The 72,089-nt window shown below is 32.1% G+C and overlaps 4 protein-coding genes and 2 long non-coding RNA genes across 7 annotated transcripts in view; 2 read left to right on the top strand and 4 right to left on the bottom strand.

Annotated features, from left to right (window-relative positions):
• The window catches only part of DCX-EMAP (Doublecortin-domain-containing echinoderm-microtubule-associated protein), a 54,608-nt gene extending 46,023 nt beyond the window's left edge, over positions 1 to 8,585 (bottom strand). Inside the window, exons 1-3 of the mRNA XM_088259102.1 lie at positions 8,577 to 8,585; positions 5,015 to 5,349; positions 964 to 1,141 (exon numbers count right to left, since the gene is read on the bottom strand). Of these exons, the coding sequence (XP_088115228.1) occupies positions 964 to 1,141; positions 5,015 to 5,349; positions 8,577 to 8,585 (522 nt within the window). The remainder of the gene's footprint in view (positions 1 to 963; positions 1,142 to 5,014; positions 5,350 to 8,576) is intronic.
• A 10,117-nt stretch (positions 8,586 to 18,702) lies between these two features.
• LOC148310026 (uncharacterized) lies at positions 18,703 to 26,301 on the bottom strand. Its single transcript, XR_015837446.1, has 4 exons — positions 26,136 to 26,301; positions 24,523 to 24,643; positions 23,173 to 23,246; positions 18,703 to 19,022 (listed from the first exon to the last, which is right to left on the bottom strand). It is a non-coding gene; the product is annotated as an uncharacterized LOC148310026 (long non-coding RNA).
• Positions 26,302 to 28,047: 1,746 nt separating this feature from the next.
• Positions 28,048 to 38,571, bottom strand: Nsun5 (Nop2/Sun-like domain containing protein 5). The gene is made up of 6 exons (XM_088259141.1): positions 38,390 to 38,571; positions 37,919 to 38,183; positions 35,678 to 35,940; positions 34,841 to 34,954; positions 31,895 to 32,069; positions 28,048 to 31,312 (listed from the first exon to the last, which is right to left on the bottom strand). Exons 1-6 carry the CDS (start codon positions 38,510 to 38,512, stop codon positions 28,209 to 28,211), a joined length of 4,044 nt encoding a protein of 1,347 aa, XP_088115267.1. The 5' UTR covers positions 38,513 to 38,571; the 3' UTR covers positions 28,048 to 28,208.
• A 1,264-nt stretch (positions 38,572 to 39,835) lies between these two features.
• LOC148310024 (uncharacterized) lies at positions 39,836 to 43,914 on the top strand. The gene is made up of 4 exons (XR_015837447.1): positions 39,836 to 40,012; positions 40,197 to 40,264; positions 41,628 to 41,687; positions 43,127 to 43,914. It is a non-coding gene; the product is annotated as an uncharacterized LOC148310024 (long non-coding RNA).
• A 3,004-nt stretch (positions 43,915 to 46,918) lies between these two features.
• On the top strand, positions 46,919 to 69,555 carry Pi3K92E (phosphatidylinositol 3-kinase 92E). Of its 2 annotated transcripts, none has more exons than XM_088259143.1 (19): positions 46,919 to 47,000; positions 47,311 to 47,474; positions 49,880 to 50,108; positions 54,058 to 54,287; positions 58,769 to 59,012; positions 60,309 to 60,490; positions 60,716 to 60,943; positions 61,033 to 61,232; positions 61,700 to 61,894; positions 62,588 to 62,794; positions 62,885 to 63,028; positions 63,358 to 63,482; positions 63,968 to 64,112; positions 64,201 to 64,389; positions 64,473 to 64,615; positions 64,853 to 65,004; positions 65,159 to 65,332; positions 65,497 to 65,616; positions 66,845 to 69,555. In XM_088259143.1, the coding sequence occupies exons 2-19, from the start codon at positions 47,325 to 47,327 to the stop codon at positions 66,971 to 66,973; spliced, it is 3,186 nt and encodes a 1,061-aa protein (XP_088115269.1). In that variant the 5' UTR covers positions 46,919 to 47,000; positions 47,311 to 47,324; the 3' UTR covers positions 66,974 to 69,555. The 2 variants fall into 2 exon arrangements, with proteins under 2 accessions (XP_088115269.1, XP_088115268.1); XM_088259142.1 differs by having other exon boundaries at positions 54,058 to 54,317.
• Positions 55,887 to 58,179, bottom strand: LOC148310023 (leucine-rich repeat-containing protein 23-like). The gene is made up of 4 exons (XM_088259144.1): positions 57,846 to 58,179; positions 56,399 to 56,993; positions 56,068 to 56,219; positions 55,887 to 55,991 (listed from the first exon to the last, which is right to left on the bottom strand). The coding sequence occupies exons 1-4, from the start codon at positions 58,046 to 58,048 to the stop codon at positions 55,925 to 55,927; spliced, it is 1,017 nt and encodes a 338-aa protein (XP_088115270.1). The 5' UTR covers positions 58,049 to 58,179; the 3' UTR covers positions 55,887 to 55,924.
• Positions 69,556 to 72,089: the final 2,534 nt, after the last annotated feature.

Below are 72,089 nucleotides of genomic sequence, written 5' to 3'. Positions count from 1 at the left end.
AGCTAATAATTGTAGTTTTGTCGTCCATTTTTAATGTTATATTTTGACCAAAACAATTCTGATAAATTGTTATATTTATTCTTCATTATTTGTTGATTGATTTCTCTTTATTTCATTTTTGTAAGTTTTAGGATTGTTCACCTTTGTAGTGTGGCAGTTAGTACGTTAGGCTACCGTACATGAGGTCCTAAGTTCGATTCCCAGGGGAGACTTTTTCAAACTTATATATAGGATGATTATCGTCGAAACCAAATAAAACCTCTACAAGATTTGTAAAATTTTGGAAAGTCAGTTCCAAATCAGTTTTGGTTTTAAAAAATGCTACACTGGATCCTTCCATTATTTTTTTAGATACGTTTATTGAAGTATGCTCATTTTACATTAGTAAAATTGTGTAATAACTATGAATTTTAGTACAAGGAGCTTTTTGCTTTTCCTATTTAAGGCAAAATAAACACCTTCAATAAATGAACAATATCTTTTTTTAAATTACCTCACGTCCAAGTGACTCTGAAATCTAGCTACGGCTTATGCAACACAGCTTATTGTGACCTTACTAAGGCTTCAACTTTTTAAAGTTTATAACCTATGCCTACTCGTGAGTGGATTTACTATTTATGTTTAATGTTACTATAATTTCACGTAATTCATGAGTGAAAATACTAGCCAAAAACACTCGCTACATCGCTAGGGGCATGAGTTTATATAGTTCAGTGATTCTTAGTTAGCAGTGAAGTTATTATACTTAGGTGTATGATTTTAGTTCTATAATTTTACTTGTGAATTTACATAGGATGTGCGTTTACTTATAAACTAGGTATGTACTTACACGCTTAATACTTATTTAACGACATCTTATTGGTTTTTTGTAATCTTCTGTTCGCATTGTAGATAAGAGTTGGTACCTACCTTTTCTCTCTACAGTGTACCATTTACAAAATTACTTAATTATCATTCCCCTACCTTGAAAGCCTTGTATGACGAGACCACGTATGACGCCCCGTCCTCCAATTCCTCGAGCCTGATCTTGCGGTCCCCGTCCAATGAGAAGACGTACCGTGCCCCTCGGGGCAGCTCCATGCGCGCTGACAGGCGGTCCAAGAGGGCCCCCATCGTACTGAGATCTCTGCCCGGACGGAACCTGAAAACAAAAATCATATTTCATAAAACGTTTTGTCTTAAAACAAGGATATTGAGCATGTTCTGCAAATGGCTTTGCACTTTTCCGTGCCTGTCTGCTGTGCTGAACGCGGTTGTGGAGGCGTTTGTGTACCGGCCAGCGCACAGTGGGGTATATTGGCGATCTGGGCGGCCAATATTATTTTTCGTTCTTAATCGATTCCAAATATGCCTTTTGACTAATTCATTGTATTATATGGAGATATTTTTTACTTATCAGTAAAAAAAATTTTTTTTTTTTTTAATAAATGCAAATCGTAGTAAATAATTTAAAAAATATTTGTCCGAGAAAGATGGCCATGGTTCCTCGTCCGGACACAGTTCTTCTTCCGCTTTTAATATTAGCGATTTCTTCATTTGTTATTTTTTTTGTTTCCTTTATAAATCGTATTCTTATTAGACGACAATAACGTGGTGAAGAAAGAATTGGGTTTTGCCAAATAACCTTATTATTCAAGGAACAAATAAGTTGTAGGGGCACAAACGAACTCTGAAATATGTTTGCATCGGAGTCTGCATCATTTAAAAACGTTTGTTTATATTGAGCTTGTTGTGCTCCATCACAACCCCACTTGCACATTTAAACTAATGTTTCTCTTTCTTTTTTATTTAAATTTTGTAAACATTCTTCTAAATGTGTCAATAGTCGCGTGGTAGTGTGATCCATTAAACTCTGTAGGTTTACTTCGGCACAAGTTTCAGTTACTCTGTAAGCTTTCTTAGCAGGGTAACACTCGAGTTTTGCTTTTTGTAAGATACTGTAACACGGGTATAATTTTTTATGAGAACTCCTTACTATTTCATATTGCCTTCTCGAAAGATCGGCTTCAACAAAAGTAGATAAAGCCTGTGATGAAGTCAATTGCGTTATCCGGGTATTTTTTTGCTGGCAAAGAGAATACGCTTTCTTATATTTGGTAGCACGCTTAGGTGTACAGATAATTTCTTTCAACACCATAGAAGCATCTCTCATCCCGCTTTCTCCTAACTTTGACCGAGTAGCATGGGTGAGCACATCTAATTCAATATGTTTGCGCAAATCTTCAGTTTTCCTTCTTTTGCTTCTCTGACTTGATTCACCAAACGACTTTGATGGTCGTCCTGATCGATTCATTACCCAAGGAATTGTAAAAGTTCCGTCAAGCCAATTTTCATTTTTTTTCAAAAAAGTTTCCTCCTTTCTGAGTGCATTAGTCTATCTTCGTTTCATTTCAGACTTGAAATGCGAAAAACCGTTTTTAATTTTCATTGCACACTCGTCAGAAAAATTATCTAATTATAAAAGGTACTTTTGCAAGCATTCTAATTTTTCATTAATTTTATTAGCATTTTGTTGCTGCATGATAATAAATAACTGTTTTCTAGTCATTATTCTAACATCTACTGGTCCTAAAATAAAAATGTAACAATTTAAAGATAAAAAACTGTACGTAGTTCAGTTTTCATTATTGTGCTGACTCATCTTAAAAAAGCGATTTCTTGCAAAAGAGCAAAATTCTGCAAAAAAAATTTCAATTTATATAAAGAAAGAGGGCTAAGCTATTTGATACAATCAAAATTATAGCCGGATAAAACTCGGAAGCACAACTAAATATCCTTTATTTAAAAAAAAAATGAAGGAAAAATCCATTTAAAGGCACTTATTTAAATTAGTTTTTTTTAGTAAATATGTTAGCTATTGCAACTTAAATCTATGTACAATACACTATCTTACCTGCTTGATCACAATCCATCATTAAATTGTATACGTGTAATACAAAAAAATAATAATAATCACTGAAATGTTTGCGTACTAAACGAACAGCGAAAGAGAAACACGTGCACTCACAATAACAACAACTTTGCGACTGACCATTAGATACGTGAGATGTGCGTGGAGGGGATACAATTATTGCGTGTCATCAACAAAATACTCTTTTTCATGATGATATATTTTTCATACACCTGCGACAATGTTTTTAAAAGTGACTTTTGGCCGCCCAGATCGCTAATATACCCCACTGTGCAGCGTCGGGTCGGAATCGGATCTAGCTGACCGACTGAACTAACTAACTACCAATCCCTTTCACTGCCTACACCGGGGAATTTCTAGAAAATTTGGAGGTGGTTTTACAAACTTGTATTTATTTAGATTGGCAGTTACAGGGATATTGAAAGCTTGAAAATGTAAATTAGCAGTAAAATCGGGATACAATTTAGTTTTACATTTTCTGTAAGTTTTAAATAAATATTAGTGATTTAATACTTGGACTGGTCTCCGAAGCGCAGGAGTAATAGCCTTGCCTTCATGTAAGCAACGATCAAGATAACACTGCGTCAATACGATGCAGTGCCCTATGCACCATTGGGTGCGGATAAGGGCTGGAAGATAAATTTGGCAACTGAGTTCATAAAATGATAAATTGCTTTGAAACAGAAGGTCTGTCGGAAATCCTGTATCAGATCAGATACTTCTGTATCAGATCTGGGAATGCGGTGGGACAGTTTTCAATAATACAAGGATAAAATCGTAAAGTTGTAATGATTATGAGTATAAAAATGGTTTATAATCATAACGTTTCAATTTGAGAAATTTGGTAACATTTTTGTTTGTTTATTTTTATGTTAATGAAAAAATATTTTTGCCATTTGCCTTATGCGAGATGTTTAAATATAATTTATACCATTCAGAAACGTCAAATTTATCTATATATTCTTTACAAATATCCCTTGTACCGTACAGTGTTAATCGCACAAGAAATATTTTTTGTTTGTTATTAAAATAATGTAACAAAACCCAATTTAGAGTTTTCACACTAAATAAAGCAATATGCTATTTTGGTTTGTTTTACTTTTTATATATTTTTATTTTATCATTTACGGTTTAAATAATTCTGAATATTAACAATAAAACTACTATTAAACTCTGATTATTTGATTATAAAATAGTTTTATGAAGTCAAAATAAAAACAAACACGTCCCGATATTGATTAATGTTTAAGTATAAAGGGCTTATATGTTACCTACCCATAGACATCGACTACTGTTTGTTTTTATTCGACATCGACACGTATTGTCACAATCAACAAGTGGCAGTCGATACATAAACATCAATGGCATCAAACAACGAATAGGAAACGCTTCAAATAATTTCAGTAACGTACGCCTCTCCTATTGGTCATTATATCGGCGTATCTAAACCAATTCGGTCAATTAGATAATACTATAATAATTTAATATGCACTGTAGTACAGTATGTTTTTAAAGTTTTTTATGGGAATGTTGCGTTTTAATGGGGTGAAAATAACACTCCATTTCTCCTTTTTTAAGAGCTGTTATTTGGTAGGAAAGGTTAATTAGGGCGTTTAATTGCCTGTATAACAAAAGCGTAATATATTAAAATGAAAATTAATATTATCGTGCATTAAGGCTACTAACCCTCTTAGAAAACACCTACGGTCCTTACCTGGCAATATATATTTATAAACAGTATAATTTGATAATAAATATCGGTTATTATTAGTCAATGATATGAACTTTTTGACATGATTTTTTGTAAATCTTTATCCGACTTCAATGTCAACAAAGAAGGGCCACAACATAGGGTTGATATAGTGTTGACATGTTCGTTAATTATATGATGGCAAGGTGATAACTCCTGTGATTCATTTACGGGTCGAGCGATTTTAAAAAAAATACCCATTCGGGAATTGAATACTCCAATCATGGTAGGAAAAAGCATAACCGCAATGGAGGCGGATAGGTAGGTACCTGAGGAATGCAATTTAAATAAATATTTCAAAAATGTTTTGAAGGTATGTTTATTATCTGAGATGGCGATTGAAAAATTCTAACCTAAATTCCACCCCGGGAAAGAAGGGGTCTCCATTCTTGTAGAAGGTAACCTTCCGCGCTCTCCAGAAGGACAGGTTGGCGTAGCGGCTGGAGGGCTCGGCGGGCGGCGGGGCCGGCGGCGCGGGCGCGGGGCTCGCGGGGCGGGAGGCGCGCCAGCCCCCGGCGGGCGCGGGCTCCTCGTCCTCCTCCGTGTCGGGCGGACTGGGCTCCGCGGGCTCGCGGCCGCCACTGGGCCCGGGCGAGCCGGGCTCCGCGCCGCCCGCCGCCCCCGCGCCGCCCTCCCCGCTGGGTGAGGGGCTCTCCTCGCTGAGGCGGGACGGCGCGCGAGACGCCACCTGAAACAGCGGCCGCGGTCAAAAGCTCTGCGGGGAAATCGCTTCGAGACATGGGAAAACAGATGGCGCTAGTAGGGGTGGTCACTCGAGTTTTCCACGTGTTAAATTTGAGTTTCGAATATTCACTCGAAGATGGCGCTCTTATAACATCAACTACACACAATGCAGCCAAATTTTACAATTAATGCTTAAGTTGTAGCCGAAACTTCAGTTGTTACCTGTATACAAAAAATATTATCATTAACCATGCGACTAACCTTTCGCAGTTTTATACATTCAAATAATTCATATCCCTTCACCGTTAATTGATCATTCTACTTATAACTGACAATCTTTATTATACTAATCTGACAGTTCAGTGTATCACATTTTCAATACCAAATTTCAGTTCCTTTATCTATCATTAAAAATTAAAAATTTTATTAATAGCCCTTTTATTTTTAAACAAAAAATTATGTTTATATATATTAGTATAGGAACTACCCGATTTTTAAGTTATTGTTTTGCAATATTTTGAGAATGTCAATAAAATTATGCACAAATGCTGGATTTTTTTAGATATTTATGGAAATGCTACTGATACAGTAATAAGTAAGTATGGGTATTTACAAAGCTTTCAACATGTCGTTGGGAAGTTTACGTTTGAATTGAATATAGCAACTTTTAATTGTGTAACATTCACAATTTTACCCATGATTTGAAACCATATTAGCAAACTTTGTTTAAACATGTTATTTTTCAAGCGAGAGAAACATTTTGCCATACAAATCCCGCTGTAGATATCTGTGGTTTCAAGGTCTCAGTATTAATTTTCTGCTCTTTTTATAAATTTTGGAATTACCTGTTTTGCCAATTTTCTTTTACCAACCATAATATAATAACTATCCTTCGTTCTATATAATAACCATTATTAATTATACATTTAACCGTGTATATTTGTGTATTTACCATTTGCCTATTAATCGGTTCTTATTAAATCATTGGTCAGCATGTACTAAAGTCGTGGAAAACGTACTAATGGTTCGTAATACAGGTTGTGCCAAAAAAATAAAACATTATCACGCACATGTGCACAATAAATTACCTTTTTTTCTAAACTTTCGTCACGTTTATACTTTGCATTCCTATTATAGTCTTAAGCATGCGCGTTGTTTCTTATAAAAGTGAAAATTTACATCTTTAGCGAAGCAGGTATCGCGTGGTTAAAAGTTACGACTCCTAAAGTAAATAAATAAATATTCACACTACAAGATTCTTTACTCTATTTTATTTCTTCGAGGACTGATTTTTTTTGATATTTGAAATCGAACAATTCATGACACAAATTTTTCTTAACCCTCTATAGACCTATGACGTATTTATAAAATACCGAAATTCAAACTTCTTTGTTTATTTTATGAAAATATAAAAAATAATAAGTAGGTAAGTTATTTTATTGTGTAGAAATTTTAAACCATGCTTAAATGTATAGAACACCCTTGAAGGGTGAACAACCATGAATAATATAATAATTGTTATTACTTATTGTTTATTTCTATTTTTCTAACTTCATGTTCTTTGTCGGTCCCTCGTGACTATACACTATGGACCACCAAGTCAAATTTTTCGAGACGGCACTCCCCGATTTGTCTAATAAATCAAAGATATTTTCAGGAAGACTGCAAATTTTAAAACCATTTATACTACCTAAAGATGAAGGTTTCCTCCGCCCGCCTCCATAGTGTAATGGTCAGCACGCTCGGCTACCATACTGGAGGTCCGGGTTCGATTCCCAGGGGGGGGGGTCAAATGAATATAGGTGATTTTTCACTCTAATATTTATTTTATATTACCCTGGACTGGTACCTGAAGCGAAAGGCTGATCACCTTTCCTTCATGTGGTAACGATCAAGATTGATCAAGATGATCAAGCGCTGTGTTTATATGATGCAGTGCCCTATTCACCATCGGGTGCAGATGAGGGTTTGAAGAAGAAGATGAAAAAGAAGATGAAAAAGAAAGATGAAGGTTTACATTTGTTGATCGTGTGTTCTTAAAATTTGCATGTTTGAAGGGTTAACATTCGTCTAGGCATATATTTTGAGTAAGTAGCCCGCGCGTGCGGTCGTGTTCCGCCAGAAGTAGGCCCCGAGGGATACGCGGGCCTCTGCGCTAGTATTGGTCGGGGGAAAGATGTAGTGGTGGTCTCGATCACCATCCCTTACTCCTCACCCCTTCAGTCGCTAGCCACTGGCCATACACAAGGGGGTTATAAACCTCGTGACCCACATCGGGCGCTCCCAGCGAGGGGTAGCGGTAAGGAGTTAAGGGTTAATATTACGCTATGCATATTATTACACAAAAATTAATAGACGCAACCGAGACTTATGGAATATTTTCAGACACATTAAATTCCCTTTAGTTGTACGGTGTACAAATTTTGATTGTACTATTAGCGTGTGAAGAAAGCACTGACATTGTTTTGTATAATATTTTAATACAAAATTTGCTATATCGTCAACTCATTTCTAACACATCACACAAAATAGTTTACCTATATTTTCAGCAGACAATGACTATTTGTTCTCGTGGTTTCAATTATTTCACATTATTTTGAGCATTATTGAAAAAAAGATTCATAATTTTTTTTCATATTGTCACGTATATTTGAAGGCAAGAAAAGGTAATTGGAAACAAGGTTTTTTTCAAATCCTGACGAAATCTGTACTATTTATGCATAATTGGTTCTATGACATACATACTCCTATCATTTTTTTATGTTTGAATTATTTTATTGTAATGTGCAATAATTAGTTTTTGGGATGTTAGTTTAATTTTTTTAAATGAATTATTAGGGATATAGAGAAAAATATCGTTATACTATAAAAAAAAAAACAATTAAGAATATGATTGATTGTTGTCCATATTTTTATCATTGCTTTTGGAGTGTATTAATGAGTATCACAATTGTAAACAAGTAAAACGAAATTAAACACATTGTAAAAACTTCATATAATAACAAATATATTACTTGTTCATATCAAATTAATGTCATACCACAACGCATTTAAAATTTAACAACGATATAAAAAGTATGACTACTAAGCTTCTAATATTTTAATCGTAGTCACTTATTTTAAGGATTGCTTTTTAAATAATTTTAATGTTACAAATAGCAAATATTAATAACAGCAGATTTTACTTGTAAGTACCTATTTAATTCATTAATAAACTGACATGTGTCTTACCAAAGCCATTTTCAGTAATGTGATGTATCCAAAACCTTAAACCTTTGGAGTATTATGTGAACATTAGTGTTTATATAAATTGTCTCCGTTTGTTGAATTATTTCAATCAATTTCTTGATTCACACTTATATTACTAAAAAATCACAATTTTTATAGAAATGTATACAGCGTTGAATATTTACTTCACAGATCACATTGTAAATTTAAATTTTTCTGAAAGGTCTGACGTTTGCGAAAAGAAAACGCGAGAGGATTCACCATTTCCCGCCAACGCTGATTCTAACGTTCGAAAATAATAATCTAGGGATTGATCAAACAGATAGTCCGGCTGTATACCGATTTGCCATGATTCGATTTGACGGACGAACGAATTTCCCCGGCTAGGCACTGTTTGGAGACCTTGCGGGTTGTTTACTAAGTGTCGATAGGATTGTTCAGGTGTATAGTCCTGTGACGACTAGCGGCCGTGACGTTCGCGAGCCCAATGTGACTAGTCGCCCGGTTGGGTCGGGCGCCGGCCGCAAACATGCCGAAACGCCTCCAACCTACTTAAATGAGATTAACCAACTTGCTAATATTTTTTTAACAAATCAATCAACACCTAGCTACGCATATTACTATTTATCAATATATTAGGAAATTGGCCAAATAAATCAACTGAAACCACCAATTTTTATACATCGATCCCCCCGATAAACTTGATTTATTTTAATATTTAATCTTAAGCTCCGTTACGCGCCATTGACCTTCTGATTAATCACAATTTATTGATTTTATTAACAATTTTTATCAATAGTATAAATCAGTCTTGAAAAAAAGCGGTTAGCTTCGAAACCGATATTAATGATTCTTGTTTATTTACATAAACCCATTCAAATACGTTAAAACAAAAAAAAAAACATTTGTATTCATTAACAGCATTAACTGTTTAGTATCAAAATGATTTTAATATTTCATTTTCCTTTTCATAATAATATGAAGAATATGTACGTAATAACGCATTAATTTTTTTTAATTTTATTTAAACTACTGCATAATAATTAAATACTTGAATAAAATTTCCATAAACTTTTTGTAAATTTCAATATCTTCATTTTTTCTGCAGTTATTTTTTAGAAAAGTTTCAAAATTTCAGGACAATTATTTTACTATAAATATTGACAATATTTTTGTGTGTTTGCGAAGTAAAATCGAGACTGAAATTGATTTCAAATTAAAAGATTGAAATCGTATCTAAAATATTATTTTACATATTTTAGTTTGTTTTGTTTCTCTTGACCACTCTAACATAAATAAACTTACTAGATATATGAAGCGCCATATTGTTAATAAATAGTATGAACGCAATATTGATAGATGATTATAATGGAGTTCATTTTAATGCCTGTACAAATTTTCATAAATCTGTGAGACTTGTTGATACGATACATATTGAATTTTGAATCGAGGACGCCTAAAAATCTATCAGACCAAAAATAGGTGGGTACCTAATTAGCAAAAACAGCTTACGAACTGAAATACGGAAATCAAAACACAGGAAATTTATATTACTGGCGTTAAATGAAATAATTATTAAATGAGTGATTTATAAATGAAATTACCTAACAAAGTTGCCTTTAATAAAACTTTAATGTGACATACTTCGATTACGTACTTCTGTTTGAGCACCAAATCCAGCACGAACAAATAAATGTTTAAACTTTATTTTTCCAATAACATATGACCTGCTTTACAAGTGGTCCGCCAAAACAGGCTTCATTCAATCATGGTGCGCGTGAAATAAATTCACTCGTTTCAGGCTCCCATTTCAGATACCTTATTTGTGTGAATGTTTTGTACTCGCCATCTTGTTCAATTGTTATTAATATTACAATAAAAGCTTTAAGTGTTGTAATGGAAGCCTTTTTCTGGACTTAAACTAAATAAATTTATTACCTCATTACAAAATGTATCAAATTCACCTTTATAACTTAGTGCACGAAACAAAAAACTCCAAAGGCCAAAATCCATTGTCAGAATACTTTCATTACTAGTGAATTGGGATGTTCAATTTGTTTTTTCTAGACATGTTTAAACGGATTAATCTGTTAGTTTATAACATTATAATCATCAAATAACGGAACTGTTAATAAAAGAGATAAAAAAATTATAAAATAGAGATGGGTAGAAACGAAGTAGATCATTTTGAACCGAATTGCTTATACAAATGCAATACACTTAGATAGAAAATGGAGAAATAAATATGTATGTGCATAAAATTATCAGAAAATACCATATAACGAACAAAGATTCACAAAGAAGAAAAAATAACCGTAGAAATATCTAACTCAAAAACATAAAATGCGAATCAATTATTATTATTAGTCATATCAATTACAAAATATCATAAAAATATTTTTAAAAACGCGTTTAATATTTTACTCAACGAAATTTTTAAAGTATCATCTGACGAAAATTATTATTCCAATGAAAATTAAGGAACAAAAATGTAAATCAAACGTTTTCTAAAAATTTGTTATTAGTGTTTGGAAAACTGCTATGACAAGTAAATCAGAATCCGCAGTGAGATCATTAATACACATTTAATTGCTTCTCAGAAAGGGGCCTGGAGTAAAAAGTTTGCGGAGTTACGTCACTGGCTTCTGTTGACTTGTAGAGCAAAACTCAATATGACTCACACCCAACGGCCTTTTTATGGGTGGGGTAAGTAGCCACTGTTTTTTCTTACCCGCAGAGAAGCTAAGTAGGGCTGTCAACCTATTTTGACAATCGGAATAAATTAAAATGAATTAATGAAATACTACAATAAGATTTCGTTAACCTAAACAAATAAGGTTTTTACATGCTTAATATACTTTAGCCGTAAGGGAATATACAAAGTTAATTACTATTTGAAACCCTTTTATCAGCAATTTTCTATTTGTGAAATATAAACGGTATTTATGGCTATTATCAATATTTTAATGTGTATTTTTGTCACGATGTACCTCTAAATTTTCGCCATATTTTTTAAACTAATTAAATGCTGTTTACATTTTTTAAATTTAAATAATAGTTTATTCCGGTTTGAACAAGCAGTGGATCATAATAAGTCGGCCGTATTTTTTTAGTACAATAAAAATTATTACATTTTCTGTAGTTTTTCTCGCGTAATTTTTTAGAAATATTTTACGAATGTAATTAAGAAAATATCAATGCAAATAATCTACACGTTTTTACTGTTTTTAATTTATAAAGATAGTTTAATGAATAGAAAATAAAAAATAAATTTCTTCTTTCCATTATCATGGATGAAAAACAAATATCTTTTGTACAACAAACGCAAATAAAAAAAATCCTTAATTAAAATTAAATACAAATAAGTTAGTATTGTGATAACCCTCTTACTTCCTAGTTCCTTCCGTATAAGCCTACAGTGTCCACGACGTTATGCCAACTACTTCGTAGAACCGGAAGCGAGCTTTACTTGGCGAAGTCATTTTATATAACTGCATGCAATTCACTTTATGATCTCTTTTATACAAGTCTTTCTTATCGGGTCAAGGGTGAAAAATTGCACACTAACAAACATCACATCATTGTACAATATTTAACTTCTACTGATTTTTTTAAATATATATCTAAATTTAACAAAATTCCACGAAGACATAAAACGTTTATTCATGTTTACATATTTTTCTTTCTTTTTCATCTTCTAGAATCTGTTTTAGTATCCACATTTTGCTGTTATATATGTATGTATGTGTATCCCGCAGTTGATCAAATTGAAATATCTATTTGTACGGTGGCAAATAAAAATAAAAGTACTTAATTGATATTTTAACATGCTTTAAAACTTATTCATTTATTTAAACTTCTTGTACAGGATACGTGTACATTGGCGGGCTTATTGCTTAGAAGCAATATCTTCCAACCAAAAAACAGACTACTGATACTGTTTAAAAGTTTGAGTCTTATATATCCGTTTGTGATTGAAGGGAGATAGTGATTTTTTGTGGGTTGAGAAGACGTGGAGAACGTCATGAATATTTTATGTACTACGGTATCGATTCCATATGATAGATAACGTTTTAAATGCGTACTATAGATAACATCAGCTTTCCTTCCATTTGGTAAAAAATCTAAATTATTTTCTTTATTATTCAATAGGTAATTTTATCTTACAAGGTTCGACAACCGGTTTTAAAAAGGAAAATTTATTAGAAATAAAAGCCAGAATTAAAATTTTAGTAATCTTCTTTGCATAGTGAAAACGTTTACTTTCGTATGGAATCGATGCCAAGGCGCAAAACAATTCTAGATTCGGCACAGATAGTAGTCGTTTATATATATTTCTATCTAGCTAGTTTTTACTATTTTTGAAATTTATGAAATTACTTTGTTTTTAACTTCTTAGTTAACAATAATAAAAATTAAATTTTGGTATATAATTTATATTTGACTAACTAACTAACTATGTATTTGATTTTCCATATTATAATTAAAATGTAACTTTGTTTTGAAATCATTATAATCTAGTGATTTTATATTATAGTGATTTTAATACAAAGTTACATTTTAATGATAAAATTTTAGCTTTAGTATTCGCATTTTTTATGCAAAATATCTCAAATTTGTTACTTGAGATATATTTTATAAAGCATGTTTTTTATGATTTCAGTGTGAACTGTGTGACACGTGATTTATACGTCATTTTATGACCTCACAATCGTTGCATGATAAGGTTTGTATATTATTTCTTTGTCGACTTTACGAAACCACGTCATACTCGTACAACTTCGCATTCAATATAAATGCTTTTAAATCACTCAATTTATTATTTTCTACTTAATGGTCATGGCATAAATAAATGTTGTATCATATAAAAATACTAATGATTTATTCAACTTCAAGTTTTATATTTGAAGTTTTACTGTATTTTACATTTAAATTTACACTACTGTGGAATCTCTCATAACGAGAATATAAGTAATTGTTTCACTCTAATATTTATTCAATATTATCCTGGACTGGTATCTGAAGCGGAGGGCCGATAACCTTTCCTTCATGTGTTAACGATTAAGATAACATTGTTTACATGATGCAGTGCCCTATGCACCATCGGGTGAGGATGAGGGTTTGAAGAAGAAGAAGAAGGTTAACCTACGTTATACTAGTTTAAATAATAATAATAATAAATCCCTTACCGCACCCCAATGGTGCATAGGACACTGCTTCATATAAACGCAGTGTTATCTCGATCGATTACACATAAAGGAAAGGTGATCAGCCCTCCACTTCAGGTACCAGTCCAGTGTAATATTGAATAAATATTAGAGTGAAAAAATCACTTATATTTATTAAACCCCCCTGAGAATCGAGGCGGACAAAGTTTTATAATTTAAGTTTATAATTTAAATTTTATACTAGTTTAAGTTTTATAATTTCTAAAGTATTTTTGGTTTTTGTAAAAATATAAGTTTTCTACACTTATTCGTAGAATATCTGTGCCTTACGAAATTTTTGTTGTACTATTTAAAAATTAATGCGGTTATACCAAGGATCAAGGTGTTCTATTTTGGAGTTCTAATGTTTGGCAAAATTACTAAATACTCTCCAGTTTTAGCAACCTATTTCATTAACCGCGAAGAACGTTCATGAATGTGGCGATAAATAACTTTCCGTCGGCACAATAGTACGCGAGTGGCGCAAAATAAAAACTTCTAATGCCACCCCCAATCAACTATGTGTAATACGGTTCACAAAATATCTACTACCCTGTAATTTACATAAATTAACCGCACAAATCAGTACCTCTACAATATACTGAGAGAAGAACCATATTATTTCATGTGTTACGTCACAATAACTCTTATGTACCACAAACCAGTAATATAATATAATAAAACCCTTATCCGCACCCCAATGGTGCATAGGGCACTGCGTTATATAAACGCAGTGTTATCTTGATCGTCTGTTTTTTTTTTTTTTTTTTTTTTCATAATACATAGATACATTCAATATACATATTCATTTCATATACACATTTATTATACGTATTACGGCTCTTTAGGCATGGCCTGTGTTGAGCCGAATACTAACATGGTAATACAAAAATTTTATTATTATTTTTTTTTTAATTTTTAAAATATTTTTTTAATGATTAGATTATTAACATAACATACAGGAGATACAAAAATAATTTATAGTTTAAGGTTTTTCAATGTGATAATTACACCTGGACTTTTACACATGAAGGAAAGGTGATCAGCCCTCCGCTTCAGGTACCAGCCGAGGGTAATATTGAATATATGTATCAGTGAAAAAATCACTTATATTTATTTTACCCCCCTTGGGAATCGAACCTGGGACCTCCAGAACGGTAGCCGAGCGTGCTGACCATTACACTACGGAGGCGGACTAAATACAATAAGTACCAGTAATAAACAATAAGTTTATCTTATATATAGGACGGACCAGTAATATACAATAAGTTTATCTATGCTACATTATTGCATACAGCGACAATTTAAATTAAAGTACTTGCAAATGTAAGTTGCTTTTACAAGAAGCTTGAAATTATTGAAAGGAAAATGATTGGTATCGACGCAACCACTTTTACGTCAAAAAAATATACCTACGTCTTAAACTTTTTCTAGCTCATTATCTTCGTGTCGTCAATATAAACGATTTGGCAATATTTCGGACCACATTGAAGCGTCTATTATCTCCGCTGATGTAGATAGACATGACACATTGAATTCAATTAAATTTGTTCAGTAAAATAAACATAAACATTACAAACAAAATATTTAAAGCATGCATACTAACACGAAAAAAATATAAAGTAAAGATGAACACTCTTGTTAAAGATGTAGAAGAATCCCGCTTCGGAATACCCCTTCAGACACATGGAATAGATCAATATTCGGCGTGATATTATTCATCGTGATTATTCAGCATAGCGATAGCTCTTCTTTTTACCACTTTACCATTTTACCCATGATTGACAACCACAGCACTCATTTTTTGGATCTCCTACATATATTGTTAATCTCATGACGTTTACATGTTCACAAGAGCCATCTATCTTGGATTGAGAAAGCTTTTGATATCTGGTTGTATGTAAGATTTGAACCCCGGATTATTTTTGCGTACTAGAAAACGCATGAAAACATTATTTTATTTATTTTATTTTGCAGCTTTTAATTTGACCATTTATTTTAAGTCACAACATTTTTAGTGTGTCCAAATACTTGTTCACAAATCTGGGTTATTTTTTAATTATTTTACATCTCCACATAGATGCAGAAGTTTATGAAAACCTCTATTATTCTTCATCTATGTTAAGATGTCAAAACAATATAAAAAATAACTCCTAAATGGAGAAAACGAAGATTTTTAACAAGTATTTGGACACACTCAAAATGTTGTAAAAATAAATCATCTTAAATGAATATCACAATCAGTGGAAATTTAACCCACCACACCAGTTTCACAGTCAATTTTCCAACTATCTACCATTTAAATAAATACTTAAATGCGTTTCACCATATACTTTCATTTTCAGTCTTCATCGAGTTTTCAGATGTTGGTCACACGTCACACCCACGATTTTATAATTATACAGACGTGTGAATAGAATACGTTTACGTTGTCACGATACAAGTAACATGGATACGTGGCTCGTGTCATTCGTGAAAACAAATAGCCTTTCCACGCCCAAGCGCGGAAATCCCACTAAAACCTCTCCTCTCAACTGTCATTGGCTCTTCGTGACTCCGCCCCGTGTCATCCCGTAACCGTCACAAACACAACAGGAACCGTATGATTGGCGGTTTCCGGTATATTACAAATGCTTCCGATTCGGCTTACGATAAAAGCTTTTACGCTTTTTATTGTGAAAACTAGTTATTTAGATAAATGTGTGAGGTGTCAGTTTTTTCAAAAGAAAACAAGATTTATAGTTGACATATCGCTCACTCCTTTCAACAACGTCATATATCAAAAATCGTCAATTTTCAGTTGTGCGTTTTTTTTAGAATGCCCTGAAAATATACTATATCCCAGCAAAAGTGGCATATTTTTAACTTAACATTTACCCGCTACAGTCCAGAAAGTGTTTTTTTTTTTGCATTTTGAGGAAAAGGTATTGTTTAATTATTTATTTAAAATAAAGATAATATTTTTCAAATGGAGAAAAAACCTTTTACCTAAAAAGATCTGTTGCACAATAAAAAGTTCAATAAAAAGTGGCTTGACGTTTATTTTTAATACATTTTATTATATTCTTAAACATTAAAAACGATCTCCTGAAAATCAAGTTTTTTGATTTATGACGTTGTTGAAAGGAGTGAGCGATATGGCCACATAACTAAATATCTGCCGAAATGTTTGTAACATTCTGTTAAAAGGTGATCTATCATATGCCTTCGTATATGACATAGCGTGACATTTTTTAATCATTAATATTCAGTGTTTTGATTTTTAAAAAAATTATATGATTAATGTGGAACCCGTTATATATTACATAAAAATAATGTATAAAAATAAAAAATATCCTCAACCATGAAATTACTTACGGAAAAAGAAATTAAGTACGTTAATACATTAAACCCCCTATAACGTTATTATTATTTATGTATTATGTATATTATAACGATTTATTTTATCTACAGGATTAAGACCATAAAAAATAAGCCTTAGTTTTTTTCGGGTACATATAAAACTTTAATCTGTATCATCTTAAAAAAAAACAAATATTTAGTTTTTTTTTCAAATATACAAACAAGTTGTTCAGTAAAGATCGTTTTGGTAGATTATTTCACTGAACAGCGTTCGTGCTATGCATTGCTGCAATAAATCTGTATAAGAATTTGGTCCTTGTTTTAAATTCCGCATGAGTAACTTGCTAATTACTGGAAATATTTTAGTCATTAAATTCAAACAGGGAAAAAGTTCCTCAATAAGCTACATGCTGAACTTTTAACGCGAATAATTAAAAAAAATAACGCTTTTTTTAAGATTTATATTTTTAAAATATTTTAAAATTGAGATTAAGATTTTCAGTGTTTTTTTGACAAAATAACTTAAATTACAATCTTCGACCTATGACAATTTTCCCTGGCTTATCTTGTTTGCATCGGAAAATGTTTACGTCACGAAAAATATATACACACTTTAGAACGCAATCAGGGATCCAAAATAAATTAACTGAAAAAATATTTAATGGAAAGATATTTGTGAGAGTTATATATTCTCATTTGTTTCTTTTAAACATCGTACTTACGTATACCTTATACTTTTATATGCCTATTCACTATACCCGTTTATTGTTAAATATTTTGCTCTGTGTTAGTTTTGTTTAATTTTATATATTTTTTTGTAAATTTCTTATTTGTGTTTAGCCTTAACCTTAAATGTCATGTCCCAAAATAAGAAATGGAAATTATTCATCGGGAATATTATAAATATGTCTTAAATTAATTTAATATGTTTTCAAATAAATACAATTAAATTCAAAATATTTTTTCCAAATATAAGTAGCGTGGTTAGGTACAATGGTGAATTTTACAGAGTGTATAAAGCCATAAGTTAAACCAACCAATGACAAGGTCGCAGTACCGGTAAATACCCAGATATGTACAATACGTATATATTCCCATCTCGATAACTTTTTGTTGAGATGTTGATAAAAATCGTTATTTTTTTATTAATTCCAAACAGTCGCAGTAGAACATTAAAAAATTAACGCTTAAAATATCTAGAGATTGGTTGAAATTATCACTTTATATTATTTACTTTATTTTATAAAAACAAAAATCGGTGGTCAGAGTTTTTATTTATATTTCTGTGTACATAGCGAGTTCTTCTTCTTATTTCATTAATTTCAAACCCTCATCCGAACCTGATGGTGCATAGGGCACTGTATCATATAAAACAGTGTCATCTTGATGGTTAACATATGAAGGAAAGGTGAGCAGCCCTCCGCTTCAGGTACCAGTCCAGGATAATATTGAATAAATATTAGAGTGGAAAAATCACTTATATTTATTTTTACCCCCCTGAGAATCGAACCCGGGACCTCCAGTACGGTAGCCGAGCGTGCTGACCATTACACTACGGAGGCGGCTGCTTCTTAAGAAGTTCAAATATATTTTACACCGAATTTCGATAAGGTCCATCGTAAGTTTTATTTTAAAGCATCGCGCATGTATCTCATTTTTTAACGTTCACGTCTTGTATGCCGAGAATTTATTGAAACCATTACCAATTTTACATATTATTATATTTTGTTGGGTTAATTTCATTCATTTTATGAAAATATAAATTACGTTTATGACTAAATATTTTGTAGTTATCTGTCGTCAGCGAACGTTTTTCGGCTATTTCGCTGCGTGTTTCGTGTCGGCGGGAAAATATATAGTTCAATTTGATGTCACGGAATATTGACGTAAACTCGTTCGTCTGAAAACAAAGAAATTCACACTTCTCGGTATTAATTGTGCAAATAAAAACCTTCTGGAATTAAATAAGGCAAACTGTTTTCCTTGATAAGTTAATTTTATTCGAAACCTATCAAAAGTAACCATCCAGAAGGCGTTTTATTAAAAAAAAAAATTAACATCAGACATGATATGTATATCAATATAGTGTCTCAACTTGAGAAAAAAACTTGAGCAAAAAAGAGAAAAAGAAGATGGAAGTCAGAGCATACCAGGGCTTACGACCTGGCATTTGGATGGCTTAAGTGATCACTTTTATACTTGTGTAACGTACACCACCATTCTGCCAATTATTAAATCTACATTACATCAAATTTGAATGTTGCAATGTTGTTGGATTTCTCTAACATGCTAGTAGTTGAGAAATTTGTGAAGTACATAAGTACCTTACTCCACTCGAACAAAGGCGAAAATTGTAGTGAGCTATAACTTCACAAATTTCTGAACTGAAGGCGCTGCCATCAGCTATACCATTCTATTAAATAACTACTAGCATATGTGTATATATATATATATATATATATATACACACACATATGTATATATATATATATATATATATATATATATATATATATATATATATATATATATATATATATATATATATATATATATATATATATATATATATATATATATATATAATAATAAAATAATAAAACCTATCCGCACCCCAATGGTGCATAGGGCACTGCGTCATATAAACGCAGTGTTATCTTGGTCGTTTACACATGAAGGAAAGGTGATCAGCCCTCCGCTTCAGGTACCAGTCCAGGGTAATATTGAATAAATATGACAGTGAAAAAATCACTAATATTTATTTTACCCCCCTTGGGAATCGAACCCGGGACCTCCAGAACGGTAGCCGAGCGTGCTTACCATTACACTACGGAGGCGGATATATATAAATAAATATATATATATATATATATATATATATATATATATATAAATATATATATATATATATATATATATATATATATATATATATATATATATATATATATATATATATATATATATATATATATATATATATATATATATATATATATATATATATATATATATATATATATAAACATACATTTTTTCATACACAAAATAAAAATAATTAATTACGATTTATTTTACAACATTGTAAAATAGTGAATTTGTAAAATGACAAATGCCATTTAAATTGTGTTCTGAAAACTATTTTATAAATAAACAACAATGTTTACAACATTTTGAGCGTGTCCAAATACTTGTTCACAAAATCTGGATTATCTCCAATTACAGGAGTTATTTTCATATTATTTTTTTCAAAAAATAATATAAAAATAACTCCTGTAATTGGAGATAATCCAGATTTTGTGGACAAGTATTTGGACACGCTCAAAATGTTGTAAATAAATTATCTGGTCAAATTATAAGCTTAATAATAAAAATGAAAATGGTATTTTCTGGCGTTTCTCATGTGTGTGATTATAATCCAGGATTCGGATCTCACATACTAATATAAGAGTTTCTGCTTAGTAAAAAGCTTCTTTACATCTCACCAATAGATGTCTCTAGTGAAGTTCTAGTGATTCATGAACAAGGTTTCTAAATTGGTTTATATATATAGAACTTCCAAGAATTTGAGTGGTGTGGTTGTCCATAATGGGTAGAATTGGTGAATGTTACACGTGTGTAAAGTGATCACTCAAACCAGCCTATGACGGTCGTAAGCCCCGTAAATGCCCAGACTTCCATATTCTTCTTCATCTTTGATGAGATATCAAAAAATAATATGAAAACAACAATGTTTTTAGATTCACGTAGTAATTTTGCTTTCATGTTTTTCTCACTGCCTTATCGGATTTATAAATTTAAAAAAAAAAACATAGTTGCACTGATTAAATTTCTTAGACTTTCATGGCCGTTAAGGTGCTAATAGAGATTTTCTGGGTTAGTAAGCCGTGTCCCGTGTGTCGTTAGTCACTTGCCTCACGTGTGGCGCTGGCAAGAAGTGTTAATGACACACGATATGTGGTGAAAAATTAAAAATAACGTTCTCATCCTCCAATTTTTTTTATTTATTTAATCTTCTTGAACAGAATATATGTACATCAGCCGGCTTATTCCTAAGAGGCAATATCTTTCAACCAACCAAAATATTGTTACTTATTGAAATAAATTGGAGATTATAGAGATTGATATACGTAAATATGAACGTATGTAACATACGCGTAGATGAGTATTATTTCGTTCTAATTATTTATTGAAATTCCATGCGCATATAAAATAAGTGCTCAATATTTTATAATTTAAATTTATGTACTATAAACATTTATGTACTATAAACATTTTTTCCGCTTCCGTAGTGTAATGGTCAGCACACTCGGCTACCGTTTTGGAGGTCCCGGGTTCGATTCCCAGGGGGGGTAAAATAAATGTAAGTGATTATTTCACTCTAATATTTATTAATTATTACCCTGGACTGGTAACTGAAGCTGAGGGCTGATCACCTCTCATTCGTGTGTTAATGATCAAGATAACACTGTATTTATATGATGCAGTGCCCTTTGCGCCATTGGAGTGCGGATAAGGGTTTGAATGAATGAATGAAACATTTATACATTCGATGCATGTGTACACTCAGTGCTCACATATGAGTTCGAGACATTTACCCTAACAAAACTAATCATATATTATATAAATTCCGGGTAACACAAAGAGCAATGGAGAGAAGGATGCTAAACCTATCCCTAAGGAACCGAATGTTTAAATAAGGGAGAAGACCAAGGTAACAGATGTGGCTCAAAGAACCACGGAATAAAATTGGAAGTGGGCAAGTCGTGTGGCTCGTATGTCTGAGGATGGATGGATGAAAAAGGTACTGGAAGCTTAGAACAGGGCGAAGAAGCATGGGTAGGCCCCATACAAGACGGTCCAATGACATTAAAAAAATGGCGGGCCTGCACTGGAAGAGAGTCGCGTCCAACAGTCAGCTGTGGAAGTCCAAGAGAATGTTTTTTATTCAATACTCAAGAAGAAGGCTGAAGTAAGTAAGTAATCATTTATATAGTCCAATTGAGTAAACGAGCGAGAAATCTCTTTTTTTTTTAAATTTAGGTTAAAATGTGTACTATTTAACAGGCAACATGTAAATATTAAATCACACTTATATTTAAATATATTATGCAAAATAGCCGAAATACTACGTTGTGCAACAAGGTCAGTAGGTATAAGTTTTCCTGTGACTGATTCCGGATATTAAAAAGCGGATAAAATCTTGGTGCGTGCATCATGCTCACATGACCAAATAAAAACAGAAAACCTTACACTCTAAAAGTTTTTTTGCGTGTATGAGATAAATCAACATGGCTGTGTTATTTAAATTTTGTAGATGATAATCCGCCTAATCATTTGAAGCAAGTTAATTTAAATAGTGTGCCAAATAGAAAATAATGGCGATGCGTTATTTTTCTTTGTAGCAACGTAGAATACTTATTTATAGTACTAGCCACGGTAAAACTTATTGAAAGAAGATGAAAGTATAACATATAGTAGCATGGAAAATCGGTATCCGAATCTCTAACATGACACTTACGCGAATACGATTCATCTCCGTACTCAAATAGATAGTATCTGTAGTATAAAATAAGGTTTATTTAATACTTATTTAAAATACAATCAAAGTCTTCACTATTTAGAAGATTTACCTAATATTAATTTTGTATTGATATTCGTTAATACAATTAATACAAAATTAATATAAGGTTTTAAAGAATCCTGTATATTTTCATCCCTTCTCAAATGAGAAAATCTGTACAGTTAGGTAATGTGTTTCTGGTGTGTTTAATTTTCACTTGTGTTTTATTTATTGTATTAGTCATAATTATTGTTTCGTGTAAAAACATATACCAACAAGGAGAAAAATAAATTGATTAATTTTTAAAGCGAAATTTCCCACGGTTGATTATAATGCTTTCAAAATATATACTCTCGCATTTAAGGTTTTAATTTATGTAACTGATTATTTCCTAAATAAGTACTTTTAAATACGAAATCACAATGAAACAAACTACAATATAAAACAGAAATAAATATTGCTTTATGATTAGGAATAATTTACTTACCTAAATTATTTGACGGTTCCGTGAATCCTTGACCTTTACAAAGGGTAGTTGGTTCCATGCGCCACTATGTAACTCTGTAATATTACAAATATGTAGCCGCGCGCTAATTAAAATCCGAAAGAAAGTGAAAGGAAAAGCCCTAGCGAGGTCATCTCGCGATACACAAGATTGTTGAATTGATTATCCGAGCAGCTAATTGCCTCGATATATATCGTAATTCCATTAGGCATTTCTTTACCAACATAGATTTAACTTTATTTGGGTTGATTCTGAAAGTAAGTTGATACAATTAAATACCAATTGGTTACCAAAAATATGTTGATATATTAAGAATACAAGTAGACCATTTCTCTTTTATTTTAATAGAGGTCTGCGTGATTTTCCTTGCTGTTCGCATGCTTACTTCAATCTTAGCACTGTGATTCTTTCACTAAGAAACACTTAGAAAAATAAGTTTAAATCATTCGTACTAAGCAGTCCAGTGTTATTTCAATATATTGTACTTTCATAAACATGATAAAATAAAAATTTAACAATCACGAGCCATCTGACAGTCTAGCCGCTATGCTAGTCGCTCAAGGGAAATTACATTTATTCCCTGTTATACTTTATATGCAAGTTAATAACATTTCTCCAACACGAATAGCAAATATTGATTAATTACCAAAATTTAGGCATAAGAGGTGCAAAAACCGAGCGAAAAATGAACTGTAGTGATATGTCGAGTTTTGGGTTATGGGTCCTTGGTTAGTGCCGCGGGATCTAATGTCAAATGAAGTTTTTTTGCACTTCCTGGATTTAATAATGATGTGAAATTTAGACATGGTATTATTATTGATTTGTAGCGGAAAAAATATTCAAAACCAGGACGTTAGTACCTAACCAGGTAAGTGCGTAACTCAGGGAAGAAACGCCTGCAATATCACTGAAACTTTGTGAATACAATTGTTTACATATGTAATAATGTAATTGACAGTTTTTAAGTTATTCAAACAACTTAACTTTCATATTATGTATATATTTGTCAAAGTCAGCATCAACGGACATGTTGCACATAAACAACTCATACGAGTAGACACCAAAAGTTTATTTTTCTCCTTTATAGTAAAAATACGCGTATTTTTACTTTTGAAAAATAGTCCTGCCTGTACCCTCAAACCGTTCATATATCTAATTATTTATTAGGTATTCGAAGAAGCCGAATATTTCTTAAGTCCACGTGCCTATTTACATTTTCAATATTATATTCCATATGCAGATCGATCACAAATAATATCAAAATACATTTGTGCATAAAACTTGTAACACAACGAAACAAAGATTTAATATAGGTTCATTCCTTGTACTTACGACTGTTGCCCATTCATTATTCATGGAGTTTTTTTTATACACTCGTATATTTTCTTTATGAAACACATTAATCCAAGTCTCCACTCGGTACACTTCTGCTGATAATATAATCAGCGTGAATCTGCAACAAGCCGTATCATGCTATTATACAATTATGTATGACCATTTGACAATATTGCATGCATAATGCAAGTTTTCTAGGTTTAAAAATTGCTTGAAAATGGTAAACTTACAATGTAACGTACACTTTATACCGAAGGCCCTAAAGCCTATGTAAAAACTCGTACCTATTGTGAATTATAAAATAACCTATTCAAATTCAGGGGTTAAAAACACCCGAAGACGACAAAAAGACCACCTTAATTAAAATACAGGAACGTCGTTTTACGTCGTGGATCGGTACGCCGATTTTAAAAATCGGCGTAAAATGAAGACAAATATAATGGACAATATAAGGTTAGGTTCCGTGTCAACATTTTAAGAAACATCTAACATGTTCATTTACTGCATAGCCTATATATAATATAAAATAAATTGTTAATGTATTTATCAAATAATGCTTACAAAATAAACAATCTCTTGATATAATGCATGATTTTTTTTTAAATAAATACTAATTCACCAGTTCGTCAGTACGAAATTAAATTCTCAAACTTTTTTAAAATAAGTATCCAATTCAATTTGTTTTGATTGATGCTTCTTGCAGAATCACAGAGATCATCTCGGCTGTCCAAATTTAAAACACAGTAAGGGACATTTTTTTGTAGTACGTTTTTTTTTGCATTTTTGGACTAAGTAGAATCTACTTAGTCCAAAAATGCAAAAAAAAACGTACTTCAAAAAAAATGTCCCTTACTGTGTTTTGAGTTTGGACAGCCGATCTGTTAACCTTTCTATGGAAGAAAGGATACGAGTTAGGTCGGTTGTTTTTAGGGTTTTCCCATCATTTTTTTCTCATCTTCTTCTTCATTGGAAAGTTATTTTGGTCACAAAACTTTTTCATTTATACAATAGCCTGCTCGCGCATACGTTAATATAATAAAACAACGTGTAAAAGTATTTCTTTTGAATCCCACTGGTGTCGGCCGAATCAGGGAATCCCACTGCCGCCACCAACCGGCGTAATTGTGTATCGGCGTAAATCGAACCGGCTCAAAACGACGGTTACCTGTATATGTATGTAAAACTCAATGTGTTCTTATACCCCATTCGACCCATGTTTCTGTTTGAAATAGACAGTTGAAAGTTAATTTCACCCAGATTATCTATTTTTGCGTTAAGGCCAATTAACGATTGCCTATTTTAATTTTTTTAAATAAATTGAAGGTAAGTTTATTTATAAAATGGATTTCGTATAAACAGATTCACTATCGGTACATGGAATAATAATGCTTTATCAAATTATATTGATATTATTTTACATAATAGGGGAATGTACAATATCCTTTTGACAAAATTGTATTGCTTTAAACCCACTGAATTTCTGAAGTGCACTCAATTTATTGATCATTAAGACATATTTTCTTGACATGTTAAATAATATAAAAATTAGGATATTTAAAATTACACTTAGAAAGTTTATTAGTTAAGTATCCCTGGCAATAGGCACTTACGATTATATATGAACTCATAAACGTTTAATGTCATGTGCTTAGTTCTTTCACATTAGAACAAACGAACACCATTTAAACGCCACCTTTTCATAACCCATTCAGTTTTTCACGGTTTGGTTAATAATTCCTTTTGAAATTTAAGGAACAAAAATTATCTCTACTACCGCTGCAGACTTAAAAAACTTAACAATGAAAATTCGAACGCCTTAAAGATATGTAGACTTGAAGAAAAAGAACATCTGAATACACAATATTTCGTAAATATTAAAATATATATCGAGAGGAATTCGAACTTATTTATTTATATTTGCGGATATATTATGTACAAGTATAATAATCCGGAGATTCTTTTTTCCACTGCATTTTTCCGGATATTTTTTTTACTATCTTTTCTTACCCCCATCCGCACCCAATGGTGCATAGGACACAGCATCATATTGATATGTTGTAATTTTACGCTATTAATTTTATCGCGGCAAGGTGATCAGTTGCACGTTTCAGGTACCAGTTCAGGGTTATATGAAATAAATATTATAGTGAAAAAAAAACACTTATATTTATTTTGACTCCCTGGAAATCGAGCCCGGGACCTCCAGCATGGCAAATAAATCCGGTAACTACCATACTATGGAGGCGGCCATGGTTTTTCATCAGTCGCAAATAATAACACGTACGATATAATATGTATTACATACAAAATATTAGTACGTGGCCACAGACGTTTAAAGCACAAAAGTAGGCCGCGAGTCACGAATAAAAAGGTTAAAAAACTGTGATCTAATATATGTTTTAATCACATTCACTTGTATGGATTTAGCCACATTATACATGTGTATATACTATGCCATAGTTTCTACCTAGCGTTTAGGTAGTAGGGGACATTTTACGGGTCTACGTTCCACATTTGTCGCATGCAATGGGGCAGTTTTATCAAAATTATTTCATTCGATTATTGGGGGCATAATTTTTATTTTTATTTCGTTATAACCCATTATTCATGCTGTGAATCGAAACCTTTCTACGGAAACAAAACATGGTATTAACGCCTGAAACTTGAAAAAAATCCTTCTTAAATGTTGCTGTTTAAACGTTTTCCTGGCAATTTATTTAAATTGCCTATAATATATTAACTATCACACTTAGCATATAGTCATTAAAAACAAATAATTGATGTTTATTTAGTACATTAATTACTTATAACATTTACTTATAAAGTTCTCGCTGTCCTGGAATATTTTCCATGAAGGTTTTTTTTTCATACCCAAAGAAGTTTTAACAGAAGGTTTTCATTCTTGAATTGCCTTTTTTTCAAATTATACCTTCCGGATACAATAATAATTTTAGTCCAAGAATCACGTTTTCATGTAAGAAATTCAAATGATGCCATTAACAAATAAACTTTGCAGCAGGTTATTTTTATAACTCAACTTTTGAATTAAAAATTTATTAGAAAAAACCTTTATTTTTCAAATATACAAAATTACCCGATTTATATCTGGAACAAATGCATTTTCTTTGGTTAGAATAAGACTGGTAGTAAAAGAGTTTAGTCTTATTTCCACATTAAAATTAAAATAGTAAAAAGTAGGACCAGTGCCGCTGCTCCGCTAATCCACGTACTTAAGGGTAAACACATTTTTCTCGAGTTAGCAACTCAATTTTATATTTTCTTCCTAAATACGGTTTCTCCAAATCACACAAGCTAGTATGAGCTAGTAGAGTGGGTATGCAACTACATACAACTTTACCTTTATTACTAAAGGCATTTCCACTAGGTTTAAATTTATAGTTTATAGTTATAGTAATTTATAGTCTACAAGCATATTTTGAGCAAAAAAATTGGTGCTATGTGGGATGGAACAGAGGCAAGTCACTGAACCAACTATTTCTAGTTGATTTTTAATGAAAAATCTTTTTACTACATAAAATATTTTTTATTCATAAAATGAATATGTTTTACAAATAAAAATAAACAGTATAAAATGAATATTATCTTATACAGTGCATAATTCGAAAATGTATTTAAAAATTATATATTTTTATGCAAAAAGTTGATTGATTTTTTTATTGCCCTCATTTTATACTTTTCTTTTTCTTAATCTTCTCTGTGCAATCTTTGGAGAGATTAATAGGATCTTGACTATCAAACGTATTTTCATTGGAAACATGTTTACGTTTATTCTCTTTTGGTTTCTCGGTTGATTGTTCCAGATCATTTGAGAGGCCAATAGACTCCAAAACGGATACTACGTTAACCTTCACATTTTTCTTCTTTTTCTCTTTATTCACCTCTTTTATAGATGGGCTGTTGTCAATATCATTATCATGAGTTATCTCAATTTCATCCATTTGTTTCTTATTTTTTTCTGATTTGGTGTTTAATGATTTGATAGATTTTTCAGATTCTAAAGTTGTGTCAATGTTTTCGGATGTCGCATTTCTTTTCTTCTTTTTAGCAGATTTTGCTTCAACAATATGTTCTGATTCTAAAGTAAGGTCCATAGATTCTACAAATTTATCTTTTTTATTTTTTTCTAATCTGTCAGTGTTTAATGATTTGATAGGTTTTTCAGATTCAAAAGTTGTGTCAATGTTTTCGGAAGTCGCATTTCTTTTCTTCTTCTTGGCAGATTTTGCTTCAACAATATGTTCCGATTCTAAATTAAGGTCCATAGATTCTAAAAATTCATCTCTTTTATTTTTTTCTAATCTGTCGGTGTTTAATGATTTGATAGGTTTTTCAGATTCTAAAGTTGTGTCAGTATTTTCGGATGTTGCATTTCTTTTCTTCTTTTTGGCAGATTTTGCTTCTACAATATGTTCCGATTCTAAAGTTGTGTCAGTATTTTCGGAAGTCGCATTTCTTTTCTTCTTTTTGGAAGATTTTGCTTCAACAATATGTTCCGATTCTAAAGTAAGGTCCATAGATTCTAAAAATTCATCTTTTTTATTTTTTTCTAATCTGTCGGTGTTTAATGATATTTTAGGTTTTTCAGATTCTAAGGTTATGTCAGTGTTTTCGGATGTCGCTTTTCTTTTCTTCTTCTTGGCAGATTTTGCTTCAACGATATGTTCCGATTCTAAAGTAAGGTACACAGATTCTAAAATTACATATTTTTCATTTTTTTCTAAACTGTCCGTGTTTAATGATTTGACAACCTTTTCAGATTCTAAGGTTATGTCAGTGTTTTCGGGTGTCGCATTACCTTTTTTCTTTTTGGTAGATTTTTCTTCAACAATAGGTTCCAATTCTAAAGGAAGGTCCACAGTTTCTGAAACTCTATGTTTTTTCTTTTTATCAGATTTTGGGGTTTTTATCGATTTCAAAACATCCTCTTTTGCTCCATTGTCAATATTATCTAAAATTTGATCAGATTTTTTCACTCTAGTTTTAGATTTTTCCATGTTTGAAGAACTGTTTTCAGCATCTTCATTTAGTACATTTACATCTTCCTCAATCAATATTACTGTTTCTAACACATCCTTGTTTTTCTGATGCTTCTTCTTTTTTTCAGGAGCACATTCTTTGACCGTTTTATCTTTGGCTTCACACTGTTCATTGGCCAATATTGTTATATTTGAAGAATTCTCTTCAGAAACACGCTTCTGTTTTTTATTTTTTAGTTTATCTGTTAAGTTTTCTGAACCATTTTTAGCCGTAATACTTATATTTTGAAAATCTTCATCAGATTTTTTCTTTTTACTTTTACGATTTGGAGTGTTTGTAGAATTTTTTTCGATCCCATCATCATTTAACAAGTTTGCATCATCCTCGATCAATGTCACTATTGTTTCCAAATCGCTTAGATTTTTCTTATGCCTTTTCATTTTTCCTGGGATACTTTCTTCATTCGATTCATTTCTAACCTCACACTGTTCAGTAGGCAATCTTGTTTTTAAATCTTCAAAAAGTTCTGTACTTTCCATGGCTTCTCGCTTTTGCTTTTTTGATTTCTTAAGAATATCTACATCATCGCTGAGTCCTCGTTCGCAACTACTTTTGTTTTTTATGGATAATGTTTCCTTCTCCAAAAGCATATTTGCTGCAATATTATCAATTAGATTTTTCTTGTGCTTTTTCTTTTTTCCCGGGACACTTTCTTCATTTAATTCATTTCTAACCTCAGACTGTTCAGTAGGCAGTCTTGTTTTTAAATCTTCAAAAAGTTCTGTACTTTCCACGGCTACTCGCTTTTGCTTTTTTGATTTCTTAAGAATGTCAACATCATCGCTGAGTCCTTGTTCACGGCTACTCTTATTTTTTATGGATAATGTTTCCTTCTCTAAAAGCACATTTGCTGCAATATTATCAATAATACTTTCTTTACATTTATTATTTTTTTTCAATTTCTTACTTTTTATGGTTATGTTTTCAGATTTTTCATCGTGATAATTAGGTATTGTAAGTTTGTCTGGAGAACTTTCAGCATAACGAAGTGAATTTTTTGATATTTCGAATATTTCAATCTTTGAAGACTGTTCTTTAGATAAATCATTGATAAAACTGGCTTCAGAATCCAATCTCTTTTTTTGCTTGGTATTTTTACTGACAATATTTAAACCCTTAGAATTGTTTGAACTAAGACATTCATAGTTTTCATTCGCTGCTAAACCATTACTTGTACGATGTTGTTTCTCATTAACATTTATAGGTATTTTCTCTTGTATTTCTTCTTCGTGTGTACTTTTACTATTATCCAGAGCACCAATATCTTTCTCATAAGAATTTCTAAATGAAATATTTTGATTATTTGAATTTTCACATTTAGCTATTATTTGGGTCTCTTCGGGAGTGCCATTAGATTGATCATTATTTTCATCTTCAAACATTTCAAAAACAGCAACAAAAAATCCACTCGCATAATCACTCTCTGGTCTTGCGTAAATACACTTATCACCTATATTTGTGTAATTCAAATCACTCACATTTTTCCAACCTTTAAGTTTATCTTTGGCAGAAACTAATCGGAAATTTCCTTTATGGTGCCTTATGACGTCATCGATAACTGCTTCATTCTCTTCAGGATACAAGGAACATGTGCTGTAAACAACACGTTTAGCAGTTCGAAATTCATTAAGTACATGTCTTAGAAGTTTTGCCTGGAAATCGGAAAGCTTTTTCACTCGTCCAGATTCTAGGTCAAAAGAAGCGTTATTGACTTCCACACGCCTCATTCCTGCAAATTAAAAAAGTACATGAGTGTAAATCAAATACTGAAAAATAGTTTTTTCCTCACAGTAAAATTGGTTCAAACAAAGTCACCCATTGAGCAAAGTTGAGTTGAGCATGCATTTCGAGTGATGACCTAAGATTGAGCTAGGTGACGGTTTTCGGGAGCTTAATATAAGATTACTTTAAGCTAAGGGACTTACTAACTATTTAGCTCACAAAGATTGTTACTAGGCTCGCTCCTATGCCAGAACTTTGAATATGTGCCCAACTCAACTTTCCTCTGCGGATGGCTTGGTTCAAACCAATTCTACTATGATTTTTCAAAATCTTTAGGAGGAACTAACGAAACCTTTTCTGCTGCATCTAGGTATAAATGCGATCTAGCTTACTTTTTTGTGGAGATCAATTATTATTAATAATTAATTTTAAGATTGTAACGTGTCATTCAATGCAGCATGTGAAAGTAGCATTTTGAAATTGTTGGCTCACACAGTATTGAATTTAAAAAAAGGAAAGGAGATAAGATATAATTTATTTTTTTTAATTACATGTTCATTTCAAATTTAATAGTAAATACGCATTGTACCTGATCCACTGCAACTAGGATCTAGTAGCACATAATCAACATTAGGGCAGTCATCCTTGTTCACAGTAGCTGCATCTCTTAATAAAGTTTTAACACATGTTGCTCCGGATTTTTCGATAAACTCACATAACATGGTGTAACGTTCCTCATCTTGCTCTACAGAATAGATTGTACCCTAAAAGTGGAACAAAAAATAATATGTATAAAATAACTACACAAATTATGCAATTATTAATTTTCACGCAAATTTATTATTAGTTAATAACTTCTTTCCAAGTTGATTGTTGACAATAGTTTTTTTTTCCAGTTATGAGTTGAAGAATACTACCAAGCTCCCTATAGGATGGAATCCTTCCTTGGACTATAGAGCTGGTCTCTAGGGTTAACCCATTATCTACGATGTGGAATATTGTTATAAAGAATCTAATTCTCATCCCCTGTAAAAAATTAATTCAGGAATAGTTCTTTTTTTAAATCTACGCAGCAAACGTAGATGGGAATGAAATACAGATGGTCAAAAGTTCATACGTGTAATTCAACAGACAGATAATTTGTCATATTGACTCGTTTTGTACTTTATAATGATTCAAGTGTTTTAACAATAATTGTAAAAATTATGGAACACGGCATATATCATTAAATGTGAAAAATAGAGAATTACTTTTGTGATAACCCAATTAAAAGGGCTAAATAAGAATACCGTCAATTGTTTTTTAAATGTTTGAAACGATAAAGATATCAGGGAATGAAATACATTTAAGACATTGTATGTTGCTTGGTTTCCTACTACAAGGTGATGCTTTTTCATGTGCATGTTCAATTGGTTACATATGAAAAGTATATGCAGTCAAAGTAAATCAAACAACCTTCCGCTTTTACTATTCTACAAGCCAAGCAAGTTAAAAGATAATTTTCTTGTATAAGGTATTTGAAATATTTTCAATTAACCCTTTCATGGGCGGTGGGAAGATGTATTCCCAGATAAGGAAATGGCACAAAAAAGTCATTGAGAAGCGGTGTTTTCACTTAAATTATACTAATGTCAACTGTTGACATATTCTGTAATCTTTTCCAATCAAATATTTTACAACTAAGTTTTCGACAGTACATTGTTCGGAGTGGACATAGTCGAGATTTTTTGTGTCAGATGTGTTCGAAAATTCGAAGTTTTTTCTCAAAAAATCGTTTTATTCAGCGTTAAGTGCTTTCTAAGCTATATACTATTATATTTCTATCACAGTATGTATTCATGTTTACATTATTTAATAAATATTTGAAAATACGCACGTCGTTCATATATAATCAAGTGTCAAAGTGGTGGGAAATTTATATCCCACGTAACTAAATGTGACCAAAATTATTAGAGTATATTTTTTTGAAATTATGTTTTTTTTTTGAAGTTATGTTACTGTTTACTTTCATTATTATATTTAGATGGCTAAAAAATGGAATGCGCTCGAAGATATGGAAGAAATATTGGAAAATTTCCATTTTTTGCCTTCCGACGAAGAATATTCAGATGCTGAATGCGACGAAAACGCTCGCGAAGATTTGGATGAACTGGACAATACCAATACTGATTTTTGTCCCGTTCCTCAAATGGAAAACCATGCAAATGAATCAGAAGATTCAATTGAGATATTGTCACCGGATATTACAGAATTTGTCACACCACCAGTTCAATGGACATCGAACTATGAAGATTTACAAAAACCTGACAACGGAAGAAAATAGTTGGGAAATTCTAAAATCGATTTAAGTTATCCCAAATAAATGGATATTGTCGAGAAATCTTAGAAAACATATTTGAGATTATAATGTAAAAAACAAGCAGATATGCCAAATAAGAGTTGAAAAAGAATTGGATGGAGGTCAATATTGATGAAATTTGGGGCTTTTTTGGTGTTTTAATAATTATGGGGATTCATCAGGTACCCCATTTGAAAAACTATTGGAGCTCTGACCCTATTCTTGGGAGTACCAGCGGTTAATAAAGTAATCACTGCTAAGCTATTCAAAAAATTGTGGAGACCATTCGTATGAATGACAATAAAAAACAACGTAAAGGTGGACTCAAATTAATAAAAATAAATTGCAAAAAGTACGTCGAGTGATGGACCAACTAAACTGATAATTTCCAAGCAAACAGGGGTTGGGCAGAATTTCCCAATACTTGGTAGCACTTATGCAGGGCTGCAGTACCAAAGCAATGGAAAAACGTACCAAATACTCATATATTTGCAGCGGGTGCGAGGTGCCGCTTTGCGTGGACCCATGTTTTAAAAATTTCCATGGAAAAATATTAAAATATTGTGTCCTTAATTTATTATTAGATTAAAACCAATATTTTTAGCTTTTCCACTTTTTTATTTGACCAGCGACCGGGTTTCGTCGTTACCGACATCATCAGACTGGTCTGATGATGTCGGTAACGACGAAACCCGGTCGCTGGTCAAATAAAAAAGTGGAAAAGCTAAAAATATTGGTTTTAATCTAATAATAAATTAAAAATGCAATTCCATCACGAAGTGTCAGTGGATAATATAAATCTATTGTGTCCTTTTTGTTTATTTAATGTTTACCTACTATAATTGTGTATTTTCTTTATTTTTTACGCATAGTTAATTTATTAAAAAATATGATGATTTTTATTCTGACTAAAATTAGGTGTCTGAAAAGGTTCCGTGGGATATATGCTTCCCACCATGTTTATCTTTTTACCACGAGTATTTTTTTTATATTTTTTTTTACATTCATATTATAAAATGGCTTGTTAATAATTTCACGCAAGTGATTTGAAGTAATTATAAGGAATAAAATTTGCCCACCAAAGGGTTAATATAAAAATATTTTTTTGTTTATTTTCAATTCAAAGAGTTGAATTGAAAATAAACAAAAAAAAAATTATGATAAAAAAGTTTACAATGCGATAAAAATATGTTATACCTCATTTTTTAATAACGCAGCTAGATGTGTTGTCTTCATTCCAGGAGCAGCACACAAATCCAGAACTGTGCTGCCAGGAGTAGGAGCTAGTAAATATCCCGCCAAGCATGTTGCCTATAAGAAAATAAGTTTGAAAGAAACCAAATATTAAGGGTCAATGTGATAACATAATAACACAAAAATAGATCTGTCAACGATAATGAGAAATAGAAATTACTCATCGGGAATATTATATGTATATGACTTATTTATGTAATATGTTATTGAAATAAATAAAAATTGATATTGGAAAACGGCTTTTACTATTGTAAACATATAACATTGTTTGGGGTGGGCTTCAACTAAGAAAAATAAAAAAAGTCAGCTTGTACATTGTCTTATCTAAAGAAAGTTTTTTGATGGATGAGAACTAAAATAACTGGAATCTCACAACTATTTAGAAAAAAATTAAGGGACTTAGACAATGAGCTTTTTTCAAATAAAGAATTAAATTAAATTCCCAATTTTATTCTATATCAATGTACCATTTCCATACAGCCTTGCGGCCACAGAGCGCAATAATATTTGGGAGAGGCACCAAAGAGCCCAACAGACGAAGTATACAGCAATAATATCCAAATCATGTTTTGAGTTTTATATTATAACGTAACATTGCGATACAATGCAAAAGCAAACAAATTATTTCAATATCATCGCTATATACCTGGCTGTAGAGTTCATACCTCTCCCAAATACTCGTTACTTGTTATATTGCCCTTTAGTGTCTGTACAGCAGTATATGGCAGGTTATAAGTTTAACCTTAAAACTGAAGATTTAATAAAATAAAAACAAGTCACCTTGTCTTGTAATAATATTTCACTATTCTGATACAGCTGGCAATCGTAGAATGCAGTATTTGGAGCAAAGACAAACACAACTTTTACGTGGTAATCTGGCAAGAAATCATATTGTTTTAAGTTTTCCACTTGTTTGAGGAAGTCATCATACGAGCCAGCAGTGCATCGGACCAGGTTCCATCCCGCATCCTGGAAATATCTTACAGCATCCGCTGCGGTTGTGCGCAGTGTATTTACACGGATGTACCGAGGTTTTACCACTTCTGAAATAGAATAAAAGCATATATACTTTGAACAAACCAAATTTATTATTTATTTGTTACCTAAAATGCCCTTTTGAAAATGGATGGATCAAACTGTGTTCAGAGTACTTTTATGGCTAACCATAATCTAATCTTTTACAGTTGTCATAATTTTATGATTAATACATTTGAAATAAACAACTATTTTCCAAATTTGAAGAAAAAAATAACATTTGTGAATTATTCATCTGTGAATAATTGTTAAAAAAGCTAAATATTTCCCATTCAACGATTGTCTTTTTTATCTGTTTTTTAAACAGAAATGATTACAACATGAAATAATTGTCTGAAAAATCAGAGTAGCTAGTTTTTATGAGATAATATTATCACATATTGTAACCATTTTCTCTACTATTTAAAAAATAAAACATTTTTATTCCCATACAAGAGACATTTTTAACTAAGGAATGTATAATTTTAGTTATTAAATACCATTAATTATCCCTTAGCTGGTCAGATTGCTGTAAGGTATTGGTTCTAGTGATTACTGACTGTTTTATATGTTAAATAAATATCACATTTTAGTTATTAAATAAATTAATACTAAACTTTATAAGACAATCACTACTATTCTTATTATACTCATAATCTAGTATGACTTTGCTATGTGTTTCAACCACAAAACTCACCATTGCAAAACACGCATTCTTGTGTCCGTGTAATATACTGTTACCGTGTTTTTTTTAAATAATTTTGGATAGTTTATATAGAGCTATTTCCATAAAATATTACAGGCTATCAGTATTATATATTTTGTACTAACAGACGTGAAGAAAGTGGGAATTTTTACATACTGATTTTAACGCAAAATAGTAATGAAATTGATTGAAATTGTTTTATAGAAATTAAGTGATGAACCATCTGTGCTTGTACTACACTTGATGCATTCCTGAAGACATAAACCCAATTAACTACACATTTCTATATATTTTTCAACATACAATTGTTTTATAGATATATTATTACGTTTGTTATTTTCTTTAAACAAGATAGCTTTGTTCAAGAATTTATTTATACATGTTTACTTTTTATAGATTTATTTAATTAGGCCAGTCATTAGAGTTGACCGAATGTCCCAATCCCTATGCTCCATATTTGATAATAACAACCATATAAACACATTTTACATAAAGCTTATCATTAACATTACCTAATAAATTCCAATGTGACCTTCAAATCATAGTTGACTATAGTTAATTATTTAATGTGTTCGAAGATGTATAAATTGGGTCGATAAGTTAATAAAAGCCAATATAATGCATCGCATCCAACTTTATTGTATAAAACACAACATTTAAGTATATATTACCGAAACAAAGATTATTTATTTATTACAATAATTGAATTAATCCTTTAAAAAAACTAATTACTACAAATGTAAGGAATGACAGAACTCTTATAATATACTTATTATTAAAAGTCGTATCCTAAATATTTCACAAAAAACACAGCAAATTATTCATTACATTTAGACTTAACTACTGGCCCATGATGTCTGATGAATGTTTGGAATGATCAATCAACTTTAGAATGATCAGGTGACTGAATGGGAATATCATTGTAAGTGCTAGGATCTATTTCGTTCCCATCATCATCATATTCTTTTTCGTAATATGCTTTGTACGCATAAGAAAATATGATTGAATAAACTGTTATTACTGACGCAATAACGGACCACACGGTGTTGGTGAATCCGCTTATTTCTAAATACTCTAAAAGCATATGTTTGGTCCAATAGAATGCAATAAATGGTAATGTAAACATAGCAACACTGTAAATAAATAGGAAAAACATTGCCCAAGCGGCTCTCTTTGTATGCTGAGGAAGCAGAGGCCGAGAGTCATCGTCAGAATCCATTTTCAATTTTATAATCTGATCTTAATCTTTCTTAACAGAGAATGGTCACCTGTAAATAAATAAAAGAAATTATTAAATTTACCTTTCTGTATCTCAACTTCTTTAACATTATCCAGAGACTCCAACAAGCTTAGAAATTGTTTATGGTATTGCCATACGGTTTTTACGGGTTTACATTCACCAATAAGTGTCTGCTTTCCCCATAACAGTTCAGTGATCAGAACTCTAGCTAGCCAAGGGTCAAGCCGATTCTCGCTAAGTAAGACACCTGTTTTTGTAAGTAATTCTTTTAAATGATTTTCATGTTTAATAGTTTCCACGATTAAAGCAAGAACAGCTTTTACAGGCTGGAAAAAAATCATGGAATAATTAGATACAATGTTAATAGTTTTGTATCCTAAATTTCAATGTATGAAGTTCGTGCAATCGCTGTAATTGATATTAGTTTAGATTGGCATAAATTATCTGCAGTGTAAATCGGCAAATGATAACTGATATAATAATGGAGGAAAATAATAATATAACCACAAAACTTTATAAGAATCATACTCACAAAATGCTTATACTTGTTTTGGTACAAAATGGATTTAAAATTAGCTCCTTCTTCCTTTACTTGCCGAACTATATTTGCGGCTAGTTTATAAGATCTTGGTACCCTAACCGAGTGTTCAAACATCTCTTTTTAATTTTTTAGACTGAATAAGCACATGACACATGACACCAAATTCGAACAAGGACGAGAAACATAGACAATGCTCCATACTAGTGGCTCCATACAATGTCATAGACTTGATATAGAAAAATTAGGAACGTGAGTACTTACTTGTATTCTTATTTTTATCTAACTTGCAGAACGCAAATACAATAGCAAGTCCCGAAATAATAAAATGAGAAATGAAAGGAGAAATATTTATGCTAGGTCGGTAAAGTATGACTCCGGAACCGCATACGCCTCATTGACCATTTAAATACGGCTCTGGCGCAAATATTCGCTGGAAGGCTTTTTAAATTTACGCACCTCTTCATGCCAACAATCTTCTTCAAGCGTAAACCTTACTAATAAACAAGCGTAAACCTTACTAATAACAAACTGAGAAATTGTCTTACTATAATTGCAAACAGATATGGCTCTCAAGAAAAAAAAATCGTTGTAATGTGCATATTTGGCTCTTTGGCTAATGAGTTTGCCGACCACTATGCTAGGCATTCTTAAAACACTACTCTTTTATTCAAATTTAGTTATTACTTATCAATCGTTGAAAATATATTTCTAGATACACACAATCTCCGAAAACCCACGTGTGGAAGTGAAAATATAGCAGCAAAATATGAAAATTGGTAACTAAATATGAAAAATATCGTGTTTTCACTTATTTTTTACTTTAACTTGATTAAATTTAAATGTTTCATTTTATGTTTGTAAAACTTCAAAAAATCAGAAATGTACGAAAGTGACGACATAACATCAAACAGTACGAAAAACACGAGAAACTCCTGTTTTATGACTGCTACAGACGGAACCGGAATGCACATGGCGGTTGTATTTTTTCTGTATTGTCTCTGGTCCATCACGGATTTTCTTTTTTGAATTTTTTTTTCATTTCAAAATATATTATTGGTAATTACAAGTACAAAAAATATTAAATAAATAGAAAAAAAGATCCCACAAAGGCAAAGGTATACGTTTTATATAATCAGTTATAATAAAGGGCAACTGGAATGGATACAATAGATATCCGAAATTTAAATATATTAAAAATGCTTATATAAACTAGAAATATTTGAAAATCAAAAAGTTAACAAATAAGTATGTACTATATGAGCTTAAAGAAGAAACAACTTATAAATAATTATTTTTTAATAAATAATTTAAGCAAAATTTTAAATCGAAACAAATTTAGATAATTAATGTCTATCATTATAGTCTCTGCGGAATAAATTGAACAATGAAAAATTAGTGTCTTTGCGCGAGTCTGGATTTGCAAAAAGAGATTTGAATAAAGTGTGATGTGGCAACTGATGTGGAATGGACCGAAACACGTGTCACATTAACCAAGTAAAACTTAAATTAAAAATAGATATTGCTACAAAGTTACTGCCGAATCAAATGAAAAAAATATTCAATACTGTCAATAACACACTGTAAATTTTTCGGAAGGAATACAACGATAAAAAGGTGAATATCTCTTGCCTCTGCTGATACATAAATTTGTACATATTTATTTTTAAATATACAATTATTATCTTCAAGAAAGTAATATAAATAAATAGTTTATATTTGTTAATAAAGATCCAGATTATCCCTTTTTAGTTTTTAAAAGGTTTGAACATGTTCAATTAATGATTTATATTTTTTATAGCTCAGGTGAAAGTCTTCACTCCTAGATTGGCTGTAATATGGCAAAATCTCCAGATGCACAGAATTCCGGTACCTATTTTTAAATGTCACTGATACTCAACATTTTTACTTTAACACTCTCTGTAGTTATTAGTATTTTTACTCTAGAAATGTATACATAGATATTTCTTAGGTCTACATAATGTATATTACTTGCTTATTTTTATCCTAAAGGTATTAAAGTCAGTAAAACACAATCATTGTTACATTTCAAGCTCCGGCATAAACTGTAATTTTTTATAGTAATGTATCTGTTATCATACTGTGTATAGTATAAGTACTAAAGTAAAAAAGCACACTTAACCGAGCCTCCTTGCCTAGCTGAATTATATCTTTTGCTAAAGAAGAAACTGCTCAAAACTTGTATATATCATCTGTATGGCAGTTTCATGAAATAGGTTTCACTAACCACTTCAGAGGATACAACACAAACACAGAATTCAATCACCGGCCGACCTTCGGAGAGATCACATGTCTCTTCACGCCCAATGTTTTCAAGGATGGTTCAGGAAAATTAAGTTGCGACTTAACAAATACTGGGCCTTAATGTTCTTGAATAAGCAGTGTTTGCGGATCGTAAATGTATCAGTTGTGCACGCCAACCCAGGTGTTTCGACTTGTTTGAGTTACATAAGATAAACAACCCAACTGAGCTCGCCAATTGCCACCTGTTGCTTTTTTTATAATTTATTAGAAATTTTTCCTTAAATGATCAAATTTTATATATTTTTTTTTGCTTCTGTTTCGTTTTTTTAAATTGGACGCACACTATACAATTCTGAACCCTGAAGAATGTATCGTTTCCTTAAGACAACTGTTGAAATTGCTTTGCTTTAATTATGTGTGGTTATGAGTATTCATTGTTAATTTATGGTCTATTATTTCACCTGTTCCCTCTGAACTCCCAAGTACCAGTCGATCCTCACTACACACTTCTGAACTCTGGAGTATATATCATATTATTTATTGATTTGGTGTTAAATTTGTAGAACTCCATTTTAATATATGTATCAATTGTTAAATCGAACACAGATTTTTTGAGTCTACTAAGTTGTATTTTATTGTTAAAAAACACACAAAAATTAATATTGTGACAATTGTTTCGCCTAGTTATGGCACTTTCAAACGAATGTGAAGATAAATCTTCTCTTGAATGTGAATATTAAATGGACCATCAGTCCATTTAATCTGCCAGAACTAGGCTAATTAATTATCACAATATTAATTTTTATGTGTTTTTTAACAATGAAATACAACTTAGTAGACTCAAAAAATCTGTTTTTGATTTAACAATAAATACAAAGATATGTATCATATACATGTGTTGAAATCACTCTAAATTATTTCGGTTTAATTATATGTGTGCATTGTTAATTTATTTGTATTCTTCTAGGCCTCTATTCTGAGCTACTCCGTGCTAGTGAGCCTTCCATATTCATTCCTGAATCCCGACGTATGTATATTTTCATTGTAGAATAGTAAAAAAATAATTGGTATCTTTAAACTTTTGCACTCTACCTTGAAGGTTTGGCAATCATCATGGCAATTTTTACTTTGTTTTAACAACAATTTTGCTCTACAGCGAAACTACTCTCTCAAGTTTTTATTCTTTGGAGGCACTCACAGCTGCAGCGCAACAGCTAGCGTCCTTCGTGGCTTCAGATCTGAGATGCTAAACTATATCAACGCCCTCATCTCAGCTAACTATGGCTAGACAAACCTTCCAACCCGAATCACTTCAGGCAGCGTTCTGGAATGCTAACGGTCAACTGAAAGACCAAAAAAAAGAAATCATCGAAATTCTGTCTAAGTACAACTTAGATGTCCTGCTCATTAACGAAATACGGCTAAAACCCAGTTTTTTTTTTTTTTTTTAATTAAAAGAGAAATATTTGTGTTTTTATTATTTATACAAATATTTCAATTTCATACTATTTCTGTGAGCCTAAGTGGCTCATTATTAGAAATAGGTTGAGTGGATCGAACCGAGAAACTCTGACTTAAGTGTCTGCGACACTAACCACGGGACCACAGCCCGACACAATTCAATGTTTAAATATCAGCTTCCCAAATTGAAATATACAGTATACTGTACATATTGCACACGCCAGGAGATGGCACTGCGATACCTATTAAATCTTCAATTGACCATTGCCACTACGCATCCTCGACTAACGATAATATGGAAACCACCGCGGTCATTATAAGTACTTAGTAAGTAAATTCCGGACCACACAAACTCAAAACAAAGCATGCACCAACTGTCAAATATATCGTGACCCAACTGACCGTTGGCACATGAACCGACTGACAGCGCAAGTTAAAAGAGCCTTCAGCCTAAGGCAGGGTCGGCAGTTTGCCAATGGAGAAGAGGCAAATTGTCATGGAAACAGGAAAACAAAGGAACCAGAGAGCCGCATATATGTCATATACATATATGTAGAGGTAGATTTTAACCCACTCGATGCACAAAATCACGGTCCGATCAGCTTACTCCCGTGTCAAATTTCAAATCCTTCAATCTTCTTTGTAGTAGTTTGGGTGAGAGTCCGGCTCTCGATACCCTAGAGTAGCACTCAAAATATGTACAATTCTCATTCTCAAACAAAAGTTGAATGTTCTATTACTAAGAAGGTCACGCATTTTGAGAAACAGTTTCTCATAATATCTTTCATAATGCCTTAGATTTCTTAGGAATGGTCCCACTGGTAATTAAGCCAACCATCTAAATATTTATAATGATGCACCTATACTATTGCACCTGTTCCCATCTTTACTGACAATGGTATATTTGGTTCTTATATATATATTTTACCTGACGTTTTTTAACATATGACTTATCAAAGTAATAATAATTTTCATTTAAATTAATATATTTTTATTTATTTTTAGGAAAATATCCTTCCATTTTGTCATTAATTGAGGAGTCGAGTGTTTCCACTCTCACTCCGAGGAAGAAAAGGCTGCATAGTATGGTGATGGCAACAAGGAAACAATTGAGATATGCCCAAAAAAAATAGTTCCATAAGAAATCATATTGCACATTATCCATCTTCAACTTAAATAGGCACATTATCCATCTTCAACTTAAATAGGCACATTATCCATCTTCAACTTAAACAGCAATTTAAATAGGCTGTCAAATCACTGTTAATTGAGAATCTTATGTCATCGCGTTTCCCTGGCTCCAATTGCGAAGCTCATAACTCTTCACTAGATGACTCTTCACTCTTCAGGCTAATGATTCAGACTTTATTTACGATAGTACTATTACTCGACCAGCAACAAGTAACACAGATTTTTCAAGAATAATTCTTAATATAGGTATAGAGTTTGCTAATTTAAGGTCTAATTGAAGTAATTTTAGTGTGAATAATTATGTTGCCGGTCTTCTATTTAAAAATATTGTAAATTGCACAAATTGTGTTGTTTGGGCAATCCTCTAGAAGCAGTTAATTCTTATATCTTGTCTAGAGAATATACTTCTGACAGAAATAGATTAAATTATCCATCTGAACAGTAACAATATTTTAGAAATGTATCATCTGTTACGTGAAATGTGTAAAAATATTTCCCTGTTAAAATAATAACTGCCACCTTGCTATACATGTTAAATGTGATTCTTATTCGCTGTATTATTTCAAAACCAATAAAAAAGTCATCTTTGAGTAAAAATTTAATTATCTTTAAGACATTGATTTAATGGTTAATCCAACTATCTGGAATTCTGCATATCCCGATTACATCCGACAATCATTAATCTAGATAATAGGATTATTGCAGTAGTTCAAGTAATTGACATTTCCAAGTCTGTGATACTCTAAAATAAAATAAATATTACTTAAAAATGGTGAATTTTGTAGTTGATAAATGGAAACAATTCATCTCTCCATGGACCAAGAGGTCCCAGGAACATCCGGCGATCGGGAACTTGGATACCAAGTATGGGTGAAATAAAGAGGACCAACTACTGTCGTTGTTTGTTTTTCGTCATGTATTTTCCTATATTAAAATTAACAATGATAATGTACCTAAGCTAATGAATTTAAATGCCCAAAAAAAAAAGAACCCTACTTACATCTAAGATGAAAACGAAACTAACCAGTCCGATTTTTCACTCTACACTTAAATTCTTATACAGTTTTACCGACGGGTCACTGTGCGAAGAGTTTACGAGATAATCCATGATTGGAGCCTTTGGAGGCTCCTGGGGTTTGGTACCGTTGGACAACAGCCACCTGGAAGTCTGAGCGGTGGTTAATTGCTATGTCCTGGGCGGAGATCTACTTCATAATCCATGATTGGAACCTTAGGTGGCTCCCGGGGTTTGGTCCCGCTGGGCGACGGCCAGCCGGAAGACTGGGTGGTCGCTATTTGCAGGAAACCGGCGTTCCTTAATAGACGATGGATGTCCTAGGTACGATGGCTCTTTCGCGTCTGGAAGGATGTGCGGCAATAGTTGTCACACACTGGCGGTGCAGTAAGCTGGCGTTCCTAGATGGTGGACGTTGATGAAGGCGACACCTTCGCAGCTGGAAGGCGGCCTTAGATGACTACGTAGCGCTGGCAACCTCATGTCTAGCAGACACTACTCACTTGCACTTCACTCCCGGTTTTTCAACTTTACTGACGACGAACTACTCCGAACGAGTCTGAGCTCCTCCTGACTCCTGACCGAAACTGAGCTCCTGCTTATAGGGTGCTACCGCTTTTATTGTCTCGAGGGATGTAGTTAACAACCTTCGACTTAAAAACTATACATATCATTATTAAATAAAGAAACGCCAATTAACGCATTGGAAATTGAAACCGTCTTCAAGGGCAATGGTTTACACGTTTGTCAACCGGGCTTGAGGTTCAGGTTCGATTCCTGGCAAGGTTGATGTAAAATGAAATTTTACATTGCAATGATCATAGTTCCCGAAATGGAACTTGAAGCGTAAGACTACCTTTGTTACATTCATACATGAGATTAGAGTACTGATGTAGTTCCTTATAGACACGTGCGCGGACAAGAAAATGATGGCATAGAAATTTAGTTTTATTTTGAAAGTAGGACTAATCGGTACGCGTACATATTATAATATGATGTATGAATGTTGAAGATGCGAGGTTTGTATGAACAACAGGGCAAGATGGTGTTTTATCCTCTCTGCTTACCCTTATGGAAAAAAGCTTGATGGCTTTAAGATTTCTTTTTAATTAATTATGTTTGTTTTGAAATGCATCTATTATTCAATAGCCATCATTATCTGTGTTTTCCCTAGGAAACATGAGAGTCGATATATATTTTTAATTGCATTTTCAATGGATTCACCTAAAAGGATTAAGTTCTAAAGGGGTTTAACAATGGACAGTCAAATATATTTTTATTTCTGGTATATACCTAGTATGTTAATATTGAAATTCATTTAGGGCTAATTATTTAGGGTACCTAGTATAATTGAACAGAAATACATTTATAAAGAAACTGATGGTTTTTCCCGTAATAAAGAATTCCTAAAGAAATATATGACTAAGAAGTTATTAATTTGTATTGAAGTACTTTTAAAATCCGAGTTATTTCCTGAGACAATCAAAGGTTAGGTGCATAATGAAAGGTAAAATACCTGCTTATTTTTATGGGAAATGGGAAAAATATTTTGGACACGTATTTATGGCATAAATCAATTTACATTAGGTTCCCATATTTTTTTGTGCTCGTAACATCTGCTCGGCTCGAATACATTGGCCCCGTATAGGTATTCAAGAGATCGCCATCTATTTCTCAGTAGGTATATAACAGGGGGGGGTCTTGACTCGTAAACGTCAAAAAATCAGAAATGTACGAGAGTGACGAGATAACATAAAAAAGTATACAAAATCACGAGATAACCTATTTGAAAAATGACAATAGACAACATTTATATAAATAGCTAATTATTATAAAACGTGAAAAAAATCCATTACAGCATCTAACATAGATTATAGTGATATATTTTTGCTAGATTTGTATCTGTAGTATATTTGTTTGGAAATCATTAAATATTTTTTTGTTAAAAAGGGCAGACGGAACTTTGATTTGATTAAAAAAGTGTGTGTAAGAGAAGTAGGATTCGAATATTTTGGTAGTAACATGTCTCACACAATTTTGTATAAGTATTTAATACCGAGTGCCGTTTCCTTTGGTATTATTTCTCAACATTATTCCTCTTTTATATCTTGCTTGTAGCTTTTATATCCTCGTTTGTTTTTTTTCTATGCTTATTAACGAGTCTTATAATTTAAAAAAATAATGGGGTGAATTAAGAAACCATTACCAATCGCCTGAACTCTTCTCATAAATGTCGCATTTTAGCCGTGACCTTTCTGTTTTTGTTTACAATGAAATAAATAAATGTTGGTTATAAAACACTTTTTTTATAAAATTGACATTATAATTATGTAAATATGTAATACAACAAATTTCGATAAAAATACCATTTGACCTGAAAAATGAATGATAAAAATTTAGGCGGGTGGATTCGACTTCCGGCCGCGGTGCTCCCAGCCGGGAGCTAAGTATCACTAGCCGGGAGTACGTCACATCTAGCCTGGAGTGAACGACACTTCTAGCCTTAAATTCTGGGCGGAGTCGGCGATCTTTATACAAATTAGTTAGTGTTTGATAGAAGCTGTTTTCCGTACGTACCACAAATACGAATTAGTTAGTCTTTGGTACTTACGATTGTTTGTAATTTTTGAGGGATGGTGATTTGATCAAGCACTGAAAATTTAACAAAACATAGTGAATATTTTTTTTGTTTGTTTCAATATTACATAAACTTGTCCAGGAATTTGTAGTTTCCGAGTATGTATCTGATACCAGGATGCTGAGAAGATCTACCGCACCATTTCCTGGTGGTCATTGCTTTGCTATGATTCAACATCCACTTAATGCGTGAAAACAATGACTTATATGGATATATCCGTTAGAACTGCATTTAAATCTAATACGAACTGTGGCAAAATGATTGATTATTGTTGCAAATTAGCGGTAGGCACACTTTGCTTACTGTTCTTACAATGTTAATATTATCTGAACTTGTGTTTTGAAGCAAACAAGATCACGATGGCTCCCGTTCCCGTTTCCTCGTCGCCCTTTGACTGGGATTACTGGGTACAGCCTCCTGATACGGTGGAAGTGCATTGCTTTTTGCCAAATAGCATTTACATAATGCACACGACAGATAGGAATTCTACCCTTCACGAACTTAAAGAGGTTAGTATGTATGTGAAGTGCGAAACCTTGGATTTAAAGCTCTCGGGGCTGTTCTTCACATTTATCTCGACTCGATGCGAATTATGGAGTTACTTAAAAATATTGTAATGTTATTTCATTGTTATTCGGCTGAATTTATTTCAGTACATATTTGTAAACAAGAGCGGTGACGAGGCTCAAACAACATCGTAGTCGGTATAAATTGACCATAAAACTTCATTGTTGATCCTCCATTGGTCGAAAATGTTCAACGATTTTAGTTTTCCCTAAACGGATTCTAGAAACTTTTATTACAAATGTATGAGGAGTGACATACCGCACTTACTTTTATTTGAACATATTGCCGTACAATCTGTCACTTGCGTATTTCATGGCGATATATACAAATTTGCTAACTGCAACTGCTCGCAGTTTTGTCCTAGCAGTAAATATGGACAATGACGACGATTATCGATGCCTTTAACCAATTATTATTGTTTTGCAGGTTTTATTACTATTTTTTTTTATATATTATTACATCTTATTACGCCCATACACCAAAATGAGTCATTAATGACTCACTGCGAGTTTTTGTTACGCATTTTGTAATAAAGTATAATATAATTAAAATAAAATAAAAATGTATGCTAATCCAACTCTTCATATGAATTTCAATCTAGGTTCTGAATTTCAATTAATTTTGTTTCCTGTTATTATTTTTTAAATATTTTTCATTCCATCTACATTAGATGTAGTCATATTTTTATACAGTTCAGGTATTCGCTACATTGCACACATACTTGGACAACTACAATAGATCTATTTGGCGAAATGCTACATAGTTTCTGATTAGATAGCTTTTTAATTAGAAAATTTAGACTTTTTTTATGTTATGGTCATACCGATTCCTTAGCGTCAAAAAGCATAATCTTTAGAAAATGTGATGTACCTTCTTCAGTGGTTACCTCTTAATTATCATTACCATTGATTTAGTATAGCATATTTCCCAGTGTTACTACCTATGGGCGATTGTCCACTACCCGGAATTAGACCGTCCGGTTTTGAAAAGTGAAAGCGACTACGACAGTTTATCGTGAACGAATTTACGCGCACCGATCAAGAGCACCGATCCGAAAAAATATGGACAAAAGCGCATGCCAATCCAAGCTAATCGTCGTTTTAAAACGCTCACTGACGTGCCGGACGGTAACATTCCGTGTAATTCCGTGTAGTGGACAAATGCCCTATGGGAGCACTATTGATGGACAGCGACATGTCTTGATTATATTTCTGAAATGCTGTACAGAGTAATTTTCATAAAATACATTATCGCAGTTGACAAAGTAGGCAACCGATCGATCTTAGTGGTATTTAAAAATTCAAAATAGTTGAATTCAAGTTTTTACTGTAATATTTGTTTGAGCCGCTGGACTGATAACCTTGCCTTCATATACCAAATTAATAACAAATAACACGAACCACAACAATTATCACTCTGATTCAGTGCCCTTTGCACCTTTAAGTGTCATAAGAAGAAAATATTTTTGGTTCCGTGGTTTTTTATTGTTTCATGATTTTCATTGCATGCAAATACTATATTAAATTAAGAGGTGTGCTTAATAATAACTTATAATGACATATCAAGCACTAGCTTAATCAATCCTACAGTATGCGATAGTTGTTTGGGCAGGAGCTTTCCTGATTCCATTGTCAGCCCTATAAATAGCCCAAAGAAAACTCCTTACAATTCTCAAAAAACCGATCGACCACCATACCAAGATGCTTTACCGAGAATCAAAAATCCCAACTCTAGATGAAATATATATTTTTAATAAAACTTGCTGATATGTAAACCAAAAATGAATATGAAAGAAGTAACCAGCCAAGATCGAGAGCTACCATAATCATGTAAAAAACAAGAACAACAGCGCAACAACCCAACTTCACAAAAAAATTCAATCCCTACCTGAAAAAAAAGAGGATGGAGAAAGATTATGATAAATTTAAAAAGGAATTTGAAAGAAATTTCTATCAATGAAATAAATTATTAAAATGTTTTTTATTTAAATAATTTCATATATTTTTGCCCAGTATTCAATATCGCGCAACTCAATTTTCTTTAAACCCAGGTAACATTTTCCTGTTTATTATTTTGTTGTAATTCAGACAATGAACGAATTCTTTGGTACAATCTATCAACATTATAAGAGCGTTAAAATTTACGTCAATCAAGTAGAACGGGCACATTTGCTAGGTAGGTATGTCGTAAATACAATAAAGCAGGATATTGTTTGCAGTTAGTATTACAATATTTGTGTTTTATTCTATTATACAAGGTACATAGTTATTACGTATTTTGTTATACAAATATATATGTGTGTATTTATAAATGCATTTCCTAAGTAAAATTGGTATTTTTATTTTAGGAAATATGGGAGTTGGCCCAAACGTATCCTCTTCATGGAATGCTCCATGATATGTCCAAATACATATTTCAATACATCAACCAGCTTGCTACAATAGAGAATGTGGAGGATGAATTTAAAAGATTATTAGATTTAAAACCTTATTTTGGGGTTTTGAGAATCATCGAATGTGGAACAAATAAGGGAGATCACCATCTCAATTCTCAAATCAGTCATCTTATAGGGAAAGGTAATTATACACATTTTAGTATAATCCATAAAAAACTAACTAACTAACCAACACGCCGCTCCCCCCCAGGGGCAGGCAGAGAGAATAGAACGCCATACCACTCTGTCTTTGCAAACATTCTTCGCCTCTTCCACGTTCATGCATCTCCTTATACATACCCGCCGATTGTTACGACTCCTAACCTGACCACTTTCGAGTATTTGGCATACCTGTTTGTGCCATGTTTTTCTCGGTCATCCTCTGCTGCTTTTCCCAATAACATTCGCCTCATAAATTTGTTTTACCGTTCTTTCCTCACTCATTCGTTCTACATGTTCAAACCATCTCAGCACACCTTTCTTAATTTTATCGATAATGCTTATCTCAGCTTTGCATTCCTTCCTTATTCGAACATCTATCATACATTGTTTTGTCGCACATTCTTCTGAGAGATCGCATTTCGACTGCTTTCAGTCTACTTTCATCCTTCTTTTATAATTCATAAATATAAACAAATTGAGACAAGATGTAATGCAATCTAGGGATAATTATTATTTTTGGGGATTATTTAACCTGTGGGAAGAAAAAGTGTTGGATATTTGTATGGCTGCTTTTTAGTGTCACAGATTGTTCTAATTTGCAGCATTCGGAAAACAGATTGAGCTAGAGGGTGTTTATCCATAGGTATACAAGGTTTAAATTAAATAAATACTATTATTCAATAATCAATGTGATGTGTTAAATTTTCAATAAATTATTAATATAGACAATTCTTTGTGGAACTGCATTTTATGTAAAAGAATATAACTTTTATTTTATTTGGTTGTTGTTAACATCATCACATTGGTGACAAGTTTTATGAAATTTTATACTATATACAAAACAGCACAAGAGTTGAGATCCATAATTATACATAATTTTTCTGATACAATAAATTCAAATTAAAAGAAATTATTAGTGTATTATACTTAATAATAATTACACACAAAATAAAGTAAGAGTTGAAAGCAGGCTTGTAAATTATTGTAAAATACAAAGGGACTTTCATGGACCGGCTGGTCCTTCTACGACCCTTTACTTGTCTGAGGGGATCAGGTCTTATCTAAAATGTAAAATTTCCTGTTTTTTTTATTTATTTTTAATTCTTTTGCATTATACAAACATGACATAAATTCAAATACCAAAAATATGAATAAAATATAAATACCAAAAAAGATCCCACAAAGGCATGGCCATGTGGGTAAACAATACAATTTAAGTCATAGTAAAGGACACTGGCAAGAATACAATGGTTATTATAAGAAGTACAACTAGAATAAAAGTGTTAATATAAAATACAAAATACTTGACTATCAGAAAACAAAAATAAAATTAAAAACTTAAAAATATAAAAAAGATAAAAAGTAAAAAGTTAGCAAACATGTACTACATGAGTGATACGTCTACAAGAAAAAAGAGCTTAAATCTGTCTCTTCAATAAACAATAAACAATTTAAATTCTAAACATATTTTATATGTAATTATTTTCATAGTAAACTACTTAAATTCATTCAATTTAATCTCGTCAGGAAAAGGAAAAAAAAGCATATTTCTCAACTCTGTCTTGTTTTATATATAGCGTAAAATATTGTCTAGCATACCAGGCAGATGACAACGAAACCCACTTGCTGGTCAGATAAAATAAAAGTGAAATAACTGTAAAGTTGTTTTTTTTTTTTTTATTCTTATACATGCATAAATCATTTACTTGAAAAAAAATATTAATACGCCTGTGGCCGAACTGAGGTGTATATAGTTTCTTAATTATAATAATAATTACACTAGCCAACAATTAACAACTTTCATTTTGTAACTGGCATGAAAATACCTGATCTTTATGCACTTTGCATAGCTGAATCAAAAAACCAAAGCAAAAAAAAATGTAGCATGTCAGAATTATTTGCTATGGATATTTTTAATTCTGATATTGACTAAAGTTTATCTTATTATTTATGTATAAATAAGTATATATATAAACATAATGCTATCATATTCAATATTCATTAGTTAATATATTTCCACTGTTACTCCATAATTATCAATACTTTTTTTTAATCCCTTAGACCTTAGACTAAAGTATGTCTAGATACCAACTACTATTACTGTTTCTACGTACGGGTTCCATACAAACAATATTATGACTGTAACATCAAAACTTGACGTGATACAAGCTTGTCACCATATAGACTTATATGAATAAGAACGATTAACTTAGTCCAAATCAGTCATCAAAATTTCAGTTACAAAATCATTGTTAACCAGTGTTATTAGCAACACCTGTCCCAACTTCATTTTTCTAACCCCATAGTAAGGAGTTGATCCTAAATTCAGGAAGCACGTCACATCTAATTCTGGTCTTGTATTGGGTAAGTGTGTGTTTGGGAGATAATGGCGTCACAATGTACAATGACTAGATAAGTTAGTTTGTAATGATGAAATTTTATAAAAATGTTACTACTTATTCAATCAAGATAGCAAAATAATTGCTTTAAATTTCTGCAGAAAATCTTTGTAGATTAAAATGAATAATATAATAGAAATAGATTTAATCACATAGTTAACAGTTTTTATTTATTGTTGTTGATAAAAAGGTCAAATAGTCCAGATTATTTTGTAAACTAATAATCATTACAAATAACATTATGGTATGAATACTAATTTTACTAATATATGCAAACCTCGGAGTGGAAATATTTTATACTTTCATATCATTTTTCCAGATTTAACGCTGCAAATACAATAAAAAAATATGAAAAAATAAAAATAACATATAAATATATGTCCGCCTCCGTAGTGTAATGGTCAGCACGTTTGGCTACCGTTCTGGAGGTCCCGGGTTCGATTCCCAGGGGGGGGGGTCAAATAAATATAAGTGATTTTTTCACTAATATTTATTCAATATTACCCTGGACTGGTACCTGAAGCGGAGGGCTGATCACCTTTCCTTCATGTGTAAACGATCAAGATAACACTGCGTTTATATGAAGCAGTGCCCTATGCACCGTTGGGGTGCGGATAAGGGTTTTATTTTATATATGTATATATATATATATATATATATATATATATATATATATATATATATATATATATATAATATGTATATATAAATAAATAACATGATTCAACTGTATTTTCCAATATATTGTTTTACTCTATGTCAAACCTAACCACATTTATAATCTACAAAATTGTGGTTTTTATATTCTAATTTAGAATAATTTATGAGTCAGAATTTACCCAAAATTCTTCTTAGTCAGAGGCATAGCAAATATATTTATCAAATATGTTTTATTCATAAATTAATGTAATTATTTCATCTATGGGAGTTACTTTTTTTATATAGTCAATAGAATAATCTAAATTACAGGAATAGCCGGGTAAAAACACTAGTACTTTATAAATTGAATAAAATCGCATTCAACACAACGACTCAAAAAAATCATTGCAATTACACAAGGCGATTTTGTGCCATAGATTAAATATGAAAAAAACCAAAGATTTATTGATTTGGCGTTTAATTTGTAGAACTGTATTTTAATTTATGTATTAATTTTTAAATCAAACAGGTTTCATGTTTGAAAATGCCATAACTAGGCGAAACAATTGTCACAGTATTAATTTTTATGTGTGTTTTTTTTTTTTAATAAAATACAACTTAGTATACTCAAAAAATCCGTTTCATTTAAAAATTAATACATGAACGCCAAAGATAAAAGATTCATTTAAAATTCCTTTCCTTTAAATGTAAATGAGATATTTCAGTTGTTATTCACTTAAATAGCTTCCATATTAATAATTTGTCACATTCTTAAGGATATTGATAATGTTATTAGCTATTCTGGGGCAATTATAGTTTGACGATCAATCCACAAAAAAAAGGAGGAACTGCAAAAAAAAACAATTTTGTGATGTTTAATGTTACTTTTAGATTTGAATGAATTCGACAAGCTGATGAGTTATGAGGTGAATGATTTCCGAATGAAAATGCGCCTGCTGGGGCAAGAGATGGCGGAGGAGCGCAGCCGGGCGACCTGGCTGCGGCGCCTGTGTCACCAGTTCCCACTGCGCCTCGCCAACGCGCCACACCTGCCGCAGACTCTGGCCAACCACCTACGCAATGACCACTTTGTCATCGTCACTAAGATCCAGCACACTGAGGTCAGTCAGTTGCCCGGACCCCTGTATTCTGTATGTACATAGATTTTATTCACCCTAAACTTGTATTTCAACTCACTCTCTGCTTTCTTTTAACTCTTGCATTTTCGAGGGCGATCTGGAGGGCAACTCCCAATTATTTACTCTTTGTTTAGTCACACAAATGCACATTATCTAAATTAAAATTAATATTTCAATAATAAGGTTACCTGTACATTTTTTTCATGAATGTATTGCATATTAATGTATCAAGTATGTTTTGCGTGTTATAAATATCCAACATCCAAAAAAGAAGTCCAACAGTGTCCAATAACATGATCGTGGCGGCCAATTGACATCGCCACAACGTGAAATAATGCGGCCATTGAATTTCTCACGCAAAAGAGCCATTGTTGCGTTGGCTGTGTGACAAGTGGCACCGTGCTGTCGGAACCACATATTGTCTAGCTCCATATCCTCAATTTCTGGCCTCAAACAGTCCGTTATCATCTCGCGATGGCGAACATCATTCACGGTAACTGCTTGGCCGGCTTTGTTTTCGAAGAAGTACGGTCCGATGACACCGCCAGCCCATAAACCTCACCAAACAGTCACTCTTTGTGGACACATTGGCTTTTCAACAGTCACTCGTGAATTCTCATTTGCCCAAATGCGGTAATTCTGCTAGTTAATGAATCCACTGAGGTGAAAGTGTGCCTCATCGCTGATGATGATTTTGTATTCGTAAAGTCACTATTCACTTCTGTCTGTTCCACCAACCGTTGGGTATTGACTACGCTTGAAATGGCCACTAGGCTTCAGCTCTTGAGTCAATTAGACCTTGTAAGCGTGTAAATTCATGTCTTTATTCAAAATTCGCATTAGTGATGTCCGTGAGATGTTCAATTGTTGAGCACAACAGCAAGTCGAGGTTGACGACTCTTCTGCCCCACTATCGCGAACAGTAGCAATGTTTTCCGCAGAATGAACTGGGCGAGCATGTACAGGTGTTTTCACATCTCCTACAGACCCGGTTTGCTGAAACTTGCGCACAGTTCTCCCGATTGTGGACACATTTGATCGATTATGCTCACCAAAAAAAATCACAAAGTGCACGAAATGCAATTTGATTGGAATGCCCATTTTAATAAAAAGCTTCAATATACTTAACGCGCTGTTCAATTGTGTATCTCTCGATGGTTGAATTTGTCAAAGACTGAGACAAAGAAATCTCAAATAAAAATGGCAAAAAAATTGACACTAAGGTGTGACTCACAATTAACATTGTGCATTATGGTTGGACCACCCTTTATTATCTTTATCAATATATTTTTATTTTTGAACCACACAAAAGGAAAAAGCATTAAAAAATAACATTATGTGCTCGATTGAGGTTCCCTTGCGATATTATATAATAAAAATGGCGTTAATTATGATAGTTAATTTAACATTGTTATTTTTGCTTCCTAAATACTCATTTTATATGTCACCAAATAAGTTACAAGGTTGACTTTTTTTAAATATATGTGTTTATATATGTGTTTGTATTTTTGCTTAGTGAATGTGAAAGCAGCATTTTATAAATGTTGTAGCAAATATAATATTTTAGGCTCCATGTAGGAAAGATTTTTTTTTTTAATTACACTGATAATTTTCTGCATTTACTCTTCTTCATAACTGGTTTCATCATCATCTTCCCATCCCTTTCTCAATTCACCAGCTGCAGTTCTGTAATTAAAACCACTTAAATAGATATATGTAGTCACTTTACATATGATAACCATTGCAATCTGATATTCACTACCTCTCATCTTCTGTTATTTCATTTTTGTTGATTCTTGCAATAGATGGAATGAGTGCAACGAGTTCTGATCGCAGTATAAACACTTCGTCTTCTTCTTTTCCTTCCATTATGGGGCAATCGGTAATAATTAAAACTTTTAGTTCTTCCAATACCTTAAAAATAAAAACTTAAGGCATATATTTAAATCTAATTTTCTATATTGCTTTTTGTTATACAAGACATTCCACATCAGGTGGCTTGATGGATCTCCGCAAAACAATAATGTAATATGAAAATGTAAAAAATAATTTAACACTTTCAGTTTTTTGTTTTTAGTATAAAGAAATATTACCTTTAGGTTTTTAAATTCTTCTACTCTTTCTATTTTGGATGATCTTAAATTAAGATAATTTAATTTTTTATTTGCCCTAAAGTAATGTAGGTCCTCAATCGGATTCCCTCGTAAATGCAATATTTTTAAATTGACCAGTAGCTCTATTCCGGAAAAGTTTGCTATCTCATTTTTAGCCAAATAAAGCGTTTGCAAACTCGTTATTTCCAGACCTTTGATGCTCCTTAAATAGTTGTAACTCAAATCTAGCACTCGTAGTGATGTCAAAGGATAACCAAAATGTATAGCCCTTATTTTATTTTTTCTCAGTTCCAGAGTGTTAAGTTGCGGCTGGTTAATACCATCGCAACTCGTTATCATATTCTCATTCAATAGCAGCACTTGTAGATATTCCATTTCATTAAGTGCCGCTGATTTCAGAATGTTTCTATCGGCTTGAATCAATATGACGAATGGCATATATGTCAATGTTTGTAAATCTGTTAATTTTAATCGGTTTCCCGAGACATCTATAAAGAGTAAATATTTGAAACGCAGTATTACGTCTATTTTAGTAAGGTTCATGTCTGTGGCGGAGATTTTGATGTATGCGTAACTGCAACAAAGAATTAAGTTTTCATTTTTAACACATCTATACTAAACTCATCGCGCATGTTCTGTTCCGTCCCAAAAAAGTATTAAACAAATGTAACCTGCCGGAGAGTATGGGCGAACCCGGTATCGGCCTTTGGGAGTATTGTAAAAGTTTACCAAAATAGAGGAGTGCTAGGTTTCCCTGCTGGATGCTGGACAAACCTTATCGATAAAGAAATAATCCCATTTTGTGTATAATGCGAGAACCTGTTTAATTTTTTTAATTAAAAAAACCAGTTTTATTTGTGATATCTGCAAACTTTTATTACATAGTTTCTTTAAGTTTTTGTACAATTATTTCTAATACCAATTTCACAATTAAAAATATAATAAAATTCCTACATATTTGTTAACCCGCTAACAATTTTACCACTTTAGTATATGTGGATTGATCACAATTAAATTTTGATTAATGTTGTATTTTTGTTTGTTAATCTATGATATTATGAAAAAAGAGCAAAAAACTTAAATGTTATAATTATGTACTCACTTCTCAGCAACAGTTTAGATCGCTAGAGTTCACTCCCCAACAGGTTGAATATTTATACATAGTACAAGTATGTTTTGGTAGCTTTTTATTGAATTTAGCATTAATAAATAAATAATAAATGTAACGTAGATATACTGTGCATTTCCTTTTATTTCTCAGACATTTCCCAGGACAGCATGTTTGTAGGTAATCTTTTACTTGTAGTGAATGTATAAAAAACCGAATATTATTTGATAGTATGTGTGTATGTAATGTATTTTGTGTTACTTAATAAGTACATATACTGTTTCCTTCCTCTTAATATTTGTGTGTATCACCACCTACCTACTATAAGCTTCTGTTTTACTGATGACACTCAATTTTTGCATTGCCTCTTCTAAATGAAGTTCCACTTTGGGTGGAGATATTTTTTCTTCCAAAGAAATATTATCTTCTTCAGTCTCGCCACTATATGGGTATATTATATTACTAAAGCCGTTTGAAGCATTTTCAGACTCCTCTGCCGTTGTAATTGAAATGCTTGACATCTTCTATTATTATTTTATAATGTTATGTCAAAACTATTAAAACAATTTAGCTCTACTTTGTTTTTACTAGGTTTACTGTTTTCAAATGCCTTTCTTACTCAAGTACTGTCCAGAAAAAGATTTAAATCCCAAATTGTTTATTGGAAAAACAGATACATATTGAATAAATAATATGCTTTATGATTTTTGTTAAATTCATTTTGTTTTAGAACAATGCATGTTACTGTATTTTCAAATTTAAAAAATCTCTTTGTAAATAATACATTTTCTTATTCATTTTATTGAAACTTAATAAGAAACATTTTTTTACTATAAGTGAGTTTGTTATTGTGTCACAAATATGATTTAATATTCCCGTATCAAGGAATATGCATTTTACATTAAAAAATATATTTTTCTTTTTTTTTTGTCTTAAAATGTTTCAGTGGTTCACCAGCTTTTAAGACATGAGAGTATTATCCAGTTGAATGGTTTCTAATTACTTTGATTGGATATATATAGTACTTAAATATCAAGCAATGATAAAATTAGTTTAAACTTAAAAATAAAATTCTCTACAATTGGCCGGGACACCACTGTCTCCATTTTTCTAAGGCATTGGATTGACAATATGCTGTGAAGTGCATTTGGCACAAAATGTTTGAAGATATTTTTAAGAATATGTAGTTAATATCATTCCTTATTATTACTATGATTTTCACAAAAAAATTATATTTTTAGTCAACATTCACATTCCAAGTAAAGTACACCATTACGCCTGGAGAACTATTAACGACCATTTTCAAGAAGAAATCGAGCATGCTGAAGAATCGCGGGGACCAACAGGATTTTGTACTGAAGGTTTGCGGGAGAGAAGAGTATCTGGTGGGAGATTATCCACTGGTCCAATTCCTCTACATCCAAGAGACTCTTTCAGGGGATGGGGTACCTGAAGTAGTACTTTTACATGCTAATTCTGTACCAAGTACGTACAAAAACTACACTGAACCTTTTTTTTACATAAAAATAAAATTAAGATAAATAAAAATAAATTTTCATACATATATATAAGTATATATGTATATATATATATATATATATATATATATATATATATATATATATATATATATATATATATATATATATATATATATATATATATAATTTATTATTAGATTAAAACCAATATTTTTAGCTTTTCCACTTTTTTATTTGACCAGCGACCGGGTTTCGTCGTTACCGACATCATCAGACTGGTGAGAGGCTTTACAAATTTGTATGTTATATATAAAAGAAGGCAGGAGTTGATAACCATGATTTGATATAATTTTATGAGAAATTAATTTAATTTTAGTGAATTTAAGTATTGTATGATATTTTAAATATTATTTTTACATAAAATACAAATCTATTTTAACTTTATATAAAATCGTGCTTTCAATACAAAAAACCTTTTTAAAAATAATATTTAAAATATCATACAATACTTAAATTCACTAAAATTAAATTAATTTCTCATAAAATTATATCAAATCATGGTTATCAACTCCTGCCTTCTTTTATATATAACATACAAATTTGTAAAGCCTCTCACCAGTCTGATGATGTCGGTAACGACGAAACCCGGTCGCTGGTCAAATAAAAAAGTGGAAAAGCTAAAAATATTGGTTTTAATCTAATAATAAATTAAAAATGCAATTCCATCACGAAGTGTCAGTGGATAATATAAATATATATATATATTTATATATATATATATATATATATATATATATATATATATATATATATATATATATATTTATATATATATATATATATATGTGTATATATTATTAGCCACTCGCAGAACTTAATGTTTGATACAATTACTTCAAAATTAGTACTTTTTGATGTAAGAACAATGTGAATATTTATAAGCGTTTAATGAATTGTTCAAGTTTGTAAAAATACTAACACATTTATGAAATAGCAAACTATAAAAATTTCCTTATTACCCCAAAAAATTCATCTTTACCCCATTTGGGGTAATTTACCCCGGTTCCCCGACCGCTGGGGTAAAGGGACTAGTTATTGACCCTTTATGTCGACCGAATTGATAGAAATACCTTTCCCGTTCTAAGTGTGTTAATGCGGGGTATTCTTCGTCAACAAAATAAACAGTTGTTTGTAACATCGCCTTAGACATACAGTTTTTATCATTTTACAAGCGAAATTAGTCTTTATCATTGTTTTATATTAATGTTTAAACCTTAAATTAACTTTTTGTACATTTCAGTTGACAAAGTCCACGTGGACAAGGTTTCTCAGGAAGACAATCCGGCCACTAGACCCTCATCTTCGACACTGACTCTTCGCAAAAAGGGTAAAAATGTGTCATCATGGGATATCAAGGATCCTTTTACCTGTAAAATTCAAGCAATATGCAATTTAAATACTGATACTACCAGAACTGTTGAGGTAATTTTCTTAAATAATTATTTTGGATTGCTCAATTATTTTTTTGCTCTTTTCTTGTGATTTTTGAACTTTTATAAATTATGGAGAGCTTTATATGGAAAAAACATTAAAAAAAAATTATCAAAAATTTAATTGCCCAGCTTATTTATACTGTGCTTTGAATGTACAGAAAGTGCACTTTTTTATAAATATCATTATTAAAATCAATAAAATACTGTTTTCCAGCTTGGGATCCAAGGAGGTATATTTCACGCTGGCAAATCTATATGCGAATGTCAAAAGACAACTGAACAGACTGCATCTAAGGAAGGAAACGCAAGTTGGCAGGAAGATTTGACATTTCCTCTAGAAGTATGTAATATTCCCCGAATGGCTCGATTATGTTTTGTTGTCTATGAAATTTCGAAAACTTCTAAAGGACTTAAAAGCAAACGGATGAAAGACTCAATGAAGGTATGTGATGAAAAATGTTACATTTCAAATCTAGACCTTGTTTAGATTGATTTTAAACACTCATTTATCATTCTTTGTGAAATTCTTAGGAGCTGTATATAAACCCATTGGCTTGGGTCAATACAACAGTGTACGACTATAAAAATCAACTCAAGACAGGAGCAATGACACTATATATGTGGACCTATGCGCAAGACATGCAAAATGCAGATCTGCTACACCCGCTTGGTACAGTTGTGTCCAATCCTAATATTGATCAATGTGCTGTTCTCACAATTGAATGCAGCAAGTAAGTGTATTTATCTAAAACAATTCATTCGCTATACCGTGTCAAAAATATCTGTACTTTTGCCGTACTAATGTGCAAAGCCGCAAGTTAAAAATAGTTGTTTTGAGATAAACGAGTTTGAAAATTATGCTTTTTGCCAAAACATGTATCAAATACAATTTTGCGGCTATTTGGATAATGAATATTTCAGTAAAGGAAAGAGAGACCAAAATCTGTGGTTGAATATGATAGAGGCCAGTTATAAGAATGCTTTGAGCTGTGTTAAGCCAAAGAGCTGCAACTTGAGTTATGGCTAGTTGCCTTTACACATTAGCGTAACTCATCTTTAGGTTTGTCAACCAGTTTTCTGCAAGTATGACTACAGTCGTGTGGTTAAAGTTTGGCCTCGATTGTGCCATTTTCCTTGTTCATATAAGCTTGGTTTCATTATTATGAATGTTTTACATATTTTTGTTTGTGTATTTCAGTTATAGTCAAAGTATTACAATAATATATCCGCCTGATGAAATTGTTCGTGAGTGTGTTGACGAATACAATAATTGTGATTCACCAACTGCTAGTGATTTATCAGTGGATTCCGATAGTTTAAAGCAATTGCAACTGGCAGCGGAAAACGATCGTGATTTCCATGAACAAGAAAAAAAAGAAATTTGGGCTAGAAGGTTTGTTATTTTTTAAAAACCATGTAAATTTTTTACTGAATTTTTTCTTATTGTAACTGTTCATTTTGCATTCCACAAAATATCACTATTGTTATGACAGATTCAAGATAATAAATCATTAAAATGACAACACTGTCATTGTAGCTGAACAAAATATCTAGCTGATTCAGGATTTGAATTTGTGATTTGAATGGTATCAAGAGATTCTCTTGATACCAATCAAATGGTATCAAGAGACTCTTATTCATAAAGTAGTTCAATGGACACTTTATGTAAATTTTTTTGTTGTTGTTGATGATTACTAAAACAACTCGCACACTTGGACATTTTTGAACCAAACATATTTTTTAGTTGCTTTTTAGGCATCATAAAAATATATGAAATTTAATACAAACAATATTTTCAGATATAATATTTTTCAACCATATAATTTCTTCAATTAATCAATTATAACTTTTTTTCTAAAGATATAACTGGGTGACAAGCATAGTTCTTATTTCCTCCCAATTGGGAGACAGGAATTTGACAACCATAGCAGTCATAACTGTGAATGTGTTAAAATTTAATGGTCATGTTACCAGACTATTTATCTCCATGGATAGAGAATTTAATGACATCAGATAGCTCATAGTTGAAATCTTAAGACATACATTTATTTGACAATATTGAGCACTAAATTGGTTGTTTGTCCAGGGAATACTTCCGAACCCAGCATCCGCAGTTACTCCCCAAGTTGCTGATGTGTGTGGAGTGGAACAACAGGATGGAGGCGGCCCGGGCCACTTCGCTGGTGGGCAAGTGGCCCCCGCTCCCGCCAGCGCGGGCCCTCGAACTATTGGACTACGCTTACGCTGATCGAACAGTTAGGAGTTTTGCTGTCAAGTGCCTTGAAATGATAACGTAATAAACCTATTTTTAATTGTATATTGCCCCTTGGTTTCTGATTTTATTTTATTAAATAAATGTTCATTATTTATTTTGTCTTTCCAGAAATGAAGACCTTTCATTATATCTTCTACAATTAGTGCAAGCTCTGAAACACGAATCGTATTACATGTGTGATTTAGTTGTGTTCCTATTTAAAAGGGCACTGTCAAACCGAAAAATTGGACATTTTCTCTACTGGTATTTGAGGTGAGTACATTTTTTTTTATGTGAATGCTAAGGGATAAATATATCAATTTTCACCTGCATACTACCCTGATTTCTAGTATATTATTTCATTAACAGATAAAAGCTATAACAATAATATAATAGAAATAGCCGTCTTAAAATATGCCCAAATTTTTACTAACATCCAATGTTGTGCTGTTGGTTACATTATTTTCCCTTGAAAGCGAAGAAGCTGATGTAATCTGAATACCTTGTACCATTCCTGGTGATTCTTTTAGTATTCAATTTTTTTTTAGTTTCTTGTTAAAATAGATAAAAACTAAAAACTCTTATGTTTCTTATGTTTTCAGATCCGAAATGAAAGTGTCTTCTGTATCGGTCCGGTTTGGATTGATACTAGAAGCATATTGTCGAGGTTGCCAAGAACACCTGCAATCCTTATCCAAACAAAATGATTGTCTCATAAAGCTAATAAGTAATTATGTTTTCATTTCCTACTCGCAATTACCCGCAATTGTCCGCCTCTGAATTGTAATGGTCAGCACTCCCGGCTACCATACTGGAGGTCCCGGGCTCGATTCCCAAGAGGGGTCAAATAAATTTAAGTTATTTTTCACTCTAATATTTATTCAATATTACCCTGGACTGGTACCTGAAGTGGAGAGCTGGTCAAATTTCCTTCATGTGTTAACGATCAAGATAACATTGCTTTTATATTAGCAGTGCCCTATGCACTATAAGGTGCGGTTAAGGGTTTGAAGAAGGTGAAGGCTCGCAATTACAATTAGATTTTAGCTCTTTGTGCAACGCCTTCGAGGTGATAATTCACTAAAATGGCGCTTAACAAATTATCCAATTAACGATGTTTCTTTAATTTTGTATGTATTTTTTCGTAACATTTTACTATATTTCATCTCAATTTTTTATTCACTGTATTTATTTACTTATATGAAATTTCAGGCACAAGTGAAATGATTCGACAGAGGCGGGACATCCACAAAGCGCGCTCCTTCTTATCTGAATATTTGGCAGAACCACATTCTATGGAAGCTCTCAGCAGTGTGGCTAGTCCACTTGATCCGAGCTTTAAATGCAAAAGCATTAAGTAGGGAATCCCTCAAATCAGTTTTATTTTTTATTTTAATTCCTCGCTTTCAGTAATTGCCAATAATTTGTTACTTTTTTTCCTATAGAGTGGATAAGTGCAGAGTCATGGACAGCAAAATGAGGCCATTGTGGTTAGTTTTTGAAAACCAAGATGTTTTTGGTAAAGATATTTCAATTATTCTCAAGAACGGCGATGACTTGAGGCAAGACATGCTGACCTTACAAATGCTCCGTATTATGGATAGGCTGTGGAAAAATGAAGGCTATGATTTTAGGTATTTTCAATTACATTTTTTTCATAATTTAAAAAAATTATGCGTTTGAATAATATTTACCGAATTTGCGGATTACATTCCAGAATGAATCCCTACGGCTGCATATCGATGGAGCACCGAGTAGGAATGATTGAAGTAGTATTGGAAGCGGAGACTATTGCGAACATCCAAAAAGAAAAGGGTATCTTTTCAGCAACATCTCCATTCAAAAAAGGAACAATAATGAGTAAGTATTACTTTCTTCTACTTGAACCATTTTATTTATTTGGCTCGACATGGTAAAAGTATTTCTAACGAGGTATTAGGGATTTTTTTATTAAAAAACATTTTTATTTAAATCACAAGACAATCCGCACTATGGTTATTGTAATTTGTAATGAAATAAAGGAGATATAAAACAATTAAAAATCTAAATTTCTAAGCTCTCTCTTGAAACAAGTTTACTAAGAAATGACATCCGCAGGTTGGCTACGCGATCACAACAATACAGAAGATGCTTTGAACAAGGCTATCGAAGAGTTCACCTTGAGTTGTGCAGGCTACTGTGTAGCTACTTATGTGCTGGGCGTTGCCGACAGGCATTCCGACAACATTATGGTGAAGAAAACGGGACAGGTAAGGACAATACTCCCACTAAACATCAAATGGCTGCTTCAATTCTGTACTAAGAAACGTTCCGGTAGATTCCTTTGATCAAGGAATAAACCTTTGAATGTAAACTCACGTAATATTAGGGATATTATAAATGTGTTTGTAATTTTTTTTTCAGTTATTTCACATTGACTTTGGTCATATTCTGGGACATTTTAAAGAAAAGTTTGGATTCCGGCGAGAGAGGGTTCCGTTTGTATTAACATACGACTTTGTAAATGTCATCAATAAGGGGCAGAACTCGAAGAAAGAGGCCCTCGAATTCCAGATCTTCCAGAAACATTGTGAAACTGTAAGTTATTTATTAAAATGTTGGAATTGAACATTGTGAGCAATGTATTTTTAAAGACTTTTATTTTATTTTAGTGCGCTTATTATACTGATTTTTTTTATATATTAATAAACAGACTCGAATACATGCATTGATATACATAATTTATTTTTAATTTGTTCTAGGCCTTTATGATACTCCGGAAACACGGGAATTTGTTTCTCTCCCTGTTTGCGATGATGATATCGACTGGTCTTCCTGAACTGAGCTCTGAAAAAGATTTAGCCTATCTACGCGAAACATTGGTAAGTTGATTGGGAGTGTAGTATGTACATGCGTGCAATATATTTGTTGTACTTACCTTATTAAAAGTACTAAAAAATGTTAAGTTAAATAAATCAAACGGGTGGCTCAAGCACGCCATAACTACTAACGAGTGTGATACTATGAAGTACATAATGATCTGATCATTAGACATTGAGTAGTTCTTACCGAAACACAAGTAACTTGAGTCATTCTGCCAAGGTAACCAAACTTGATCATCATGCCGTAGTAAAATTCCTCACTAAAGAAAGAATATGCCAGAAAACTATACATGAAGAGATGTTTATAGAAATCTACTCGTTCATTGTCGAGACTTCAAATGTAGTCCAGTGAATTCAAGAGAGGCAGAAATAGTATTTAAGTTGATGAGTGGGCTGGTCAGCCAATCAAATCCAGTAATGTAGAAAACATTTTAAAAACATATAAACAAATTGGAGGATGCAAGAATGAAGGTGAAAATGATAGCTGAGATCCCTGACCCTTTCACTGATACTTTTGTCCATTGACCGCCTTCACATGCCAAAAGTGCAAGACGGATGCCGAAATTCCTCACTCAACTTCAAAAAACTGGAATTCTCAGTGAATTTTGCTAATTGATTACAAGAAAAAGGATGTTGATATTACCAGAGAATACTACTCTAGTATTCTACACCAATTAAGTGGGGCAATCAAAGAGAAAAGGCATGAGAAATTAGTCAGAGAAATCCTGTTCATTCACTTTAAAACACCACCAACGCACAAAGCTTAAATTGCTAATGGTGCATTTCCTAAATGTTGTATCATAGAAATCAATCGCCTACCGTATCATCTAGACCTGGCATTTGAGTGTTTTTTTCCTGTTCCTTAATATACCTCCGTGTAAAATGATCCGAGGATAATGACTTATTTAAGGCAGCAATTAATGAGCCTTTTGATGCCCAACAGGAATAACAAAAAAATTGAGGGGTTAAATAAATTGATGACTAAAACTAAAATATAAATTATAAATTTAATTATCTTCCCGTACCGACAATATATTGAACGCTCTTCATATTTTCGGCTTCAATGTTATATTATTTATTTTATCATTATAAAAATTCAATTGTTTACATTGTCCATCTGGCTACAGAAAATGATATAAGTTGCTTGAAATATTATTTTAGTGTTATTATTTAGAATGTCTAATTTACTCGTGGTAATTTGAACAATATAGCAACTGGTGGTTTTCAGGTGTTGGATCTATCTGAACAAGAAGCTCTGTTTCACTTCCGCTCCAAGTTTGATGAGGCCCTTAGTAATTCTTGGAAGACATCGCTGAACTGGGCGTCACACAATATTTCCAAGAATAACAGACAGTGATATTTGCTAGCAGTCAAGTACTTCTAATAACGATAAATTGTAAAGTAATGTCACCTCATCGGCCAGCGAGTGCTTCCATTTTCACTTTCACACTTCCATACAAACTCGAGGAGGCCCTCAATAACTCTCGGAAGACATCGCTGAACTGGGCGTCACACAATATTTCCAAGAATAACAGACAGTGATCTTTGCACCCCATTGGCCAGCGAATGTTTTGGTTTTTTTATTTTACACTCGTAACTTTTGGGTATCCAAATTATTGCCAGTGATAAAACACTAAAGAGTAAAGTAAAAGCACTGAAACATTAAGCTTTTGTCACATTACAAAGTAACTTCATCAGTCTGCAGGTGCTTATATTTTTACTTGATGATACGCTATTGCAATTTGTATTAAAAATATTGTGATCCTTGCAACAAATCACTGACCGAATGGTTCATCCTTAATTGGAATGCTGGTGAGGATTTTGTAATATGCTGTTTGGCTGTAAACATTTGGAATTAATTTGTATGTATACCGCAGACTCGCATAGGGAGTTAGATCACTCGGTTTAAGAATAATATGTATTTATAGAACAAAAATAACTAAGGGTAATTAAGGTTCCAGTAAGATTGGATAATACATAGTGCAATCCAGATTTATGACTTGGATAAAGTATCATACTGTTTATAGTAGAGCAGGTATCCTATATGGCGTTAATATACAACTTATATTTTATCACCTCTATTATTTATTCAGTTTGTATTTATGAAATTTGTAAATTGAGTCTTAGGCGCACATTATTAAATATCATTTTAGTACATAATACATTTTGTAAAAAGTTCTTATTCTGTTGTTTTATTTATAATGTACGGCTAAGTAAATTTTCATTTGATTTATTTATACGAGGATATGAAAAGTAAGGTCGGCAATTTTTTCGAAATTTTCTCCATAATCAATGAGATTTATTGCCAATGTTTATTACATGGTTAGAGAACACATAAACATACAGCTAATTTTCATTGTATGTAGTCGCCTTCGCGCTCGATGACTTTCCGCATCCGGGAGGCGAATTTTTGTTTTCTCTTCACGAAAGGTAAGAACTGCTTCTTGAACTTCCTCGTCGTTTGTTATACCCTTGGGCATGAAAGCGACCAGCAGGACACCTATTCTGTCCCAAAAGACGGTTGCCATAATCTTAGCTGCTGATTTTTCTTGCATAAACTTTTCGAGTTTTGGTGAGTCCGAATGTTTCCATTGTTTTGACTACTCTTTCATGTGTAATAATGGGCCTATGTTTCGTCTCCTGTGACTAAAGAGTTAAGAAATTCTACTGAAACAAAATGCTGGACACACTCAACGCGCTTGCGCTTTTCTATACAACAGCCTGCCACTGCGCTCTTCGTCATGAACATTTAGACGGTCAGCAGAAAATTCTATGCGCCACTTCCGCACATTTTTCACGTCAATGCCCTTTGGAACGTACACTTCTTCCAATTGGTGATGAATTTCAATGGGACCAACCTTCTTTGCATGAAAAACTTAATCATAGAACGCAGTTAGCATTTGGCGTGAGTAACAATCGGAACGTCCACCGCAAATGGCTGCTGCGCCGACACTGAGCTTGCTAGCGAGATGCCGTTTGTGCTGCGGGGTGGAGGAAGGACCAACAAACACGATAGTGTTGCCAGATTCTGCATAGCGCTGCGTCCGACGACGCGCGGGCCTTGGAGACCTTACTTTACATGTGCTCCTCGTATTGTATAAAGATTTTTATTAAGCCATAAAATAATTAACTTTTTGGACTAGCAAAAAAGGACAAATAATCCTATATTTGGGAATCCAAAGGATTATTTTTCGCAGTGTATGTATAAAGTAATACGAGGTTCTCTTCTAGCAAATGAATATGAATATGTTTCATATTTAATTTGTGACTTCGACCCTTTAGAATTTTTACCATATTTCAGTCCAAAATCATCATGAAATGTCGTTGTTCTGTCATCTCTACATGAATCGCAATAAAAAAAAGTCTCAAAACATTTGAATACTTCTGTGAAATTGCTGTAAAATTGTCTATTTCATGTTTATTTTCTTTGTTTTAAATATTATTATAATTTAAAATCAGATTTTGGACACAAAAAGTCAATGATATCTTTCTCCATCTAAATATATTTACTTAAATTCCAATTGTGATACAATTTAAATAAACAAAACTAAGCAAACATTATTTGTGTCTAGAATAGCACCTGATTTCACGCAATAAAAATATTAATTTATTTTGCAATATATGTTTTAAAAGGTGACCATTTTTTTCTGTGTAAGCTTATGCAGGATGGTTCAAGAATTTAGGACTGACAATTTGAATTTAACACATTGTTGTCGGGCGGATCTCCGCGCTAATTAATGCCAGGAGCGGGTGTTTTTTTACGATTTTAAAAAAAAATTATGCATTTGTGTGTAAATCATCATATCTCAAAATACTTGATATTTTGTGAGGAAAGTTTCTGTGTAGTATTCACTGTACATAGTAGCGTATAACATACGTATTATTAGGTACATATAATGTTTGAAAATTTATTCATAAAATACAATAAATTACATAAAATACAATATTAAAATATTATACTCCCTAGTCCGCCTCCGTAGTGTAATGGTCAGCACGCTCGACTACCGTTCTGGAGGTCCCGGGTTCGATTCCCAGGGGGGTCCAATAAATATAAGTGATTTTTTCACTCTAATATTTATTCCATATTACCCTGGACTGGTACCTGAAGCGGAGGGCTGATCACCTTTCCTTCATGTGTTAACGATCAAAATAACACTGCGTTTATATGATGCAGTGCCTTATGCACCATTGGGATGCGGATAAGGGTTCGAATGAAAAATGAATGAATGTTTATCAAATTTGAATATAGCTATTAATTTTAAATATGCATAAGCACCAGCACTGTAAAAGAAAAATCTAACATGCAAGGTGACCAACATCACAATACCATAAGTAAATAACCAAGAAAGCAATTTAGCTTGAAATGTTTATGAAATTTGACTACCACCAATATTTAGCTTCAGTATGATAGTTTGATACCTGACCCTGAATAGTGTAGATTCTCTACATTTGAAGTTACATATCACTTGAATCATTAGTTGTGATGTGGTATTTTGCACTTACATTGAAACCTGTGTACATACGTGCTACGCAAACAACCAACAGGACAATTCCAAAAAAAATAATTATCCCACTTCCTACGCATAAGAAAAAACATTCTTATGTGTCCCGACAACAATGTGTTAAGAAAAAAATGTATTGGACACATCACTTGTATTAAGTGATAATAATTGTTGGCAATATGCATTCTCCTGATATCAGGGTTTAGTTATAATACTTGTAAATATGTACATATTATCATGCTGTATATGTGACCATACAGTGTGAAGGAGATCGCGTCATCAATCAGCAGAACACTCATATTGCTTTAATTTCGCTACAAGTATTTATATATTACTATCTGATATCTATACAGGCAATATATACTCGTTGTTACAATAGTATATCTTTTTTAAAGATCAATTAAAATTTCAAGATATGTGAAAAGTAAAATCATCAAGAAACTTACATGACTTTTAAACATTATTACTATGTATTGTTATAGTAGACACTAAACACTACTTTTCCTTATGATTTTAGGTACCTATAGAATTATGTCTAAAATTAAAGTACCTACATATGATAAATAATAGTATTTTTTTTTCTCTTCTCTCCCTTATCCGCCGCACCCAATGGTGCTTAGAGCACTGCATTGTATTGACGCAGTGTTATTTTGATCATTACTTACATGAAGGCAAGGTGATCACTCCTGCGCTCCAGTCCAGGGTAATATTAGATAAATATTAGAGTGTAAAATCACTACTATTTATTTTCACCCCCTCCTGGGAATCAAACCTGGGACCTCCAGCACGGTAGCTAAATACGCTAACCATAACACCACCAAGGCAGACTAGTAACGACTTGTGAAGAGTAAATTTACCATATTTTAACATCCGAGTTTGTCGCGTTACAATTGGTACACATATAATGGTAAAGTTTTATTACTTTTGACACAAACTTTACCTGCTGGCAAGGATTGGCAGGTTTCGCAGTTGGTCTGGCATATTGCTAATTAGGGCATTTGCCGGCAAACACAATGGACTGTCAACAAATGGTCGCATGCGAGATATTTGGTGATGATTAAATATGTTTTTAACATTAGACTCATTACTTTAATCTGTAAATCAGCTAGACATGCTCGTTTGCCTTTAACCATTTTGAAGAATGAGTTTTAAATAATTTGTTTAACCATTTTAAATGTTGTGAACATTTAGTAAACATAAATCTCAACATTTTTTAATTCAGTGTTCAGTGAACAATTCAGTGTTCTATTAGTAAATAATGGTGAATTGACAACAAAGTAAAGAGAGTAGTGTAGGTATAATTTCGTATGTAAAATATCCCATTCATCATGAATGCAATGTTGTTTTCTCCTTATACTAAAATAATAAGTGACACTTGTGATGAGTTGTGTACGATTTGCATTATTTCTTTTTCTTTAGCATCATTTGACATACTTAGTATTTTGTATATTTCCCTTCAATTACAAAATAGAGGACAACTCACCAAATTTAATCTGCTATTATTATGCAATTCACACTAAACACTATTTGATTTTGATAATTACATTGCTTTTTATTGATTTATTAAAACAATAAAACAATAGAATATGAATGAAATAAATACCATGTGTTTTTTATGATTATTATATCTTTTAGTCAAGAATAAATTCATTAAAAATAAATATGGTAGTAAAATATGCCTTTTTGTCATCAACATAATTATGTAAAAAAAATACTAACCTCTTTCTGATGATGAATTCAAATTATATGCCTAATAAATCTGTATTTATCTTTATAATTCTCTGTTTATAAACAAACTTATAAGTAAACGAAGAACATTATGCTACATATCAACTATATTAATTGCAAGAATGTCTCCATTGGAGATGTAGCTTTAGATTTGCTTAGTATTTATCAAAAACAAAATGCCAATGATTGATAATTTGTGTTCTGTTCCTGATGTTCAAGAACCCCCTGAAATCTTGAGGGTTA

Source organism: Brachycentrus maculatus, unplaced genomic scaffold (assembly GCF_059751285.1).
Source record: "Brachycentrus maculatus isolate JH-2025_06_01 unplaced genomic scaffold, ASM5975128v1 h1tg000110l, whole genome shotgun sequence".
NCBI classification, from domain to species: Eukaryota; Metazoa; Arthropoda; class Insecta; order Trichoptera; family Brachycentridae; genus Brachycentrus; species Brachycentrus maculatus.
Note: the sequence above shows the minus strand (reverse complement) of the source record. Positions and strands in the feature narration are given on the sequence as shown.

What these genes read in the sequence shown, in the direction of transcription:
- Nsun5 (XM_088259141.1), bottom strand. Translation starts at nt 38,512, where the DNA reads ATGTTTGAACACTCGGTTAGGGTACCAAGATCTTATAAACTAGCCGCA. An exon ending in AGAAGTTGAGATACAGAAAG is followed by an intron (nt 35,941 to 37,918) that starts GTAAATTTAATA and finishes ATTCTATTTCAG; the next exon opens with AAGTGGTAAAACCTCGGTAC. An exon ending in CTGCGTTATTAAAAAATGAG is followed by an intron (nt 32,070 to 34,840) that starts GTATAACATATT and finishes TTCCACTTTTAG; the next exon opens with GGTACAATCTATTCTGTAGA.
- Pi3K92E (XM_088259142.1), top strand. Translation starts at nt 47,325, where the DNA reads ATGGCTCCCGTTCCCGTTTCCTCGTCGCCCTTTGACTGGGATTACTGG. An exon ending in AAAGAAATTTGGGCTAGAAG is followed by an intron (nt 61,895 to 62,587) that starts GTTTGTTATTTT and finishes TTGTTTGTCCAG; the next exon opens with GGAATACTTCCGAACCCAGC. An exon ending in TTGTCTCATAAAGCTAATAA is followed by an intron (nt 63,483 to 63,967) that starts GTAATTATGTTT and finishes ATGAAATTTCAG; the next exon opens with GCACAAGTGAAATGATTCGA.
- LOC148310023 (XM_088259144.1), bottom strand. Translation starts at nt 58,048, where the DNA reads ATGTCAAGCATTTCAATTACAACGGCAGAGGAGTCTGAAAATGCTTCA. An exon ending in AAGAATTTAAAAACCTAAAG is followed by an intron (nt 56,220 to 56,398) that starts GTAATATTTCTT and finishes TTTATTTTTAAG; the next exon opens with GTATTGGAAGAACTAAAAGT. An exon ending in GAAATAACAGAAGATGAGAG is followed by an intron (nt 55,992 to 56,067) that starts GTAGTGAATATC and finishes TTTTAATTACAG; the next exon opens with AACTGCAGCTGGTGAATTGA.